This window comes from Procambarus clarkii, chromosome 54 (genome assembly GCF_040958095.1).
Source record: "Procambarus clarkii isolate CNS0578487 chromosome 54, FALCON_Pclarkii_2.0, whole genome shotgun sequence".
Taxonomy (NCBI): domain Eukaryota; kingdom Metazoa; phylum Arthropoda; class Malacostraca; order Decapoda; family Cambaridae; genus Procambarus; species Procambarus clarkii.
In genome coordinates, this window is record NC_091203.1 from 14,017,124 (window position 1) to 14,089,212 (window position 72,089).

Here is a 72,089-nt window from a genome sequence, read left to right on the forward strand (position 1 = left end):
CTTTGATTCCAAATTCAGCAAGTTGCTCTAATATTATTTCGCCATTCGCTACATCGAAAGCTGACTTTAGGTCAATAAAGGCTGCCTGTGTCCCATCCTGGGAGTTTACAAAATATTCAGCAAAGCATGTTTGTGTGCTACACTTGGGCATGAACCCATATAGGTTTGGGGCCAGTTTTTCTTTGACCTGAAACATGACACGATTGAGAACAATTCTCTCCAAGACTTTACACATGCAAGATGTAAGGGAAATGGGTCTGAATTTTTGAGAGTTAGGTTTAGGAATTGGTATTATGAGATTTTGTGTTCATTTCTTTGGCAAGATACCTTGTGAGAGACTCATTTGATAAGAGGTCAAGCAGAGGGTGGCTAGGGACATCATTCAGTAAGCTCAAGGTGTTATAAGTTATACCATCCTCACCAGGGGCAGTTTGCTTAGGTTTTCCTAATGCTGATGTTAATTCAAAGGGGGTTATAGGAAACTGATCTGTTAAATCTGGCGAGGAGCGTGCTATTTCAATATTAAAGTTTCTGTTAATGTTGGTATGTCTTAAATGCTGCTGTATATCTGGGGGTAAGGAAGAAATTTGTGAGACACTAGACCATTGAGCTAAGAGCATGTCAGCATATTCTGCAGGAGTATGATGAAGATGAACTGGGGCTGAAGGTTTGGTAATGTTTTTAATTTTGTTCCACATTTCTGATAATGTTGTAGTTCTATTGATACCTTGTAGGTATTGTTCCCAATATATGTCCTTAACTTGACCCTTAAGCTCGCGAAAATCTCTGTTGGCATTAAGGAATGCAAGTAAATTGTCAGCTGTTTTGTCTCGTTTATAAGAGTCAGCAAGCTGAAGCACTTTAGCTCGCTCTGCAATAATAATAGGATCCTCTGTCCATGAGGAAGTGTTCTTTTTTTTCCTTGATTTAACCCAGGTATCATAATAACTGGTATTGATACTGACAAGATCATTGTAAAAGTGGTCCACTGATACAGGTGTATACCCAGTGTACCACTTATGTACATAAGCCTTAAAGTGCTGTTTAAGATTGTCTGGAATGTTAATTTTAACTCTAGGATGAGGATTGACCCTAATATCCGCCACAGTGTATTCACAATATATTGCAAAATGATCACTTACTAGTTCTGGGATGAGCTTAACGTTGACGTTGCTATCTACTAGGCTGTATCCAATCACATAATCCAGCCTACCCCCCAATAAATGGGTCTGTTTATCAGTATCATACACAGTAATATTATGATCATTAAGGTATTTCAAGAAGACCCTTCCATTATTGTTACACTGAACATCACCAAGAGCAGTGTGACGAGCATCAAGGTCACCCATACATAACATAGCTGTGTGACCTGTAGGTGTCGGTAGCAGGTCTGCTTTAAGTACACTACATCGTCCATATATGTTTTACAGTAGGAAATGGCTATTTTCAGTTTGTAATTTGAATTTTTGATAATGTATACTATCACTCCTGTGATTTTTAATTAGTTAACAGATTAATCCACTCTTAATTAATATACGTTAGTAAACCAGTTCCAATATCGTTGTTGTATGCTATATACCCAGGAGTCCTGGGTGGGACCTTCTTGATAGTTGTGGACGTATATGGTTCCTGTAAACAGATCACATCCACGTCTCTCATTTTAGCATACAAGATTACGTCATTTATCCGGAGATAAACACTTCGAATATTCCAAGAAAGAAACTTAATTGTTTTTGTTTGATGAGCCATGGTTAAGCGTCAAGCGAATTAAGGTAACATTTAAGCTCGTTAAACACTTGGACAACATAAGTAACTTTGTTCCGTGTGTCCTGAGTACTTTTGTCTAGGAGGCGTTTAACCTGAGTAGGAGTTGGTGTTCTCTTAAACTCACTACCTGCAACCAAATCAAGGGTGTCTTGACGATCTAGTTGGGGTGCCAGTGAGAGATCAATGACTACTCTAACACCATTCCCCATGGGAATTTGGCACTCACGTTCCGTAGAGATAGGTGAAGTAGCCTCAGCAGCTGCAACATTACCACTCGCATCACTACTGGTGCTGGGAGAATTTACTTGATCACTATCGCTAGCATGATTCACTTCATCACTATCACCGGGCAGATTCGTCTCTAATGTTTGTATTTTAATTTCCAATTCAATAATTTTCTTTTTTAACCAGTCAATTTCTTCTGTATCTTTGCTTGTTTGCCTTAGTCCTTCGAGGGTTGGATACTGCTTACTAGAGGTGACATCAAGAGCTTCCTGCTGGGTGCCTCCTGCAGCTGGACCAGACGCCACTGACTTCCTGCTCATGCTAGAGAGGGCGGGGCGTTGAGGGCTGTCACGATACCAAATATCTACACCTTGACACAAACACCTGGGACTCTTCCGGACCGGAGGAGAGACTTCCTCTCCGTCCTCAAGGGTTAGGGGGGTCCCCGCGAGGACACTGCCTTGTTTCGTCCTGTTCAGCACAGAGCCCACACACAGGGTCGTGTCGGCAGTACGTAGAGATATGATGAGTACCACGACACTTATAACAAACAACAGGGGGGGATACCAAAGGTTTTATAGGACTTGATGGGATGAAATGTCCAAAGAAGGTGTAATGTTCAGGGGGAGGATCACTGCCATTCCAAACAATGATGATCATGTTGAGAGGTTGACCATCCTTATGTATCCGTCTTGCCTTGTAGACTCCTTCAAGGTTATAAGCTCTCTCAAGAGGATACTCTTTGGGAAAACTGGTAACAAGATATTCCTTAAATTTTTTAGGGCGATTGATGATGTCTTCCCTGGCGAAAACAATATTAGCAATCTCACCTTTAACCAGTTGAGTGATGATATCTTCTTGCTTACGTGACACAAAGATGTAAGGGGATGTTGGTCTAGGTCGGACTATATCGAAGAACGTTTTGGAGAACCTAGTAGAAAGTTGTTCAAACCATTTTAGTTTATCGTTGGTGGATGTTCCAGCTGGGAATGCCAGGCGCACATAGTCAGTACGGCTGGCTGGTCTTTCTGGTTAAAAACATGGCTGGTTCTTCCGGCCAAGAACTGACGTGGGAAGTTAGGATGGTGGTGCTCCTTACGAAGTATGGCATCGTTGGTCAAGAATTTTTCTAGTTCTTCCTCACATGAAAAGACGAGCACGATATCATCACCTTTCTAACCAATGTTAGTGGGTGTGATGCTGTCCACGTCCTTCAATATCTTCAGAATATCGCTTTTCAGGAAAGCATGACCGTCAAAGGGGGTAGCTCTGACCTTTAGACTTTTGGGTCGATTGTGACCACATCCTCAACGTGTCGCATTGGGTCACGAGCACAATTGGCGCCTAAGGCGAGCGATATGAAAGATATCTGCTTCTCCACGGATTCTATCGAGGGACAGAAGACCGCGAGGGATAGTTGGGAAGCAAGATACACGAACATCCTGGAAGTCAAGACATTCAGCAAGGATATGCACGATCATAAGAGGAACAATGCAGTTTGGACGAGAAAGAACAGTGAGTTAAACATGTACAGAAAATACATAACCTCGCCAGAGCCGTATCACACCGCCTGTTACGGTGGTAGGAGGAAGCCCATGGGGACACGCTACCCTTAAGAGCACGCACCTCCTTATCAGCAACAGAAGATCAACGACCCAGCCAACGGGCACTGATTGAGAAATGAATGACTGGGTAGAACCCGGAATAAGGAACGCCTTTGCAGAAAATAGGATAAGTGTGGGTAGCTTCCTTAGCGGCTGCATCGATACGCTAAATTAGGGAAACACCAATATGGCTGGGAACCCTGCAAAACAAGACTGTCTTATCTGCTGGAGATGAGAAACAACCACTGTTGAATTTCGACAACTACAGGATCGATAGGATTAAACTACTCCAGAACCATGCTGGAACTGCGATAGTCACCTACGACGACCATGATCATACAAAATTGCATAATGTTCTGGTGTGAGGAAGCTAGGCTCCGGGAGTCTCATATAGGTTTGGTCAGTAAATACAAGAGAGTAGCCTACACCGTCGGTAAACTTAGTGGGGAGTGTGAAGAAAAATGTTCAAGGAATATGTGTTTCAGAACTGTAGGAAGGGTAGAATCCTTTGCCATATGGGTCAAGGTTTTGCAAAACTTTAAAAGTGGGACCCGCCCTGGGGGGCAAGGATGGAACGACATGAGGAGAAATGTTGGCAACAGGAACAGAGAAAATCTTGCAAGTGAAACGTAAAATTCTACGTTTTCAAGTGGTAAAGAAAAATTACACAAGAACAAAATAACGCTCTAAATAAGTAATGAGTGACAAAAAATGAGCTAATTATCCCAATGCTAGGCATGATCTCCGGACTCAGAGGCCGCAGAGAACGCTCCCACAGCTGAGCTTCTACGTCTCTGGTTATATTTTCCTACACACTGATCATATCTTGTATACATACTCCCCCTCCCTGTCCAGCCCGTTTCTGTCATGAGGGGGCTTGGTGAGCGGCTGCCAGAGTGTGTTGCTCCATGGGACCGTCGACTGTCCTTTTGTGGCCTTATGCTCTTGCTGCTGTCCTCACGAATTCTACTGGACGACTTTTCCTTTTCCTTGTTTCGTTTTTCTTCCCCCCTCTCTTTTTCTTTCTAATTGTCATTTCCTGCCGACCTTTTGCCTGTTTTGATTATTCTTTTGGCCTTCTTTTGTTTTGATGCCCGGTTGTTTGACGAGCCATACTCCAGCACCTGTAGAACTGTGGTACCCAACGTCTATAACAAGGGGACCCTTTTATTGTTAATCCTCATTTCGTCACTGAACCTGATCTCGACGGACTGACGGTTCTTAAGGTGGGGCATATACTCACGTCGCACCCCAAGAGGGCCCCCGGCAAGATCGATCCTGCTTCTAATTGTGGCGCCGTGGTGGGTATGGGGGCACATTCGTGAATAAAAATATTAAATCTCGTTTCATGCCTCATTCTGTTCCTCTTATACCTTCTCGGGCTCATAGGGTGGGCGATCAAGCCCCCAAGTCGGACCATGTTCTGTAGCCTGTGGAAGACCGGGCTCTGTAACCCCCGCTGCATTGGGCCCCGACCTTGCTCCTTCTTTTACTCTCCTGAGTACTCCCCTCGGCTCCCCTCCCTCCTCTGTGATTGGGTCGAGTAACAAGCCCCCAGTGGTGACCACCTCGTCCCCTGGCATGGCTCAGTCTCTCATTGTGACTACTGCACCTTTTAACCCCCTCTCTCCCTCTGGGGGTTCTCTACACCGTCCACCCCACTGCGCACTCGCTCGAACCCTTCCAATACTGATGCGCATCAGGCCTTGTTTGGTCCCTCCATGTGGGCCAAATACTTTGATCTCCTCCCTCTGGACGATTTCTCCCTAGATAGGCACCTTGTTGATTCAGTAGATGCCTCTGTTACTTTCAACCCCACCGGTCTCAGTACACGTGTCGTTGCTGCTCCTTCTCAAGATGCAGCCACCCACTTGGCTGCCCTATTCTGCTATGGCAAGACCCCTGTTCGGGTTTCCATGAACACTCGGTTGAAAGCCAGTGCTGGCACTATTCTCCTCCCACCCCCATGTTGCAACCGCTGTTAGGAATTTACAGGACTGCCACGAAGGTATTCAGCATATCCTAGAAGCCCAGAACCATTACTGTCCTCCAGGTAGATACGTTTACTCGTCCCCCTCGTGGTAGTCGCCGTCAGCCCCTTCGGGTTATGAAGATTACCTTTGATCATAGGACCCTTCAACCTTCAGTCATTCTTGCTGGTCCCAGGTGCTCCGTCCAGGAGTACATTCCATCTCCTCGGCTATATAATAATTGCTGGAGGTTTGGGCATGGTGCCCTCCGGTGCTCCAGTACTGTCTCTCTCTGTCCCTTGTGTGGGGATCAAGTTCTCTCTAAAGTCGTAGGGCTCACTGCCTCAATTGCGGTGAGGCCCAACCTACCTTCTCCCGCGCATGTATACATTACAAGCTTGAGGCAGCCGTCTTCAACTTGAAGCACCGGGAACGTTTCTCTTTTTCTGAGGCGAGGCGCCAAGTTTGCCATCTTCCCCCCTTTCGCTGGTGTCTCTTATGCTCCCGTGTTGCGCTCTTCCTCTCCTCGTCGTTCCCACCTTCCTAAGTCTTACAACCGTTTCCGGGCCTTAGACTCAGACATGCCCACTGCCTCCTCTGTTCCTTTAAGGTTTGTTCTGAAGGGTCCTCCTCATGGTTCTGTCTCGGGTTCCCCTTCTTTCTACCCAGTCTGTCTTGTCTTCTGTGTCTTCATCTACGTCTCCCTCAGATCCTCCTTCCCATCCTTCTCTCCCGTCTCTTAGCTTTCCACGCCGCCTGTCAGTGCGAGATGATGTCCATCACTCTCCCAGCGGCCATCGTGTTGTTTGCAATCGTTCTGCTTCTCCAGTTTAGATGCTTGAATCTGTTGCCCAGTACATTGTTGCTGGGACGCCTGTCTCTTTGAGTCGGAAGCAAAGACTGGCTCCTCTCATTCCTCCTCCCTGGTGGGTAAGAAGGCTTTACTTTCTTCCTGTACCCCTACCTCCGACACTCGTGCTCCGTCCCCTCCCGTTTTCGTGGTTGCACCCCCTGTTCCTGTTATGGAGGTTTCTTTGGCTCCTGCTTCCCTCTCGGTTGCTGCTCTTGATGAGGTGCACTCCCGGATTTCTGCCCCTCCTTCTGCTGTCCTTGACCCTCGGTTGTCACCCCCCTCCTCCTCCTCCTCCGGACCCCACTCGTCGTCCTCTGGTCTGTCCTCCCGCTTCCTTCCCTCCATCCTTACTCAGTTTACCCATGCCCCCTAACCCTGACTTCGCTGATCCTGATCCTGCGCTTCTTTAATGTGCTGTGTTCCTTTTTCCCCCTTTATTTCTTCATTGTCCTCTGTTGCTGTCTTTTCTCTTCTTGTCGATGTCTATTCTTCAATGGAATATTCGCGGATATTACGCCAATTTCCATGAACTCCAACTTCTGATTTCGCAGTTTTCGGCCCTTTGTGTCTCTCCAGGAACCGATGCTTGGTGCTCCTCCTGGTCTCTTGCATGGCTATTCCTTTCTCTCCTCCTCCCCGGCTTTTGCTGGTACCCGATCCTCTTCTGCTCTTTTGATTCGTTCTGATGTTCCCTTCGTTCCCCTACTTTCCCGTCACCTTTCAAATGTTCTGCTGCACGTGTCTTTGTGCGTAAATGGTTTGTTCCATTTACCTCCCCCCAAATGTCCCGCTTTCTTTTCCCGATATTAAACACCTACAGAACTCCTTGCCGGAGCCTGTGCTCCTGCTGGGTGTTTTTAATTGTTGACGTAGAATCTGGGGTGATGTGCTGACAAACATCTGTGGTCGCCTTCTCGAATCGTTCAATCTCTCTTTTTCCCTGTCTCTTCTGAATTCTGGTCAGCCCACTCATTTGGACTCTCGGACTCGCACCCTTTCCTGTCTTGATCTTTCTCTCTGCTCGTCGTCGCTTTACTTGGATTTCACGTGGCGAGTTCTTGATGATCTCCATGGCAATGACCATTTCCTCATCCTTGTTACCTTTTTCTCTTTTCACCCTCCACTCTCCTTCCCTAGGTGGCAGTTTGCTAAAGCAGACTGGAACCTACTTACCCTCCGTGCTGCTCTCTCTGACCACTCCCTTCAGCCTATCGGACTGAAGGGAGCTGTCCAATGTAAGTGTGCAGTCTGGAAGAGACACCGAAACAGGCAGACGTCTGATTCTTTTCTTTTGTTTTGGAAGGTGAGTGCGGTAGCCCTTAGAGCCATACATACAGCAAAGTGTGAGTGTTGGAAGTCTTATGTTTCCACCAATACGTCCGAAACTCCTCTGCCGCAGAGAAAGAGTGTCCGCAAGATAGCGGGTAAGTTCGTTCCCGATGTTTCGCCTGTCCTTCACTTTCATGGTACTTTTGTGGCGGACCCGTTGCAGGTCACAACCGATCTTGGTTCCCACTTTTCTTCTGTTAGCTCTGGTTCTCATCTTCCTCAATCTTTCCTTCTTCGTAATCCTGTGTCTGAATCTCGTCCTTTCGATTTCTGCACTCATCTTCGACTTCACTATAACGATCCCTTCTCTCTCTCTCTGAACTTCAGTTTGCCCTGGCCCTCTGCGGTTCTACGGCGGCGGGCTCCGATGGCATTCATTTTGAGATGCTTCTCCATCTCCCTCCGTACACGTCTCAGTATTAACTGAGTCTGTTTAATCGGGTCTATGAGTCGTCGTCAGTCCCTGAGGACTGGCTCGAGGCCGTTGTCCTCGCTGTTCGGAAACCAAGGTCTCTGGGGATAACCTCTAAGGACTTTCGCCCTATTGCCCCCTCACGAGTTGTGTCTGCAAACTCTTTGAACGTATGGTTAATGTTTGTCTGAAGTGGTTCTTAGAACACTATCGCCACCTCTCCCCTTCTTAATTTGATTTTTACAACTGCTGCAGCACAACAGATGTCCTGGTGAACTTGGAGGTCTATATTTGTACTGCTTTTGCTGCTAAGACCTCCATTGTTGCCGTCTTTTTTGATCTGGAAAAGGCTTACAATACCACTTGGTGATATCATATTCTGTCCGAACTTCATTCATTTGTCCTTCGTTGTATTCTCCCTCTCTTTCTCCAAAGCTTGCTCTCTCTCATCGTTCCTTTCGAGTGAGGCTTTGTACCACTCTCTCTACCACTTTTCAGCAATACGAGGGTGTACCCCAAGGTAGTGTTCTGAGCACTACTCTTTTCCTAGTTTCCCTCTATGGTCTTCTTTCTTCATTTCCTTCTGGCGTCTTCTCCGCTCTCTATGTCGACGATCTTACCCTTTGCTGTCAGGGGTGATAATTCCTTTGCTTTGCCCGAAACGCATTGCGTAATAGTGGCTTTAGGCATTGTATGTACTAGCTCTATCTATATATCAATCCATTAATGTAACATCACTTGTATGTATATACCTTACCTGAATAAACATCTGAATCTGAATCTGAATTCGCCTCTCCTTCAACGGCGGCTTTAACTTGCGATTGATGCCGTGTGGTCTTGGGCCACCAATAATGGGTTCAGTTTCTCTGCGTCTAAGAATTGTGCTATGCATTTTACTCGGAAGCGTGTAAACGTGTGGACGTTTCTCTTCGTCCTTCTTTGTCACTTTATGGTCACCCCCTTGTGTACAAGGATTCCGCTAAGCTTTTGGAGTTAATCTTTGACACTCGTTTGTTTTGGTCGCCCCATATCTCTTACCTTCGAGTTGAATGCTCCAAGGCCCTTACCCTCCTTTAGGTATTTCAAATACTTCATGGGAAGCGGATAGGCGCACTCTCCTTGCTTCACATTCCTCTCTCGTCCTGCCAAAACTCGATTATGGTTGCCCTGCTTACTCGTCTGCTTCTCCTTCTAATCTTCACCGTCTTGATGCATTGCACCATACTGGGTTGCGCCTCAGCTCTGGTGCCTTTCGTTTGACTCCCGTCCTCAGCTTGTAGTTGACACTGGCTTCCTATCTCTCCAGGACCGCCGTGATCGCTACTTTCTTCGCTATCTTGCGCCTGCCTTATAACATCCTTCTTCTCGCCTCTGTCATACTTTAACTTTTACCCCTCCCGTGGTTCCTGTTCCTCTTCACCACCTCTCTCTCTTTCTGTCCGGGATATCTCGCTTACAGGATTCTCTTTCAGTTCATATTTCTAATATTTCTCCTCGTGTTGTTCCTTTCTTACCCCTGTGGAGAGTCCATCTTCCGAAGTTTTGTACATCCTTAACCCGCATCACTAAAGCTTTTACTCCTCCTACGGTTCTGAAACGCCTTTTCCTTGAGCAGTTTTTTCCGCACTTTCCCTCCATTCCCATCTTCACCAATTGGTTTAAGTCTGTGGACGGTATAGACTGTTGTTTTTCCTGACGGCACTTAAATGTGATGCCTACCTCCGGAGACTCGCATCTTCACAGCGGAACTTTATGTTATTCTCTATGCTCTTCGTCTCCTGCTTTCTCGTTTTCAATCTTCCATTATAGTTGTCGCTGACTCTCGAAATGCCCTCTTGGCTCTCAGGTCCTTTAATCTGTTCCATCTAGTAGTTGTCGAGATTCAGCATTGGCTGTTACTTATTTCCAGTAAATTTAAGTTAATTGAGTTTTGCTGGGTTCCCAGCCATATTGGCGTCTCTTTAAATAAGTGTGCGGATGCTGCCGCTAGGGTAGCTGTCTGCTCTTGTCCCATCTCCCGTAAAGTTATTCCTTATTCCGACTTTTATCCAACTATTCATTCCTCCATCCTTACCCGTTGGCAGGATTGTTGGTCTTCTGTTACTGGTAACAAACCGCGTACTCTTAAGAGTAGTGTCCTCATGCTCGTCCTCCTTCCACCGTAACCGGCGATGGAAACGGCTCTGGCGAGGTTGCGTATTGGCCATACACGCTAAACAAACGGTCACTTAATGGAGCGCCGCACAACTCCTTATTGTCCTAATTGCATTGTCCCTCTTACGGTCGTGCATATCCTTGTTGAATATAATGACTTTCGGGACGAGCGTGTGTCTCGTTTTCCGACCATCCCTCGCGGTTGCTTGTCCCTCGATAGCATTCTTGGGGAATCGGATACTTTTGATATCGTTCGCCTTATGCGTTTCAGTTCTCATATTTGCATCCTTGGTGATATTTAGAGCCCTCTGATTATTCCGCACATTTGATCGTGCTACATAGCCTACCCGGTTTGGTGCCTTCTTTTGATAATTACTTACTTACTTTTATAGGAAGAGTGGAAAATTACCACGAAGGCCAGAGGGATGGAGTTTGGACACCATATGGTATCTCCAGGTGGTGTCATTCGCCTTTTCCAGGTCAAAAATGAAAGCAACAAAGGAGGTATTCGCAGCAAAGGCAGTAGAAATATTGACCTCGAAGTACACCAAGACATCAGTCGTGCTGCGACACTTGTGAAAGCCAAATTAAGAAGGCGAGAGTATTTGATAGCATTCTAAGAACCACATCAAACGGTCATGGACTACACGTTTAAAACGTTTGCAGATGCAACGCATTGGAGCAATGGGGCTGAAGTCCTAATGGAATGTTCCAAGAGAACCTGGTTTCCGAATAGGAAGAACAACCTCAAGCAAGTCCTCAGGGACTGACGACGACTTCCAGATATGTCTATAAATATTCAGTAATTGATGAAAAGTGCATAGAGGAAGATAGAGAAGCATCCCAAAAGTAATGTCATCTGAGTCCGCTGCAGTAGAACTGCAGAGGGCCAGGGCAGACTGGAGTTTCGGAAGAGAAAAAAGGTCATTATAGGCGGAGCTGCAGATATGTGTGAAAATTGAAGGGACAAGATTCAAGAAGGGGCTTAGGAGTAAGATAAGAGGGAGGAAGATGAGAACCGGAGGAAATAGTCGAAATGTGTGAACCCAGTTCGCATATAACTAATATTGGAGACAAGTAGGCGTACGGTTGTAAATATAGGCTTTGAGGCCTACAATGCGCTTTCTCAATATGTGAGAGTAGACCTAGTGTGTTGAGTATATGAATTTAAAGCCACGGTGTTATTTCTCAATATGTGAGTGTAGGCCATGAGTAGCATCTATATACATTTTGGGCTACGGTGTTTCAATTACTCATAATCAAATAATCTAAGACTAAAGAATATTTTTTAAGCAAAACTAATATTTTTCCTTATAATTAGTAACGCGATAGAAAGGCTGCAAATAAAATTAATATTTTAACATAATTATAAAATAGAAACGCAAAGATTTATTGGAAATGATCACAATAAATCAATATTGAAGCTCCGTGAGTCTTCACACCATATTGTTCCACTGGGAGCGTAGCTGACGGTTCAGTCAATAGATGGCGCTGTTATGGTGGTCGTAGCAGCTTTTGTGGGGAACTTTCTACCTTTCCTCTAAAGTGTTTGGTGTTTAGTCAACGAGGTGCCCAGCCCGCCTTCAACCTTCAGTCAGTTCACTGTTGTCTGTGTGGTACCTTCTGTCCTGCTTTAAGTGTTGTAAAAGGTTAGTCTCGAGTTTATTGTAAATTTTAACTTATTTAAGGATATCGTTGTGTGTTTACTGTAAAAAAAAAAAAAAATCGGGGATTGATAGTTTAACATGCATTGATTCTATTCTTTATTAGTAATATTTTAATGATGTAGTTGCCATGAATAATTTATAGTTAATAGTATTTAATTGGGTCTACAGTTCTTGTAGTACAAATTTACCATGATTAAAATGGTAATGAATTTTTCAAATTTTTATTGTCTTGAACAATGAGTCTGACAACTAGTAGTCAGGCGTAATCCTAGCAAGCTAATTTGACCATTAGTAACATGGTTTTTCTTCAAAATCCTGAAACTATCTCTACGTGAATTCTCCCCAAAATGTAGTAATATAGATTTAAAATGGATGTAGCGTAGTTTACTTTATAAGTATAATAAAACTTAAATGATAAAGCCCTACTCGATTGCAGACTAAATTTATATAAATGAAAATGTTAAGTTTGTTCAAAACCGCTAATCTCCAAAAGTTCTAAAGATTGCTTTGAAATTTTCAGTTGCATTTGCATCGAGCCAGGTTTTATAGAAATTCTATAGACGTCACTTCTGTTGGGATAAAAAAAAACATGCTTTTTCTGAAACCATGTTTTTCATTCGAAGGAAATCCTCGAAACCTCATTACCGATTGCTTTGAAACTTTCACAGAACGTTGCATTTGAGTATGTACGTATTTTTATGTACCTACTATAAAAATGCCACCCCAGTGACTGGTAAACGTGCGTTTTAAAAAAACTGCGTTTTCTGTTGCACATAACATTCACTCTATACTAAATGTCGAGTATTCAACTTCAATGTTTCCGATGCCATTGATAAATTTTATTTTCATTAATTTAGATTAAATTTTATTCAATTATTTTCTGACAGTGTTGGAACTGATGAAACTTACCGTCAATTTCATAAGTATGGATGTCACGCCTGTGACGGGAAAAATTATTCTCTTAACAGTACCATCTGTTGGATGTACGAGCAACACGCTTGCTATTGTAAATGTTGCAATTCTATTTGTTTCTGATCACATTGATTGAAGCATCTGATTTTGATTTATTTTTGTTTTTACTTGGGTGAATTGCGTTGGAATTGACCTGTTAACAATACTGTTCAAATCGTGAGCAGAGTTTATTCTTAAATTGTTTAATTAAATTTAATTTTTTTAACTGTCTTTCTTATTTCGGTAATGAACATTAGATTACTTTGTTCCAAATTTTCTGATGGGAACATCATACCATTTACCAAGGCATCGGACGAGGGAGTGGGGATGATGAGGGAACAGAAGTGGTAGTGGGGAGGGTGAGGGAAAAAGGGAGGGGGTAATGGTGGGGTACGATGAAGAGTTTGGGACTGTGGGGAGGTAAAGTGGAGTGGGGAGGCCGTGGAGATGGGTGACGGGGCGAATGGTGGGTAGGACTGGGGGACAGAGGTTGCTGTGGCTCTGCAAAGCAGATGCATTGCTGAGCCACGGCAACGTTATTTGTTTAGAAATATTTACTATAATTGAAGGTGGCTTAATATAACCTCTGAGAACCTAGAAAGTCGCTTTAAATTTTTTTTTACAGCTTTTAATTGGCACCTTCTATTAACTAAAAGTTGCGTTCTTCGCCAGAATAATATCGATCGGTCATTGAACCTAAATGGTTTAATCCTGAGTATATGATATTGGACTTGAATATTTTGTAAATGCAATTTGAGTGACTAAACTGTACTAGAGCTGATGTTTTGCTCTTTAATATTTTTCAAACAATTGATTGATGAAATGCTTAAACATTTACACGGCTCTTGCGTTTAAATACCAAATATTTACTAGATAATATAAATTTCTGATGAAAAGGCCAAGCAGATTTAATAGAATATTCTAAAGACTAGTGTTTATAACGAACATGATCGGTTAACCAAACACGCTAGAAATTGGACAGTTGGTTCGTTCTGGACCAGTTTAAAGTAGATTGTGATAACGTCAACGTTAGATTTCAGTCCTTCGGATAAATATTTTTGCCAGCCTTTCTTCCCTTCTCTAATCCCTCTGCAAGAACTTTTCGTACTTTTTTTTTTCTCTACTTCCCCTGGCCCACATTGTGACAGACCTCGGTTCCTTTGATGGCATTGTAAATTCTAACTAGAATAACCTTTCAGACTGTTTTTAGGGGACCCTTATCTCCATTCTTGACTATTGTTTTTTGTTTAAATCGCCACCTTCCTCGTAGATTATAGTTGGCCCTTGCCTCCATGAAATATAACGCATCTTCTTATCTTTCCAACAAAGGCGATTCTGTATGTCCTTGACCGTGTGGACTACCTCGTGAACAGCAAATGTCGTGCTCTGACTCGCACCTATACCACTTTGGATCGCCTTTAAACTTTCCTCAACCGCAAACTGAGATAGCTCTCTAGTCTTCGTCCACCTCACTTTGTTCTTGTAAAGTTTCATCTGACCTTCTCTTCAGTATTTCTATGGTCTACCCAAGCCTCATAAACCTCGTGCTCCTTTGTCCTATCATTTATTTTTAAAGGGGGGAGGGGGGGCCGTCGGCTATCCTCTGGCCTCCTGGTTAGCTGTAACTGATGCCTCATCTTGGCGCTTTCTCTTGCCCACCTTCGTCACTCGCTCAGAACTTCAGAGAAAGACTGCACCTGCAACCCTTCTATAAAATACAAAGTCCTGATGTAGCTAGTTGACTTTGATGTAATCTTTCCTTGGAAGGCGACCGAGGAACTTCCTCGCCCGCTTTCTACTAAAGTTTTCTTAATCGGATGCATTGTTGACTAACGCCTTCTCTTTAAAATGTAAATGCTAATCTCAAACTTCAATGTCGCTTTGGGTTTCCCCTTTCACCCTGTTATTGCCAATCTCAACATGGAATGTTTCGAAACTATTCTTCCCTTTATTGATACTCGTCCCTCTCTGGCTTCGCTATGTTGATATCGTTCCTTTATGGCCTCATGACCTTAACCTTTTAATGGCCTTTCCTTTTATATTAACAATCTGACTCCTTCCATTTCAAAATAGAGTAGGAATCTAATTCCCTCCTTTTTCCTCGTGTTCATAACTGTCCATATTCCTGCCTCTATACATGGGTTTGCAAAGACCGCATGTATGTTGTCTTTTCCTACAATCCTCCTATTCCCATTTTCCTCGGTGCTCTACGCATCGGCAACTATTTTTCATACCCATTCTTCTATTGCACCCAATTTTACACCCAGCCTTCCGTACCTTTTTCCTTGTTATAGTTTTCCTCTAGAATTTAGGCGTCCTCCCCTCTTGCCTTGATCAATGACCATGCCTCCCTCATCTTGTAAAGGCCTGATAATGGTCCAGGACTGACAAACTACGAGTCTCCTAAATTTCTAGTTGTTTGGTTAACACTAAAGCCACGATATTGTACCTTTTGAACTGAACATGATCTGATTTCTAGGCACATGCAAATCCTTCCCTTAACACTCTTCTGGCTAGGCTCATACCCCCCCCCCCCCCCACCCCCTTCAAACTCCTGACGACCTTCCCAACAACCTTTAATATATTGACTATTTTTAAAAATCCTATTTACATAAAATTTCATACTAATGGTGTCAAAACTTTTTCTTGCATTCGTTGTCTAAACATGACTTACCTCTAGTGTGCTAAAGTTTTGAGAAAATCTGATGGCTTTGATCATAGTGGCTAATATTGCATCTGGCATCTAATTACAATCTTCGGTACAGATGATGGCACTTGCTCTACTCTTCCTTGGTTATATCGCCCAGGTAATTAACATTTTGCTCTGTACTCTTGGACATAATAAGCAAAATATTTCAAAAGGGACTAAAATATTGCTTCCCAATAGATCCAGGGTCAGGCGTACCAACCTTACGGCACCCATGCGCCCCTGCCAGTCGTCACCCCCACAACCTCCACCGTCACCACTGAGGTTGGTAACACTGGCTTTACCTTTCTTAACCAACATGTTATTAATACTTTAACATTTGTTAATGGTGTATAATATTCGAGACTACCCTGACCCACACTCTGCGGGAGACTACAACCTCTGACGTCTGGGTTACTGAGCAGACGGCGATCACCCTGACTGTCACCCAGACAGTCATCCAGACAACCACCCAATGGGAGTTTGTTCCTGTTACGGACCCGGATCCAGCGTCCGAGCACGGAGCAGTGACGACCGCGCCATCTGTGGGTCGGCTCCCGAATCCCCCTCCAAACGGACGACGACACCTGGTGAGGACGACGTGTACCGGCCACAAGGGCCAGTTTCCAGTCCTGTTAAACTCGCAACACCACCGCTGCTGACCTCTGGTGAGGTGGTGCTCAGACGACAGCGCCATCTATGGAGTAGATATGTCGGGCGTTTGTGTCTGAGCCTGTAAGTGAGGTGCTTTAGTGTCCCTGTTATTGATGACGTGTCTGCTTACAGAGTCGACCTGGGACTGCTGTGATGGATGTTGAGTCAGTCTACCCAAGGCAGCCGTCCCCATACCTTGTGTTTTGCTGCAGCAGCTGTGAGTCGTCTCCCGGAGGAACACTGTGGTGTTACCCTGCCTGTGAAGCGGCAGTGAAGGATTGTCGTTCCCGGGACCGACTGCTGGAGACGACTAACCACTGGGGTATTGTAGACAGGAGAGTGATCTGTGGTATCACACGAGGCTCCTGACTAGGGCGCTACCCTAGTATCGCTCGTGGAGTGGCCTGACCAGCGTTGCTGATCCAGAACCTGCCAGCTATGTTGCTGGACTTGTGGTTGACGGCCTCCACGGCGGTGCCCCCAGTGGACCTGTGTTTTGGCTGGCCTGTGGCCGGGGTTGACTCGGCTTCTCAAAGGATTCGTTGTGAGGCCACGAAAGAACCGAGAGCTTGGATCCAGAGTCTTCAGGAGAAGAAGTTTGTGTAAATAATTCCATTGTACAGTGTTAATACCCCTTCCCCCCGTGTAATCTTTTTAATATTATTTATTGGTGATGGAAATAATTATAGTATTAAGTTCTTGACTTTATTTCCCTTCCCCTTTAAGTTACTTGCATCACGGATCTCATCCCTTGAAAGCCACTACTGGCTTGGGGCCGGATACCCTTCCTCATAACATCAGAGTACGAACCTAGTTGCGACCCGAGAGGGCCGTAACAGTTCCCCAGCAGCCACAGACGGTGACCTCTGTGATAAGGGTCACCTCCACACCAGTGGTGTTGGTGACGGCTACGGTGGGGGTCTACCCAGTGAGCACACTGGTCTCTATCTACAGTCAGTTCGTCACCACAACATATACTGTTAAATACTGGCAGACCATCACCCACATGGCTGTCACTCGCGAGATAACTATGTAGTCTTTAACTTGTGACAGTGTGCGATACCTTTATTACACAAACGTCAATAATGTATGCATTTGCAGATCCAGACGGTCCCTGTGGTATCTACCCAAGAACTAGTGCAGGATATAGTAACTACTATCACCCAAATTGTAACTACTACGGTTACTTCCACCACCGCCAGATACTATGCTTAATTTATTGTATTTGCTGAAATAAAAGTATGTTATAAACCATCAGGTTTTTTTACTTTACAAAAGTTTATGCACCAACTTTAACTTAAATTACATTATACTGAGGAATTTAAGTTACTACAGAACACTTAGGGTTATTTGGTCTATACTTGTGCGATCACTTTAAACGGTGGACAAACTTGTGTGTGTGTATATATATATATATATATATAAATATATACATACACACATACACACAAGGGCTGTGACTACTTCAAAAGATGCTTTCTCGTGGCTGAAGGTGTAATGACCAAACACCATATCGGAGCATTTGGAAACTACGAAATTCTGGTCTCGTCTGTACCATTATCAGGACGTACTATTTTAAGTACTCCCAGAACACAATGATGTAGAATAGTGCTCTTACACCTGGGTAATCAATCCCCCTTACAGTGGCAGAGATTAACTCAAGGGTGGACAACTGGGGGGGGGAAGAGCTTCACCTGCACATATTTGAATAATAAGTCTTTCATTTCTTACAATACCTAACTGATTGCACATTTACCTATTGTAATATCAATTAAAGGTACTAAAAGATAGATGGCAATCCTGAGCCTGCAAAACCTGTTGCAGTTAGTACAGTAGTAGATACAACAAAAGACGTTTTAAATAGTTGCATCACTGCACCCAAGAGGAAAGAGGCTAACAAAAAAAATTAATCGCATAAAAAGCGACGAAAACGATGGCATGATGAAAATAGTATTTGGATTCATCCGGCTAGTACATGAAGCCTCGAAACCCTTTACACCAGCAAAGTGCTTATTTTGTAATGCCACGTTGTGATGAAAATGGTGTTACACTATAAATGCCGTGAAAGTTTTGAAGTAACTATAACGTAAATCTATATATATTATATATACAATAGTTATGTATATATATATATACATATCTAACCAAAACACGTCAAAATAATGTTTTGGGGCAGTTTTGGAAACATACTGTTGCTTAAAGTAACCTTTAATTAGTAATGCCATCTGTCGTCCCTGGAAACGCAAACCGAAACTGTCTATATTTTCCGCTTGTTACAACTTGAAATAAAGTTGTTACATCTTGGCTTAACGTGTTTGACGTATGAGAACGTTGTTACAACTTGTTATATTGGTTGTTATAACTGGTTGTGTTAAAACTTGTTCGAACGTTGTACCAACGTTGAGTTTCGGTGTGTTTGGCGGGATGAAAGCACTTAATCTTGCTTCTCTAAAGATGAAAACACGTCTTGAGAAAAAAAAGCCATTCACTAAACTTGAAAATGTTGTACTGTCGTGTCTTGTAGCAGCTGACATATATGGAGGGAAAGATGCAGTGAAGTGGATTCTGGTACTACAAAAAGTCGTCGATCTGTGATGTTAGCAGATGACCTGAAGGAACAGTTTGTTAAAAATTTGTCTAGCCACTTCGTTTGGCATTAGACTGGATGAAACCAGACGTAGAAGAAGCACTGATTGTTTACTGTCTGTTTCCAGACTTGGAAGAGAGAACCATTGCTGAACATTATTTGTGCTGCCTTTAACTGGGCATAGAAAAGGCACACATTATATAGAAACTTAACGATTTCATTATTAAAGAGGGCATTGACTGGTCAAAATGCAATTCGGTTACTACTGATGGTGCAAAAGCTATGGTCGGTGCAATCAATGGCATAGTAAAGAAAATCCAAGCGGTCTCGCCAAATTGTATCGCGATTCATTGCTTGATTCGCAGGGACGCGTTAGTGGCAAAACTGAATGAAGCTAGAAATGCTTGGGAGAAAATGGGCTTTGAGCTACTTGACGGCCCCTCTCCCTGTTCAGCTCGTTGTTGCCGTTAGGGGGGCTTGGTGGGCGGCTGCCGGAGTGTGATGCTCCTTGGGACAGAACCTTTGTCCTTTTGTAGCCTTGTGCAACTGCTGCTGTCCTCTCTAATAGTGGCTGAACGACTTCTCCTTTTCCTTCTGTAAATTTTTCTTCGACTATCTGCTTGTCGTTTCCTGCCAACCATTTGCTTGTTTTGGTTATTCCTTTGGACTACTTCTGTTTTGAAGAAGTCTCCTCCTAGTTTGAAGAGTATGCCTCCTCAAGCCTGGGTGCTTGAGGAGGCATACTCTTGCACCTGTAGAACTGTAGTACCCAACGTCTCGAGCGAGGGGAACCTTTCATTGTCAACCCCCTCCCCGCTCAGCTCGTTGTTGCCGTGTGGGGGCTTAGTGGGCGGCTGCCGGAGTGTGATGCTCCTTGGGACAGTCCTCTGTCCTGTTCTAGCCTTGTGCTCCTGCTGCCGTCCTCTCCAATTCTGCTGGGCCCCTTTTCCTTTTCCGTCTGTTTCGTTTTTCTCCCCCCTTTTCTCCTATCTGCTTGCCGTTTCCTGCCGACCTTTTGCTTGTTCTGTTTCTTCCCTTGGACTTCTATTTTGACACCTGGGTGCTTGAGGAGGCATACTCTTGCACCCGTAGAACTGTAGTACCCGACGTCGAGAGCGAGGGAAACCTTTTATTGTCAATCCCCCTTTCGTCACTGAACCCGATCTCGACGGATTGTCGGTTTCTTAAGGTGGCGTTTGTGGGGCGTGTACTCACGACGCACCCCTAGGAGGCCCCGGCAAGATCGGCGATAGCTTCTTGTTGGGTGTCCTGCCTCTAATTGTGGCTCCATGGTGGGTGTGGGGGCACATTCGTGAATGAATTTTTCTTTTCGTAATGATGATGACCCTTGTTTCGGCTGTTTCTGGTTTACCTTCTCAGGCTCGTGGGGTGGGCAACCAAACCCCCGAGTCAGTCCGTTGTTGGAAGACCGGGCTCTGTAGCCTCCGCTGCATTGGGCCCCGACCTTACTCCTCCTTTGGCCTCTCTGACTCCTTCCCCTGGCTCCCCTCCCTCCTCTGTGGTTGGGTCGAGCCCCAAGCCCCCAGTGGTGACTACCTCGTCCTCTGGCGCGGCTCCTTCTCTAGTTGTAACTACTGCGCCTTTTAACCCCTCTCTCTCTGGGGGTTCTCACCGCCGTCCTCGTCACGGCCGCCCTCGCTCGATTCCTTCCAGTTCTGCTACGTATCAAGCCTTGTTTGGTCCCGCTTCGTGGGCCAAATATTTTAATCTCCTCCCTCTTGATTCTGTGCCTCCTGACGATTTCTCCCTCCATCGACATCTCATTGATTCCGTGGATGCCTCCATTACTTTCAACCCCACTCGTCTCGGTACACGTGTCGTTGCTGCTCCTTCTCAGGATGCTGCTTCCCGCTTGGCTGCCTTATCCTGCCTTGGCGAGACCCCTGTTCGGGTCTCGAAGAACGCTCAGTTGAATGCCAGTGTTGGCACTATTCTGCTCCCGCCCCATGTTGCGACCGGTGTTCGGGACCTGCGCGACTGCCACGACGATATTCGACATATCCTTGCTGCCCAGGGCCATTCTATTCTCCTGGTGGACACGTTTACTCGTCCCCCTCGTGGTAGTCGTCGTCAACCCCTCCGGGTTGTGAAGATTACCTTTGATGGTAAGACCCTTCCACCCTATGTCATTCTTGCTGGTGCCAGGTGCTCTGTCCAGGAGTACATTCCTTCTCCTCGGCTCTGCAACAAGTGCTGGAGGTTTGGGCATGGTGCCCTCCGCTGCTCTGGGACTGTCTCTCTCTGTCCTTTGTGTGGTGGCGAAGGTCACTCTAAGTCGGAGTGCACTTCTCCCCAGGCTCGTTGCCTCAACTGTGGTGAGGCCCACCCTACCTTCTCCCGTGCGTGTGTCCATTACAAGCTTGAGGCAGCCGTCCTCAACTTGAAGCACCGGGAGCGTTTATCTTTTCCTGAGGCGAGACGCCAGGTTCGCCGGCTCCCGCCTTATGCTAATATCTCTTATGCTCGCGTGTTGCGCTCTTCCTCTCCTCGTCCTTCCCGGCTTCCTCAGACTCACAACGTTTCCGGGCCTTGGACCTTGATACGCCCACTGCCCCCTCCTCTGTTCCTTTGGGTTCTCTCCCGAAGCATCCACCTCCTGGTCCTCTGTCTGGGGTTCCCCTTCTTTCTACCCGGTCTGTCGTGTCTCCTGTGTCTTCTTCCTCGTCTCCCTCCGTTCCTCCTTCCCGTCCTTCCCCTCTGTCTCTTGGCTCTCCCCGCCGCCTGTCGGTGCGGGCTGATGTCCATCGCTCTCCAAACGGCCGTCATGTGTGCTCTCGTTCAGCTTCTCCTGTTGAGACGCTAGAATCCGTTGCCCAGTACGTGGTTGCTGGGACACCTGTCTCTTTAAGTCAGAAGCGTAAACCTGGTTCCTCTCCTTCCTCCTCCCCGGCGGGTAAGAAGGTTTCGCTTTCTTCCTCGGCCCCTACTTCTGCCTCTCTCGCTCCTTCCCCTCCCATTTCGGTGGTTGCGCCCCCTGTTCCTGCTTTGGAGGTTTCTTTAGCCCCCGCTTCCCTCTCGGTTGCTGCCCTTGCTGAGGTACGCTCCCCTCTTTCTACCCCTCTTCCTGCTGCTGTCCTTGACTGCTCCTCTCCGTTGTCTCCTCTTCCTCCGGACCCCGCCCGCCCACCTCTGATCTGTTCTCCCGTTTCCTTCCCTCCGTCTTTGCTCAGTTTACCCATGCCCCCTAACCCTGACTTTGCTGACCCTGATCCCGACCCTGATATTCTTTAACGTGCTCTGTTGCTCTTTCGCCTTTGTTTCTTCCTTGTTCTCTGTTTTTGTCCTCTCTCTTCTCGTCGTTGTCCATTCTTCAATGGAACGTTCGAGGTTATTACGCCAATTTCCTCGCACTTCTGATTTCGCGGTTTTCGCCCCTTTGTGTCTGCCTCCAGGAGCCGATGCTTGGTGCTCGTCCTGGTCGTTTTCGTGGCTATTCCTTTCTCTCCTCCCCCTCAGCCGTTGCTGGGGTTTCTAATTCTTCTGCTCTTTTGATTCGTGCTGATGTTCCCTTTGTTCCTTTACTTTTTCCTTCGCCTCTCCATTGTTCTGCTGCTCGTATCTTTGTGGGGAAATGGTACACAGTTTGTTCCATTTATCTCCCCCTGAGTGTCCCGCTTTCTCTTCCTGATTTGAAACACCTCCTAGACTCCTTGCCGGAGCCTGTGCTCCTGCTGGGTGACTTCAATTGTCGTCATTCTCTTTGGGGTGACGTTCTGGCGAATACCCGGGGTCGCCTTCTTGAGCCGTTTCTCCTCTCTTCTTCACTGTCTCTTCTGAATTCTGGTGAGCCCACTCATTTGGACTCTCGGACTCGCACCCTTTCCTGTCTTGATCTTTCTCTCTGCTCTTCTTTTCTTTACTTAGATTTCACGTGGCAGGTTGTTGATGACCTCCATGGAAGTGATCATTTCCCCATCCTTGTTTCCTTTTTCTCTTTTCGCCCTTCCCTCTCTTTCCCTAGGTGGCAGTTTGCTAAGGCGGACTGGATCCTATTTACCCTCAGTGCTACTCTCTCTGACCTCTCCCTTCTGCCTCTCTCTCGCGCTCTCCTCCTTTTTCATGACACTGTCTTCAACGCTGCGCTCCGCTCTATCCCTCGCTCTTCCTCTCCGGGTCCACGGAAGTGCGTTCCCTGGTAGAATGCGGACTGTGCTCGGGCTGTCTGCGGTAAGCGTGCAGCCTGGAAGAGGCACCGCCGTAGGCAGACGACCGATTCTTTTCTTTTCTTTCGGAAAGCGAGTGCGGAGGCCCGTAGGGCCATCCGTACGGCTAAACGTGAATGTTGGGCATCTTATGTCTCAACAATTACGTCAGAAACTCCTCTGGCCCAGATCTGGAAATTATCCGCAAGATAGCGGGTAAATTCGTTCCCGATGTTTCACCGGTCCTTCACCTCCATGATACTCTTGTGGCAGACCCGTTGCAGGTCGCTTCCGTACTGGGTTCCCACTTTTCTTCTGTTAGCTCTGGTCTTCATCTTCCCCAATCTTTTCTTCTTCGTAAACCTGTCCTTGAGTCTCGTCCTTTAGATTTCTGCACTCGTCTTCAACTTCCCTATAATGATCCCTTCTCTCTCTCTGAACTTCGTTCTGCCCTGGCCCTCTGCGGTTCTACGGAGGCGGGCTCCGATGGTATTCATTATGAGATGCTTCGCCATCTCCCTCCGTGCACGTCTCAGTATTTACTGAGTCAGTATAATCGGATCTGGGAGTCGTCGTCAGTCCCTGAGGACTGGCTCGATGCCGTTGTCCTCCCTGATCGCAAACCGGGGTTTCTGGGTACTTCCCCTAAGGACTTTCGCCCTATTGCTCTCACAAGTTGTGTCGGCAAACTCTTTGAACGTATAGTTAACGTTCGTCTGATGTGTTTCCTGGAACACCATTACCTCCTCTCCCCTTCTCAATTTGGTTTCCGCAAGTGCCGCTGCACGACAGATGTCCTGGTGAACTTGGAGGTCTATATTCGTACTGCTTTTGCTGCGAAGACCTCCGTTGTTGCCGTCCTTTTTGACCTGGAAAAGGCTTACAACACCACTTGGCGATATCATATTCTATCTCAACTTCATTCTTTTGGCCTTCGTGGTCATCTCCCTCTCTTTCTCCGCAGCTTCCTCTCCCGTCGTTCCTTTCGGGTGCGCTTTGGTACCGCGCTCTCTGCCTCTTTTCAGCAATACGAAGGTGTGCCCCAGGGTAGTGTTCTGAGCACTACTCTTTTTCTGGTTGCCCTCAATGGTCTTCTTTCCTCTCTTCCTTCTGGTGTCTTCTCCGCTCTCTATGTCGATGATCTTACCCTTTGCTGTCAGGGTGATGATTTGCCTCTCCTTCAGCGCCGGCTTCAACTTGCAATTGATGCCGTGTCGTCTTGGGCCCCCGATCATGGCTTCAAGTTCTCTACTTCTAAGACTTGTGCCATGACTTTTACGCGGAAACGGGTTGTTCTTCGTCCCTCTTTGTCACTTTATGGTCATCCCCTTGAATACAAAGATTCCGCGAAGCTTTTGGGGTTATTCCTTGACACTCGTTTGTCTTGGTCTCCCCATGTCTCTTACCTCCGTGTTGAGTGCTCTAAGGCCCTTACCCTCCTTCGGGTCTTGTCCCATACTTCTTGGGGGCAGATAGGCGCACTCTCCTTGCTTTACATTCCTCTCTTGTCCTGTCTAAGCTCGATTATGGTTGCCCTGTTTACTCGTCTGCTTCTCCTTCTACTCTTCGCCGTCTTGATATTTTGCACCATACTGGGTTGCGCCTCAGTTCTGGTGCCTTTCGTTCGACTCCCATCCTTAGCTTGTATGTTGACACTGGCTTCGTGTCTCTCCTGGACCGCCGTGATCGCTACTGTCTTCGCTATCTTGCGCGGTCCTTACAACATCCTTCCTCTCGCCTCTGTCGTGCTTTAACTTTTACCCCTCCTGCGGTTCCTGTTCCTCTTCACCACCTCCCTCTTTCTGTCCGGTTATCTCGCCTCCAGGATTCTCTTTCCGTTCGTATTTCTAATGTTTCTCCTCGTGTTGTTCCTTCTTTGCCCCCGTGGAGAGTCCCTCTTCCGCGGTTTTGTACTTCCTTGACCCGTATCATTAAAGCTTTTACCCCTCCTACGGTTCTAAAACGCCTTTTCCTTGAGCACTTTTCTTCTCACTCCCGCTCCGTTTCCGTCTTCACCTATGGGTCTAAGTCAGCGGACGGTGTTGGCTACTCTGTTGTTTTTCCTGATCGCACTTATATGTGTCGCTTACCTCCGGAGACTAGCATCTTTACAGCGGAACTTTATGCTATTCTCTATGCTCTTCGTCTCCTGCCTTCTCGTTGTCAGTCTTCCTTTGTAGTTGTTGTTAACTCTCGTAGTGCCCTGATGGCTCTCGGGTCCTTTAATCCGGTTCATCCAGTAGTTGTCGAGATCCAGCATTGGCTGTTTCTTGTTCACAGTAAATTTAAGTCGGTTGAGTTTTGTTGGGTTCCCAGGCATATTGATGTGTCTTTAAATGAGCGTGCGGATGCTGCCGCCAAGGAAGCTATCCGCTCTTTTCCTATCTCTCGTAAAGGCATTCCGTATTCCGACTTTTGCCCGGTTATCCATTCCTCAGTCCTTACCCGTTGGCAGGCTTCTTGGTTGTCTGTTACTGGTAACAAGCTACGTACTCTTAAATGTTGTGTTTCCTCGTGGCCGTCCTCCTTCCACCATAACCGGCGGTGGGAAACAGCTCTGGCGAGGTTGCGTATTGGCCATACTCGCTTAACCCATGGTCACTTGATGGAGCACCGCCCTGCTCCTTATTGTCCTAGTTGCATTGTCCCTCTTACGGTCGTGCATGTCCTTCTTGAATGTCCTGACTTCCAGGACGAGCGTGTGTCTTCCTTTCCGACCGTCCCTCGCGGTCACCTGTCCCTCAATAGAATTCTTGGTGACTCGGATACTTTTGATATCGTTCGCCTTATGCGTTTTTGTTCTCGTATTGGCATCCTTGGTGATATTTAGCGCCCTCTGATTATTTTGCGCATTTGATGGTGCTACATAGCCTTCCCGGTTTGGTGCCTTCTTTTGAATATTACTTACTTACTTTCATTGTCAATCTCCCTTTCGTCACTAAACCCGATCTCGACGGCCTGACGGTTCTTAAGGTGGCGTTTGTGGGGCGTATACGACGCACCCCTAAGGGGCCCTGGCATGATCGGCGATAGCTTCCTGTTGGGTGTCCTGCCTCTAATTGCGGCTCCATGGTGGGTATGGGGGCACATTCGGGGATGAAATTCTCTCTTCGTATTTGTTGTTGAATATTTCTCTTGTACCCTCTCAGGCTCGTGGGGTGGGCGACCAAGCCCCCGAGTCGGACTCGGGGGCTTGGTCGGGACCCAACGCAGCGGGGGCTGCGTTGGGTCCCGACCTTGCTCCTCCTTTGACCCCTCCTAACTTCTTCCCTCAGCTCCCCTCCCTCCTCTGTAGCTGGGTCGAGCCTCAAGCTCCCAGTGGTGACCACTTCGTCCCCTGGCACAGCTAAGTCTCATTGTGACTACTGCATAATTTTTTCAGGCCTTGTTTGGTTCCGCTTTATGGCCCAAATACTTTGATCTCCTTTCTCTTCTCGTCGATGTCTATTCTTCAATGGAACGTTTGGGGTTATTACGCCAATTTCCTTGAACTCCAACTTCTGATTTTGCGCTTTTCTCCCCTTTGTATCTGTCTCCAGGAGCCGATACTTAGTGCTCATCCTGAATATTTTCGTGGCTATTCCTCTCTCTCCCCCCCCTAGCTGTTGTTGGGGCTCCTAACTCTTCTGCTCTCTTGATTGGCTCTGATGTTCCCTTTGTCCCCGTACTTTTTTCTTCGCCTCTCCATTGTTCCGCTGCTTGTATCATTGTGTGGAAATGGTACACCGTTTGTTCCATTTATCTCCCCCCTAGTATCCTGCTTTCTCTTCCTGATCTGAAACACCTGCTGTACTCCTTGCCGGAGCCTGTGCTCCTGCAGGGTGATTTCAATTGTCGTCATTCCCTTTGGGGTGATGCTCTGACGAACACCAGAGGTCGCTTTCTTGAGCCGTTTATCATCTTTTCTTCCCTGTCTCTTCTGAATTCTGGTGAGCCCACGCATTTGGACTCCCGGAATAGCACCCTTTCCTGTTTTGATCTTTATCTTTGCTCGTCTTCTCTTTACTTAGATTTCACGTGGCAGGTTCTTGACCTCCATGGCAGTGACCATTTACCCATCCTTGCTTCCTTTTTCTCTTTTCACTCTCCCCTCTCCTTCCCTAGGTGGCAGTTTGCTAAAGCGAACTGGAACCTATTTACCCTCAGTGCTGCTCTCTCTGACCTCTCCCTCGCTCTCTCCTTCTTTTTCATGACACTGTTTTCGAAGCTGCCCTCCACTCTATTCCTCGATCTTCCTCTTGGGGTCCACAGAAGTGCGTTCCCTGGTGGAATGCTGACTGTGCTCGGGCTGTCCACTGTAAGCGTGCAGCCTGGAAGAGACACCGCCGTCGGCAGATGGCCGATTCTTTTATTTTCTTTCGGAAGGCAAGTACGGTGGCCTGTAGGGCCATTCATATGGCTAAACGTGAATGTTGGGCATCTTATGTCTCTACCTTTACGTCCGAAACTCCTCTGCCACAGATCTGGAAGCGTATCCGCAAGATAGCGGATAAGTTGGTTCCCGATGTTTCACCGGTCCTTCACCTGCGTGGTACTCATTTGGCGGACCCGTTGCAGGTCGCTTCCGAAATGGGTTCCCACTTTTCTTCTGATAGCTCTGGTCTTCATCTTCCCCAATCTCTCCTTCTTCGTAAACCTGTCCTTGAATCTCGTCTTTTAGATTTCTGCACTCGTCTTCGACTTCCCTATAACGATCCCTTCTCTCTCTCTGAACTTCGTTCTGCCCTGGCCCTCTGCAGTTTTACGGCGGCGGACTACGATGGCATTCAATATGAGATGCTTCGCCATCTCCCTCTGTGCACGTCTCAGTATTTACTGAGTCTGTATAATTGGATCTGGGATCGTCGTCAGTTCCTGAGGACTGGCTCGATGCCGTTGTCCTCCCTGTTCGCACACCAGGGTCTCTGGGAACATCCCCTAAGGACTTTTGCCCTATTGCCCTCACAAGTTTTGTCTGCAAACTCTTTGAACGTATGGTTAACGTTCGTCTGATGTAGTTCCTGGAACACCATCATCTCCTCTCCCCTTCTCAATTTACTGTGACATTTAGAGCAAGAGGTTCAGGGTTGGAAAAAAATGAAGGATGTGTCATCCGCAAATAAAATTGGTTTGAGGTGTTCAGAAACTTCCTCTCAAACACCTCAACTTCTTCTTCTTCAACACCAAATAACTTCTGTGGTTATTCTTTGACACTCGTTTGTCTTGGTCGCCACATATCTCTTACCTCCAAGTTAAATGCTCCAAGCGCCTTAACTTACATAAGGTCTTGTCCCATACTTACTGGGGAGCTGATAGTCACACGCTCCTCTCCTTACATTCCTCTCTCGTGCTGTCCAAATTCAATTATGGTTGTTTTTCTTACTCGTCTGACTCTCCCTCAAGTCTTTTTCATCTTCACGCTTTTCATCATATTGGGTTACACCTCAGGTCTAGTGACTTTCGTTCGACTCTAACTCAGAGCTTGAATGTTGAAACTAGCATCCTGTCTACAGGATCGCTGTGATCGCTACTGTCTTCGCTATTTAGCGCGGTCCCTGCAACACCCTCACTCTTGCTTATGTCGTTCTTTGACCATTACCCCTCCTGTGGGCCCTGTTTCCTTTCACCACCTTCCATTTCTGTACGACTGTCTCGCTTGCAAGGTTCTGTCTTTGTTCGTGTTACCAATATTTCTCCTCGTGTCATTCCATCCTTGCCCCCATGGAGGCACCCTCCACAGAGCAAAGGATGTCCCCATGGATGCCCCAAAACTCTTTCTGTGCTTTATAAAACCAGTATGACAAAAGCTTTTACTCCTCCAGTTGTGAAATGCATGTTCCTTGCTCACTTTTCTTCACACTTTAACTCCATTTCATTCTTCACAAATGGGTCTATGTCTTCCGATAGTGTAGGCTACTCCGTTATATTTCCTGACAAAACGTATATGTGTCACCTGCCCTAAGAAACTAGTATCTTCATGGCAGTACTTTATGAAATTTTGTATCTTCTCCGTCAACTGTTTTCTCATTGTCAATCTTTCTTTGTTGTTATAGTTGACTCTTGCAGTGCCTCGTGGCTCTGAAGTTCTTTAATCCTTTCCATCATGTGGTAGTCGAAATTTAATTTTGGCTGTTTCTTATGTAATGACCCCAGGTAGCCTGGAGGAAGGAGTTTATCTGATGAGTTATTCTGCATATCTGACCAGAAATTGGAAGGACAGAGAAAATATAATAAATGTCAGTGAGTGATTTAAGAATACAGGTAGAGGTTTGGTATCTTATCGATGTTAGTGGAAATAGGATTTCGTTATTTTGGTGACGTGACGTGATGCTAGCATGAGGTCGTAACGCCACTTGAGTTGCCGCAGTCGTCAGAGGTGGACGTGCGTTTCAGTGTCTTTGAAATATTGAAGAATACGGCTCTGGATGAAGTGTTTGAGAGCCAGTTACAGTGTATACCTAACCTAACCTCCCCACTTTGCCTCTTCCTCGCGCCCTTCTCCTATTTCATAACCGTCTTCGACACTGCCCTCCGCTCTATTCCTCACTCTCCCCTCGGGGCACGCGGAAGTGCATTCCCTGGTGGAATGCGGACTGTGCTCGGGCTGTCCACTGTATGCGTGTAGCCTGGAAGAAACACCGACGCCGGCAGACGGCTGATTCTTTTATTTTGTTTCGAAAAGCAAATGCGGTGGGGTGGCCTTTAGGACCATCTGTACAGCTAAACGTGAGAGTTGGTAATCTTGTTTCCACCATTACGTTAGATACTCCTTTGCCGCAGATCTGGAAGAAGATCCACAAGATTAAAGGTAAGTTCATTCCAGATGTGTTTGTCGGTGCTTTACGCCATCGTACTCCTGAAGTGGACCCAGTGAAGGTCGCAACCGAACTGGGCTCCCACTTTTCGAATGTTCTCTCTGGTTCTTATCTTCCTGAATCCTTCCTTCTTCGTAAGCTTGTTCTTGAATCTCATCCCTTAGATTTCTGCATTCCTCTCCGCCTTCCTTATAATCCCTTCTTTCTCTCTCTCTCTCTGAACTTCAGTCTGCCCTGGCCGTCTGCGGTTCTATGGCAGCGGGCTCTGATGACAATCATTATGAGGTGCTTCGCCATCTCCCTCCATGCACTTCTCGATATTTACTGAATCTGTATAACCAGGTCTGGGAGTCGTCGTCAGTCCCTGAGGACTGGCTCGATGACGTTGTACTCCCTATTCAGAATCCGGGGTCTCTCCAGACATCCCATAAGGACTTTCGCCCTATTGCTCTCATGAGTTGTGTCTGCAAACTCTTTGAACGTATGGTCAATGTTCGTCTGATGTGGTTCTTGGAACACTATCACCACTTATACCCTTCTCAATCTCGTTTTCGCAAGTGCCGCAGCACGACTCGTATCCTTGTGAACTTGGAGTTATATATTCGTACTGTTGACCTTGAGATACCATATTCTATCCCAATTTACAATGCGTACCACCTTGAGATACCATATTCTATCCCAATTTCGTTCTTTTGGCCTTCGTGGTAATCTCTCTCTCCCTTCCTCCAAAGCTTATTCTCTCGTCGTTCCTTTTAGAGAGAAGTTTAGTGTCTCTCTCTCTATCTCTTTTCGGCAATACGAAGGTGTACCCCATAGTAGTGTTCTGAGCACTACTCTTTTATCTGGTTGCCCTCAATGGTCTTCTTTCGTCCTCTCATTTTGGTTTCTTCACTGCTCCCTATGTCGATGATTTAACTCTTTGCTGTCGAGGTGATGATTCGCCTCTCCTTCAACGGCGGCTTCAATTTGCGATTGATGCCGTGTCGTCTTGGGCCACCACTTATTGCTTCAAGTTTTCTGCAACCAAGACTTGTGCTCTGACTTTTACTCGGAAGCATGTTTTTCTTCGTCCCTCTTTGTCGCTTTATGGTCATCCCCTTGCGTACAAAGATTCCACTAAGCTTTTGGGGTTAATGTTTGACACTCGTTTGTCTTGGTCGCCCCATATCTCTTACCTCCGAGTTGAATGCTCTAAGGCCCTTAACCTACTTTAGGTTTTGTCCCATACTTCCTGGGGAGCGGATTGGCCCACGCTCCTCTCTTTGCATTTCCCTCTCGTACTGTCTGAACTGGATTATAGCTAAATGAACAAATCCTCAAGGGCCGTGACGAGGATTCGAACCTACGTCCGAGAGCAGACGCTGCCTTAATCGACTGAGCTACGATATGGCAAAAGAATTGCAACCAAAAGTTCTACTGAACTTACTTTGATTCTGCAGCCTCTCCGAGACACAAACCAGGATTTTACAATATTCCCCCCATGCACTCGAGTTATGTCAATAGGTCGTTCTACCTCTTCGCCCTTACTTCATTACACACAGAAATCACAATAGCGTGATGCATCAAATGAACAAATCCACAAATAATATTTTTCTAATATTTTTCTTATGAAAAGATAAAGCTATTCGTTTAATTTTATATGAACTAATTTTTGTTTAATTTGAGTTAAAACTAACGTTGATATATGACCGAACCTAACCAACCCTACCTAACCTAACCTATCTTAATATAACCTAAACTAACATAACTAATTAAATAATTTATGTTCTTATTATAATATAATAATATATATATATATATATATATATATATATATGTAATACAGTATATATATATATATATATATATATATATATATATATATATATATATATATATATATATATATATATGTATATATACGCATACAGTGGACATACATATATATATATATATATATATATATATATATATATATATATATATATATATATATATATATACACATCGTCATCGAGACAGTCCTCAGGGACTGACGACGACTCCCAGACCTGGTTATACAGATTCAGTAAATATCGAGAAGTGCATGGAGGGAGATGGCGAAGCACCTCATAATGATTGTCATCAGAGCCCGCTGCCATATAACCGCAGACGGCTAGGGCAGACTGAAGTTCAGAGAGAGAGAGAAAGAAGGGATTATAGGAAAGGCGGAGAGGAATGCAGAAATCTAAGGGATGAGATTCATGAACAAGCTTACGAAGAAGGAAGGATTGAGGAAGATAAGAACCAGAGAGAATATTCGAAAAGTGGGAACCCAGTTCGGTTGCGACCTTCACTGGGTCCACTTCAGGAGTACGATGGCGTAAAGCACCGGGGAACACATCTGCAATAAACTTACCCGTAATCTTTGCCGCAGATCTGCGGCAAACGAGTATCTAACGTAATGGTGGAAACAAGATTTCCAACTCTCACGTTTAGCTGTACAGATGGTCCGAACGGCCACCCCACCGCATTTGCTTTTCGAAACAAAATAAAAGAATCAGCCGTCTGCCGGCGTCGGTGTTTCTTCCAGGCTACACACATACAATGGACAGCCCGAGCACAGTCCGCATTCCACCAGGGAATGCACTTCCACGTGCCCCGAGAGGGGTTATCTTGAGGTTATCTTGAGATGATTTCGGGGCTTTTTTTTTGTGTCCCCGCGGCCCGGTCCTCGACCAGGCCTCCACCCCCAGAAAGCAGCCCGTGACAGCTGACTAACACCCAGGTACCTATTTTACTGCTAGGTAACAGGGGCATAGGGTGAAAGAAACTCTGCCCATTGTTTCTCGCCGGCGCCTGGGATCGAACCCAGGACCAAAAGATCACAAGTCCAGCGTGCTGTCCGCTCGGCCGACCGGCTCCAACTCTCACGTTTAGAGAGAGAGGGAGAGTGAAGAATAGAGCGGAGGGCGTGTGGAAGACGGTTATGAAAAAGAAGAACGGCGCGAGGAAGAGGCTAAGTGGAGAGGTCGGAGAAGAGTAGCACGGAGGGTGAATAGGTTCCAGTCAGCCTTGGCAAACTGCCACCTAGGGAAGGAGAGGGGAGCGTGAAGAGAGAAAAAAGAAACGAGGATGGGGAAATGATCACTGTTATGGAGGTCATCAAGAGCATCGCCACGTGAAATCTAAGTAAATAGACGACGAGCAGAGAGAAAGTTCACGACAGAAAAGGGTGCGAGTTCGAGAGTCCACATATGTGGGCTCACCAGAATTCAGAAGAGATAGAGAAGAAAAGGGGACGAACGGTTTGAGAAGGCGGCGTTGGGTGTTTGTCAGAACATCACCCCAGAGGGTATGTCGACAGTTGAAATCACCCAACAGGAGCACCGGCTTTGGCAAGGAGTCCAGGATGTGCTTAAGATCAGGAAGGGAAAGCGGAACATTTGGGGGAGGATAAATGGAACAGACTGTATACCATTTATTCACAATGACACGGGCCGCCGAACAGTGGATAGGCGATGGAAAAAGTAGGGGGATGAAGGGAGAGGAGAATCAGGAGAGTAGTAGAGTTATGGGCCCCAGCTCTTGCAGGGGGGGGGGGTGGAGAAGGGCATAACCATAAAAGTGACCAGAACGAGCACCAAGCATTGGCTCCTGGTGACAAACACAAACTGGTGAAACCTGTGCAATCAGAAGTTAGAGTTCATGGAAGTTGGCATAAAATCCACGAAGATTCCATTGAACAACATACGTTATCAAAAACAGAATGGACAGCAGCAGAGAACAATGAAGAAACAAAGGTAAAGAAGAGCAGAGTATATTAAATAAGCTCAGGATCAGGATCATAGTCAGCAAAATCAGGGTTAGGGGTCAGGGGTAAACTTTGTAAGGATGGAGGGAATGAAGCGGGAGGACAGTCCAGAGGCGGACGGACGGGGCCCGGAGGAGACAACCGAGAGGGGCTGTCAAGGACAGCAGGAGGAGGTGGACAGCAGGAGGAGGTGGGGGGCAGAAACCGGGAGCGCACCTCAGTAAAGGCAGTAACCGAGAGGGAATCAGGGGCTAAAGAAACCTCAATAGCTGCACCAGGGGGCCCGACTACCGAAAAGGGAGGGGACATAGCGATAGAGTCAGAGTGGGGGGGGGGCGAGAAAGAAAGGGATGCCTTCTTACCCGCCGGGGAGAAGGAAGGAGAGGAGCCAGGCTAACGTTTCTGACTCAGAGAGACAGATGTTCCAGCAACAACGTACTGGACGACAGACTCAATGGTCTCAATCAGAGAAGAAGAACGGGAGCGAACAACATGAAGATTGCTGTGAGGATGATGGACATCAGCCTGGACAGGTGGAGTGGAGGGCAAAGAGACAGAAGGGGAAGGGTTGGGAAGAAGTATCAGGGGTTGACGGGAAAGAAGACACAGGAGACATTGCGGACTGGGTAGGAAGGGGGGAATTCCAGATGGAGAACTAGGTGGGAGACCCTTCGGGACAGAACGTAAAGAAACTGGGGAGGAGGCGGGGAGGCGTGTCCGGATCCAAGGCCTGGAAACGGTTGTGTGACTGAGTAAGGTAGGAAGGACGAAGGGAGGAAGAGCGCAACGCACAAGCATAAGATACGCCAGTGAAATGGTGGAGACGGCGAAGTTGGCATCTCGTTTCAGGAAAACTTAATGATCCTGGTGTTTTAAGTTGAGGGCAGGTTCCTCAAGCTTGTAGTGTATACACGTGCGGGAGAAGGTAAGGTGGGCCTAACCGCAATTGAGGCAGCGAGGCTGAGGTGAAGAGCACTCTCTCTTAGGGGTGGTCATCGTCCTCACACATGGGGCGTAGAGAGACAAGACTTGTGCATTTCAGGGCACCATGCTCGAACTTATAGCACTTATTACAAAGTCTAGGAGACGGGATGTACTCCTAAACAGAGCACCTGTTACCAGTAAGAATGATAGAGGGTGGAAGGGTCCTACCATCGAAGTGATTTTCACAACTCGAAGGGGCTGATGGCGATGACCATGAGGTGGTCGAGTGAACGTGTCCACCTGGAGGACAAGATGGCCTTGGGCTTCGAAGATATGTTTAATATCCTCGTGGCAGTCTTTTAGGTCCCTAAAACCAGTTGCCTACATGGTGCATGAGGAGAACAGTGCCAACACTGGCACCAAGCGTTGTTTGAGACCCAAACAGGGGTCTCCCAATGCAGGACAATGCAGTTAAGTGGATTGTTACATCCTGAGAAGGAGCGGCGGCGACACGTGTACTGAAACGGGTGGGGTTAAAAGTAACAGAAGCATCTACCGAATCAACAAGGTGTTTATGAAGAGAGAAATCGTCAGTTGTAGAATCCAGATGATGGAGATCAAAGTATTGAGCCCACGAAGCAGGACCAAACAAGGCATGGTACGTATTAGTATGGGAAGGAATCATGCGAGTGCGACTGTAGCGGGGACGGCGTTGAGAACCGCCAGAGAGAGAGGGAGGGGTTAAAAGATGCAGTAGTGACAATGAGAGACTGAGCCGTGCCAGGGGACGAGGTTGTCACCACTGTGGGCTTGGGGCTCGACCCTACCACAGAGGATGCAGGGGAGCGGAGGGGGGTAGTAAGGAGAGTCAAAGGAGGAGCAAGGTCGGCGCTCAATGTAGCAGGGGGCTACAGAACCCGGTCTTCAAACCCAGTCCAACTCGGGGGCTTGGTTGCCCACCCACGAGCCTTAGAAGACATAAGAGGAACAGTATTCAGCAACATGAAAACGAGAGGTAAAACTTTCATTCACGAATGTGCCCCCGTACCCACCCACCATGGAGCCATAATTAGAGGAAAGGACACCCCAACAAGAGACAGGCTGAGTCTCGCCAGGGGTGCATCGTGAGTATACGCCCCACAATCGCCACCTTAAGAAACTTCAGTCTGTCAAGATCGGGTTCAGCGACGAAAGGAGGATTGCCAACAAAAGTAGCCCCTCGCTCGTGACGTTAGGTACCACAGTTCTTCTGGTGAGAGTGTGCCTCCCCAAACACTCGGGCATCAAAACATAATATGTCCGAAAGAATAATCAAGACTGGGAAAAGGTCAGCAGGAAATGACAATTAGATAGAAGAAGAGGGGTGGGGGAGAAAAAATTAACACATGGTAAAGCAAAAGACATCCGGCATAATTTGTGAAGACAGCAGCAGTAGCATAAGGCTTCAAAAAACAGAGGAGTGCCCCGTGGAGCATCACACTCTGGCAGCCGCCCACCGAGCCCCCTCACGACGACAACGGACCGGAAAGGGAGGAGGTGGAAAAATGGAAAAAAATTGGAATGATTGCAAGGGGGCAGCAAACATAACTGGTAAAAACAGTGGTGTTGTGAGTCATTCTATGATTCCCCGACTCCGAAATGTTCTGAATGGAATGATTAAAGTTAGCCCTCATTAAAGTTAAGATTTGTCATTTAACCTAGGGTTTGTTGCTGACTAATGCCAGTTATTGTACCTTATTAGTTAGGACCTTTTCCAGTGGACGAATTATAACTAGGACTTTAGATGTAGGTTTTGAGATTCATATTTAATTTTTTTTAAATCCTTCTTTGACAGTTATTTTCCAGTGAAGAGTGGGTAGTAAAAATGTCCTTTAACCAACATTTTCTCTAAGCTCAAAGAACTTAGGGTAAAACAAAAGCAGAGAAAATGGTGTACTGAAACCCATTTAGACATTCAGATCAGTAAACGGTTTGGAAAGCCAGGCTTAAGGCAAACCAACCTGGGACCAGATTCTCGAAGCTGTTACAAAAGCACTTACGAACCTGTTCATCTTGTTGACCAAACCACACATTAGAAAGTGAAGGCACGACGACGAATGTGCTCTGCATTCCTTTCATATCTGAACTCAAAACTTTTACTAACACCTTTCGTCCTCTTGACGAACCTCGCCCTTCAACAAACTAGCACACTTCGTAGCAATTTAGTTCACACTGCTCCTCCTGCTTCTAATACTGCCAATTTCTTCTCTATTTCCTGTTCGTCTTGTCGTCTCCAATACTTTGTTGAAACTGGTCGTACACTTACTGAACACAAAAGAAGTGTTAACTTTGCTGACAAAAACAATGCTCTCTTCTGTCATATTAGGGATTCTAATCATCCTATTGATTGGTCTTCCTCCAAAATAATCTTTCCTGCCTCTACTCTACACAGACGCCGTCTTGTTGAATCGTCTCTAATACACAACGCACCCAACATGAACTTGAGTCTTGGCTTTGTTGCTGTTGACTCTCAAAGTCGTTATCGGGGGTGTAATTGTACCTCCTGCAGTTACGAAGCCTAATAGCAAATCTGGGACACACAAATACACACCAGGTGTGTGTCTGAAACTTGGTTATCACCTGCACGGTGAATTACAAGTGACATTTGTAGCTGTGTTGCTGACCTGCGAGGGGAGGCTGTTTATCAGGCCTCAGGCGCCCCCTCTTCACTCGCCTATTGGGCCTAAACCACACGTGTATTAGGTATACGACAATAGCTCTTGCGCCATACTACCGCTGAGCCGTGTTTGCCTTGTTCTTCGATCGAAGACGCTAGTGACCACGAAACAATGCAGCCTCAGTTCAATAAAGATATTTTGAGTCATGCCTTAACTTTCCCACTTCTACATTACTTGATGTGAAGTAGTGCTGTGACGATTGTGTGTAGTTAGAAACTTTAATTACAAAACTGTGTGGATAAACAAAGGAGCCGTTGGTGTAAGGGCACTGGTATGGCACCAACTATAACTCTGTTAGGCCTAGCACATCTGTGCCCAGGGAATAAGGATATGGTGCCAGGAACGCCTTCATGATCAACATGCTTCTTGCACATCTCTTCACCAGCTCTCAAGTACTACGGTTTGTTGCCGTGTATGTCAAGCATTGTCGAGTGTTGAGCAGATACTTATGCATGTGCCACCAACTTCAAATTTCGCGCGCCAGCCTGCAAGGTACGCTGTGACCTTGAAAATAGTGGAGCCTCATATATGCAGGCTGGTCGATTTATTTCTGCTGATTTTGTTTGATGGTTGGCGGCCACTTCCACCCTGTGAATAGGCCATTTGCTGATGTGCTGCTTTGTGGTTCGCTGTGAAGCGAGTGTACTGTAATACTCTGCATATAGGTGTTGTGTCTTTACCATCATGTCAACTGCCACGGATAAGATGCCGGGCAGCACATCGCCGTTGCCAGACAGTGATTTTGTGGACCCCTCGCACGCTCATCAATTGCTTTCTACTGATGGTGCCACCTCCTCAATGGTGACCCACGACACATCAGAGGCGGTGCAGATGATGGGGGATTCACGGTGCAAATGAGTAAGTCAGCGACGTAAGTAGTCGAGAAGGGCACGATCAATCCCACCAAATTCGGCTGCTGCCAGACATGTACGGCAAGATTTTCCTGTGGGAACCACATATGGAGGGAAAAGTGCAGTGGTTTTGTGAAGCCTCTGATGCACATTAAGATAAGGTCATTAAGTTACCTAGAGGTGAAAGTGACTATATCTTCGTTACAAACGACAGTGCTTTTGTAAATGTGTTGTTAAACACAGAGTATGCAGGCATTAAGATGAAAAATGCAACACCTAGGTGTCCAAAAGTAACCATTGTCATATTCAATGTTATTAAACTCATTAGCCTGTATATCTCTGTGGGTGAAAATATAGTAAACCCTAAACGTCTGAGAAATGACCTCATAGCTGCCACATGGAAAGGTGCCACAGCTATACCTGACAGAAATTACTGTAGAGCAGCTTTAGATCGGCACTATAACATAGCACTCTACAACCATTCCCCTCGTAAGTGTTATAAGTGTCAACGATGTGGATGTCACGTGGCCCAGGCACTGCATAAGGAAAAACTTTTGTTTGTGCCGTGTGTGGTGAACCTCATAAATCTGAGGTGTGTTTTAAACTCATAAAGGAACTGCACTTATTAAGTGAAAAATTCATAAACTGTGGCAAGAGCGGTGTTCAAGCCTGGCACCTTGACTGTGTCAAGTGCCCAGCTGCTTACGGTCAGGAGCTCAGCCCCGCCCACCCGGGAGGACGATTGCCGTGTACTGCTGCCGGCTCTAATTCTTGTGCAGTCACCTGGACTGAGTATTCATAGCAGCTGGATACCAAATACTTCACCATCTGCCAAGCACCAAGTGCACCACGGGGCCAGACGACATGTTTCTGTTCAACCTGCGCCTGCCCGTCAGGTGCCAGCAACCTGCTTCCCGGAGATGTTGACACAACTGTTGAGGTGTTGAGGTGTTGGCGAGTGTTGACACAACACTCGCCAGCCCCTTCACACCACAATGAGGAGCAGTTGCCAAATGCTGCCATCAGTCCCACTCGCTGTTCAGATCCACCTGGTGGTGATGTTCGCTCCAGCTGGTTGCCAAACTCACCCCCCTTTAAATTACGAAGTGCACAAGGGGACCGGTACCAGACCAAAGACTCCTGCCATCATCCCAGCTCCCACACAAGAACCAGGTGCTGCATCTTCTGCCAGTGGTCGGCCTTCTCCTGATATAGAGTGGCCACTTCCTGGTTCTGGGATAATGATCACCTACTGTGAGGGGACCACCCACAGCTGACCACCACAGTCAACTGGAAGTGGGGGATAAGGAACTGGATCAAAATGAGACAGATCGCAACGTCAGCCTCCCTACCACTTCGCAATTGGGTCGCTCCACTGTTCAAGCAGTGGCTGCCCTTTGTGACCAGTTGCAGAAAAACCAGCAGCAGTCACAGCAGGAGACGGAGCGGCTGCAAGAGCAACTCCAACATGAGAAAAAATTGACAAGCGATATTACGGTGATGGTCACGTGTATTAGGGGACTTTTAAGCAATGGCTAGCCCCCCCCCCCCCTCCTTCCACTCCTGAACCCTCCAAACATATGTTCGCTTGCCCATCAGGGGAAATTTCTAGTGATCTTGAAATCTTGTGTAGTCGAGCCCTTCCACGCAGGTTAACTGCCTAAGTTATGCTAAAGTATGTTCAAAACGACTCTATAGCTGGAATTGACGGACAAATTGTACTAGACAATTGGAGGCAAATGTGTGACATTGGTAATAAACTAAGAAATGTTTCTGGATTGATATCGTACTGAAATAGATAATATATATTAAATGGACTAATAATATCAATATATAATGATGACTTTAAATGAACAAATAACTAAGTTATCCATCCTTAGATGGAATATTGCATCCCTCAAGAAAAGGTTCTCAGATTTACATCACAAAGTAACAACTGAACACATCGATATTGTATGTCTCCAGATGTGCAGAGTTCCCGCAAGATCCTCACCCCCGAAATTGCCCTCATTTGTTTCTTACAACCTCAGATCCAGTAACTCTTGCATTCTATACATCAAACAATCCCTACCCCATCAACTTCTGCCAGAAAAACAAACTGCCGGTCAACAATATCATGGAGTGAGGATCTATGTGGGCAACTCTGTCCTCAATGTATATAATCTTTATGCTCCAGAAGGAAAGTTAAATTATATTGATCTTCTGGCCTGCGCTCAAGCAGAGCCAACCATCATTCTTGGTGACTACAATGCTAGACACAAGGATATTGGTGGGTCTCGCTTCAGTAACGGGAATGGGAATCAACTGCTGTCGCTACTAAATAGTCACCAAGATGTGCAAATTGAGGGTGACCTTGAACCCAAGCATATTTGTGGAGGCATTCTAGACCTCTGTAATGGTTTCAACGTCTCTCACGTCTGGTGCACATCATATATTGTAACAGATTTGTTGTCAGATCATCACCCTAGATTGACTACTCTATGTATCGGAAATACCATCCTGCCAGGTGGGACTTTTAAATGCAAACGGCTCAGTGTTCCTACTGCTCGACGTGAAGACTGTGTTGCTCATGTGTCAGAGTGGTACAGCACTTATAATCCCTCCACAGTCCAGACATTTAACGACGGTCTAGTACAGAGCATTCAGATGTTCACTAACCCTTTAGGTCGGCCCCCTGCACCATTCAATAGCCGGAACGATATGAAAGGTAATAAACACCATGCCTATTACAATGACCCCAAAATGCATACTTTGAAATGTGCGAGACAAGTTGGACTTGCATATAGGGAAACACGTACGCTAGCAATGCTTAAGCTCTTTCAGAAAGCCCTAGTCAAGGCGAGGGAGCCCATGACAGAGCTCAGGCAAGATAACTGGGAAACTTTTGTTAACGGTCTCAATCAACTCTCACAACCCCCCCTCAATCAGGCATGGTATGGGGTGAGAATAGCTTGAGGTACCTCATCCCTTTGTGTGTATTTTACCTCAATAAACTTATTTCAATTTCAATTTCAATCAGGCATGGAAGGACATTAAAAGAATTAAAGGCGATAAGATCGGCCAAGTAGCGCACTCTCACTCTCTACACAGAGCAAACGAGTTAGTCGATGTTTGGGCAACCACCTCTAGCTTCAATAATCTTCCCCCAGACACACAGTTCAGATTAAATGCTGGTTACAGAGATAGAGAAAGGCTCGTTGACTTCATGCTCCACAAGGAAGATGAATGCAACGTGCCATTTACTGAGTTTAAATTACTCGCGGCTCTAAACAAAGGTAAAGCCAAATCCCCGGTGAAGATGGTATCACATATGCCATATTGCGTCTACATCCTTTAGTACCAGGGAATAACCTGTTTGAGCTGTATAATATGAGCTATGTTACTGGGGAACTTCCTATCTCTAGGACCAACAGTATAATCATTCCAATTCCCAAGCCAAATCAAGACAATGCTTTCCGCCCAATTTCCCTTACTAGCTGCATTTGCAAAACATTCGAGAGAATGATCCTAGACCGTCTCCTCCATAGAATAAGAACCCTGCTATCCCCCCCAGATATATGGCTTCATGAATGGAAGGAGTGTGCATCATTGCATCACCACCTTTCTTACCCTGAACATTGAAAAGTGATATACACCACCTCCCTAGATCTTAAGTCTGCCTTTGATATTGCAAATAGACATGTTATCTTGAGTGAGCTGGCAAGAATAAAAATTGGTGGTCGGCTTCTTTGTTGGATCAGGGGTTACTTATCCAACAGGAAGTCATCTGCCTTTTTCCATGGGCATAGGAGTGTAACAAGAGACTTTGCACTACGTACCCCGCAGGGAGGTGTCCTGCTTGACTATGTAAACAGATTCAAATACCTTGGCCTTGAGGTGCCACTGTATGGTCCTGTTGTATTCAGACTGTCGTCAGTATAAAGAGAGGCTCCGAGCTCTCAAGACTGTTGCAGGTTATCACTCAGGCTATGGTGCCATTGTCAGACCTGTCAAAATGATGTGCCTTGCATACATCAGACCTTTAGTGGATTATGCTGCACGTCTGCTTATTTTTATGCCTGAAAGAAAGCTTGGAGAGCTTGAAAAATTGCAGAACGAAGCCTTGAAGATAATCCTTGGGTGCCCTCGTACCACAAAGATACTTAATATGGGAAATGAACTTAATATTCCGAGCGTTGTTGATCGTGTTACTGAAATTAACTGTCAAATTTGTATAAAAATTCTTAGGCTAACTCATCCTAACCCTTGCACAGAAGCTCTCTAGATTTTCTTTATTGATGATCAGCATTGTTCCAAATGGATAACTAAAACTGGAACTCAACTCAGAATGTATCAGGTTCATAATTTGTATAAACATCGGCACTGTCCTGCATTTTGGGAAATTGCACCCTTTCCAGTTTTAATCTCTCCCTTTCCATCCAAGAAGCAAATTAGAGATCAGCCCAAGCTTCGTCTTGAAGCAAAGCTCAACGCCTTAAGCAATATTGATGCTCAGTCCACAGAGCATTCTCTCTCACAAATCATATACACTGATGGTTCCCTACACCGCACCACGGGTGCAGCTGGAAGTGCAGTTGTCCTGACAATGGGCGATGGCTTGTACTTTGAGTGGGGAATCCGTATAAACAACTGGGCCTCTACCCTTTAGACCGAACTATTTGCCTGGCTCCTTGCACTGAAATGTGTACAAGTCTCCAAACTTGATACATTAATTATGACTCCTTATCATCTTTAATTGCTGTTAACTCTTTAAGACATAACTGTAACATGCTCGTGTCCGAAGCTAGACACAAATGCAATAAAATTATTAAGGACTAGCCGTACCCGGCCACGCGTTGCTGTGGCACAGCAATGCATGTGCGTTGCTGAGCCACAGCAACCTTCCCTGTCCCCCCGTCCTCCCCACCATTCCCTCCTCACCCGTTTCCTCAGCCTCCCAACAATTCCCCACTCCACCGTCCTCTTTGTCCTCCCCACCATTCTCCATTCCCCCATCCCCTAGTCCCCACCATCCTAAACTTTCCCATCCTCTCTTCCTTCCCCGCCATTACCCCCTCCCTAGTCCCCTCGTCATCCCCGCCATCTCTCACTTCCGTCTCCTCGTCATCCCCACCATTCCCCACTCCCTCGTCCGATGTCCGATGCCTTCCCAAATGGTCTGATGTTCACATCAGAAAATTGGAAACATCAAGTGATCTGATGTTCCCGTCACTGAAATATAAGAAAAAGAGTTAAAAAATTAAATGAAAATATGAAAAAATTAAAAATAAACCATTCTGACAAAATGAATGTTATTGTAAACAACTTGGCTCAATTCCAACGCAATTCACACAAAACAATTAAATCAAAATGAAAATTAATCAAAATCTATGAAAATTATTTAGTATAGCACTTACATGCAACAGATGGCGCTGTTTTTCAAGAATAGCATAGTTTTACCTGTCACAGTTGTGGCATCTAAACTTATACTTACGAAGTGCACGGTATGGTAAAACACACAGCTCAATTCCAACTAATGTCACACAAAATAATTCATAAAAAATAAAATAAATCGAAATATATGAAAATAAAATTTATCAATGCAATCGGAAACATTGAAATGGAATTCGTGACATATTTAGTATAGCGTGCATGCTGCTATTATGTGCAACACATGGCGCTGTTATTCAAAAACGCATGTTTTTACCTGTCACAGGTCTGGCATCTATATAGTATGTATATAAAAAGACGCGCCTATTCGAATGCAACATTGTGTCAAAATTTCAAAGCAATCGGTGAAGAACTTTCAGATATTACAGTGTGTGTTGCTCTTACGTCCAACAGATGGCGCTGTTTTTCAAAAAAATTATGTTTTTTCCTGACACAGGTGAAGCATGTATATAGTAGATATATAAAAAGATGTGCCTATTCGAATGCAACGTTGTGTCAAAATTTCAAAGCAATTGGTAAAGAGGTTTTGAAGATTTCCTTCACATGAAAAACATATTCAAAACACAGTTTTTCAGAAAAAGCATGTTTTTTACCGCCACAGACGTGACATCTATATAGTATGTATATAAAAACCTAGCCGGATGCGAATGGAACGTTGTGTGAAAATTTCAAAGCAATTGGTGAAGAACTTTCAGAGACTAGCGATTTTGAACAACGAACATTTCCCTACTTATATATATATAGATGGTAATAGAGTCCATTTCATGTGGTCTCCATCTCATGTTGGTCTCCGAATGCATGATAGAGATCATAAGTTAGCAAAAGAATCTGCCTTTAAAGGAGCTGTTCAGTGTAACCTTGTATTGTCAATGAGCAATCTGAGAACAGCAGTACATCGAGAACTTCAACAAGATCTTGTGGATCTGAGGCAAAGTGAAATCGACACCGGTAATTCCATCTATCATCAAACTATCATGCAAGAGGAGCAACACATCTATGGTTCATCCAATAATATCAGCAAGCTTCTAGATGATACTACTGCTCGACATAGACTCGGTTACAAGTATCTGTGGGAATTCTCATTATCTGCTGATGTAGACCTGACCAAATGTAAACTGTGTCAACAAAATTATTCGCACACCCTCCGTCACTATGTAATGTAGTGCGAAAAGATACGTGAATTCAGAGACAATTCTATACCCAATGTTCCAACGATGTGTAAATATTTCATTTCAAAATTATCTGCTACCAGAAATTTTAGCCAAATAACCCCAGTTTGCTAACTATAGGTAGGAACTAAGTGATTGTAATCTATCCACCGCTGCCCATTGGATGGGGGGCGGTATGCAGGACAAACATTTCATTTATGACACTAACTCTCCTCATATATCTGTTGCTTAATTTAGAAACTATACTTGTGGTCGATCTCGAACCCATTGTTGATGTGACGACTTGCACTGAATTTTGTAACTAGCTCATCAAGATTGTAACTTGCTTAGTTAAATGAATTGTGGGGTTCAGTCCCTGAGCCCATTATGTGCCTCTGTAACCTTTTCCATTACCGCCCACAAGATGGGTATGGGGTGCATAATAAATGAGCTAAACTTCTGTTGACTCTTCCCTTTCGCAGTGTCAGAGAATGGTCTCTCAAGATTCTCCCACAGCTGACTAGAATGGCTCATTGCAGTGTACTCATTGCTAATTCCGACAGTTTCGTGAAGCGTCTGCCACATGTACATTGGCGACGTACGCATTGCAGTCGTGAAAACAAAAAAGAAAACCCCCACACATAGTATATACTGTGACGGAGTTCCCCCCCTTATAATTCTCCCACGCCTGCAGTAAGAGTCATGTCTACTTTTCTCAAGCGTTCTCTACGTAGCAGGCTACAATTTGATATATGGGAGAGAGTGAAGTGTTCTCGGAGAGCCGAGGAATTTGTGAAATAGTAATATTTTGGCCTGTGGTTTAGGCCCTTTAGGGAGCCAAGATGGCGCTTACCTCCCTGATCTCCCGCCAAAACCGTGTGACGTCAGTGGCACGGGATTGGTCAGCGACAGCCATGTGGCACCGGGAGCCAATGAAAACTTCCCGTAGCGAAAGTGACGTCACGAAGGAAGGGGGTCCGGGCCGCGCGCCACTCTGGCGCCAGCAGTCAGACACGACACGTCATAGAGGTCGGACGTGTGACGAGTGGTCCTGTCAGGTGGACAGTTGTTTCCCACTACCGTGGATTTACGCGTCACCTGAAGTCCGCCAGTACTCTGAGAAGTCTTCCCTAGTTCATGTGTTGAACCAGAAGAGGGAATTGACGGTTATTTGAGCAACAAGTGCTCCAGTCAGGTACTGTGCCAGTAGCAGTGAAGCCGTGCAGTGACGTATGTGGCGTCTATGGCAATTCACCAGTTCGTGACAGCGTAGTGGCAGACAGAGCCACTGGGTAGCTGAGGAAGAGAGGACTATTTGGGGAAACCGGACGACTGTAGCTGAGACGTAGGCGACAGCCGTTGCTGGGAGAAGACGACGGCCAGGAGACCGACTCCAACCTTCAAGAAGTCAAGAAGGAGGACGGACCTGCAGTGAGGAGGCACGGAGACGACGCGCTAAACGGTGGGACGACGAGAGGCTCTGGTAGGACACGACGACGTGTAGTGTGGGGGCGTTCCCGACACGAGGACCAGGAGCTACATCTCGACTCTCATCGGAGGATAGGGTGAAGTAGGTGGTTCTAGTTCCCTCCCCATTCCCCTTTAGTTAGCTATATTATTTGGCTATATTATCTAGCCTGAAGATTTTATATGTCGTGAGCAAGTCTCACCTATGTCACGGTAAAGCACCAGTGTGCTAGACAGTACTATCAAGAGTACTTGTAATATTCATGTTGATTATTGGTGTGTACAGGCACCAGGAACCAGTGATAAATTTACTGTGTTGTGTATATCTTTCTATAGATTTTTGATATGAACATATAGTGGTAAATTATATATAATATTATGCCAGTATTTGGAGGTTAGGCTATGTGCCCAGAAACTATTTATTTTCCATGTATTGATGATTGATTTATATACCATATATATGTCTATGTTCATTCAGTGAATAATCATTTGTGAGTACAGTGAATTATTGCGTTATCGCCCACGAGAGAAAGTACTGAAAACTCCAGTGTTAATATTTCATAATATATTGTTGGATGAATAACAGTGTAAGACCATTACAGTGAGTCATTGTAGAATTGATTGTAGAAAAGACTGTTTGAGCCTGAGTACAGCGTAACTAAGTAATTCGGTTTATTTGTGCCAATATCGAGTGTGCGAGTTTCTAGTAATATTGGAGAATTTAAAGAAACCGCGCGCGTGAATCTAGAAAACAAGCAAATTTCGGGCGGAGAGACCATTGCGATCAGCTGTTCTTGACACTTGATGAGGAAGGGAGAATGTTGCCCTCTAGTGATCGCATACTAACCGTGGGAATTACCGGCCGCGTCAGGATCAGTTGATTAATTGATTATTGTTTGGCTTTGTGATATCTCTCATACATTTTAAGTAAAAATACAAAACTATCTTTGTGTTTTTATCATCCCCTCCATTGATCTTGTGGCTATACTATACCTGTAAGCATAGAGTGATAACAATAAGTACCTGCCTGATTCCTGATCTTTGGGTGTGACCTTGCCAAGGCTACTACTGAATACACCAGTCCACTGATGGTGTTACTGGCCACCAAAAACACCAGTTGGCGACCTTGTGTTTAATCGTAGAGCCCTATTGTTGGGGAGGGCACACGACAGTCGATGTGAACGAGTCGTGTTCTCACTCTTTCTTAATAAGAGGCCGTTAAGATTGACTGGGAGACTCTCCTGGCGTGCAGTGGCGCCGTGAGGATCGAGGGAAGACCCGCAGGGCTACGGTGAGTAACCTTGAGCATAACTATTGCTCACCCCAGAGTAAGGGTAGAGAGGTGAAACCCCAACAATACTCAAATGCTCTAAACTTTCTAACAAGCGTGACTTTACATAAGCTTACCCTTCCATTTATCTTTCTTTTTCCTTCCCTTGTTTTCTCTTACGATCCCTTTCTTATTCCTATTACTATCACCTTTATTACACCTTACCTCTCGTACCTTTTGCCTTGCTTTTTCTTCCTCCAAGATTTTTTCTCCTCACCTCTCTCTTACCTATTTATTGACTTCTGCTCCTCCCTCATCAAAGTTACATCCCCGCTCTTGTGCCAGGTAAGTACACTACCGGCTCAGCCCGTGCTACTTGGAACTTTTGGTTCCCAGTACCGGAATCTTAAACAACATGCCCTCATCACAATTTACTTGAGAATGGTCCAGGACAGACTGAAACGTCGTCGTTCCTTCACTTTCTAGTGTGTGGTTTGTTCAACATAATTCAGCCACATTATTGTGCCTTCTCGTCTGTACATGTTCAATCTTTTGCGGCTTTGTTTCAGCCCGTCCTCCAAATAAACACCCAAAAGTGATTCCATGCACCCGCAAATCTCCGTTTATGAATTAAAAACCAACCCATCCTCGACTCAAGTCCATTACATTCAGTGGTCAACCCCACAGACGCATTAATAAATTTTAACAAAATATTCATTCAAAACAGGAATTTTCTCAAGTATAAATTAACATTATAATATATTAGCATATTGTGTATATATAGGCATAGGTTAGGTTAGGTTAGGTGTTTAGGTTCTGTTGGCGATTATTTGTATTTGTAGTACGTGGGTGAAGCATTTATAGCGTTGTGATTCGAACAAAATTCGTCAGTGAAGCATATGTTCCGGATATGTTCGAATGTCAGCAGTTGTGAGTCGTGTGTAAACCGCTTTTCATTCATAAACAGGGGGTTTGGCGGGTGCATGGAATCACTTTTGGGTCTTTGTTTGGAGGACGGGCTGTTAAAAACTGTTCACAAACGACTCAACCGAGTTTGATCGAACACTTCCGGAACAAATGCTTCACCAACTTGTTTTGTTCGAACCACAACTATAAATGCTCAGCCCGTCCACCAAACAAAGATCCAAAAGTGATTCCATGCACCCGCCAAACCCCCTGTTTATGAATGAAAAGCGATTTACACACGATTCACAACTGCTGACATTCGAACATATCCGGAACAAGTGCTTCACTGACAAATTTTGTTCGAATCACAACGCTATAAATGCTTCACCCACGTACTACAAATACAAATAATCGCCAACAGAACCTAAACACCTAACCTTACCTATCCTATGCCTATATATACACACTATGCTAATATATTATCATATTAATTTATACTTGAGAAAATTCCCGTTTTGAATGAACAGCGTATTAAAATTTATGAATGCATCTGTGGGGTTGACCGCTAAATGTAATGGACTTGAGTCGAGGACGGGTTGAAATGCTTAACCCACTGACTACAAATACAAATAATCGCCAACAGAATCTATAATCCTAACTTAGCCTAACCTATGCCTATATATGCACAATATGCTTATATATTATATTAATTTATATATTATATTAATTTATATATGATAAAATTCCCGTTTTGAATGAACAGCATCTTAAAATTTATGAATGCGTCTGTGTGGGTCGATCGCTGGATGTAATGGACTTCAGTCTTTAACGGGCTGCTTTGTTAAAAATTATTAAACGGTTAATCAGCTCCAAAGCACCAGGAGGGTGTTTATAAAACAGTTTATTGGTTAGATTTAATGCTTGTAAACTTTAATTAATGTAACCAAAGCCGTCAAAGATTGAGGAAAGATGCACACGTTCGTAAGTACTAGCGTAGCTGCTTTGTGAATCTATCCCTGGTTTACTACAGGTTCCCCACACTTATAATGTATGTTGAAGAAAATGTAAATTATGAATATGGAGAATTAAAAAGAAGACGACTATCTTCCGTATATGACTTCGATTTTCGAAAAATATTTTCCCCAGGAGAGAATATATGTATATACTAGCTGTACCCAGCCGGGCGTTGCTGTGGTTCAACAACGCATGTACTTTGCTAAGCCACAACAACCTTCCCCCTGTCTCACAGTCCTCCCCACCATTCCCCCTCCCCTGTCCTCTCGTCCCCCCAACCATTCCTCACTATGTCCCTTCGTCCTCCCAACCATACCCCACTCCCTCGTCCCCTCGTCCTACCTTCCATTCCCTCCCCCCTGTTCCCTTGTCCTCCATACCTTCCCTCACTCTCCTGTCCGCTTCTCAGTCCCACCATTCTCTACTCCCCCTGTCCCCTCGTCCCCACCATCCCCAACTCCCTCGTCCCCTCCACCAATAAAACAATTAAAAACGAAAAAAAAAAAAAAAAAAATATTAAATATACTCACGAAATGAACAGTAGTCAACAAAGCCGCTCCATTCCAATGCAAAGTCACAAAATAATTCAATCAAAATTAAAATAATGAGAAATCTGAAAATTCAGTTGATCAATGAATTTGGGAACATTGAAATGGAATCGTAACATTTAGTATAGCGCAAGTTGCTCTTACGTGCAACTGATTATGCATTTTGTTAAAAAAGTGTGTTTTAACCTGCCACAGATGTGCCATTTATACTTGTACTTATGAAATTAATGGTATGGTAAACAACAGCTCAATTCCAACAATGTCACACAAAATAAATCAAAATGAAAATAAATCGAAATCAATGAAAATTCCAACCAATCTTCCGAATCGACAGTACGTTTTAATACTAAGTGTAATAAGTACATTTCCTGACTATTATACATAGTATATAATTGCACTTATGGGGCTGTTACATTTACCTCCCTATTTAATTCTCCTCGTTTTCTGTTAAGACACTCAGAATTTTAGGATGAAGTTTTAAAGTTCAGTTCGCTCTTCACAAATTTTAAATATCGATTTTTTTCATTTTTATTCAACAGTACAGATTTTATAAAAAGTTTTAAAATATCCTGAGTTACTTTACTTACAATTTAGAAATATTTTAGTTTGGTTTACTTATTGTAATAACTAATATCAATATAGCTATAGGTTAAGAAGTAATTGTAATTAAGAAGCAATAAAATGCAAATCTTCAAAAACTAAGACAGGTTAGGTCATGGTCTTATATTCAGCTTTTCAGGTAAACTCAAATATTCACAATATATTTGACAGTACGATTTAATGCTAAGGGTTAATAAGTACAATTCCTGACTTCCATGCATAGTACATAACTGCACTTATGGGGCTGTTACATTTACCTCCCCATTTTTGAAGGACAGGCTGTAAAAATCAATTTATCATGCAATCTGAAACATATAAAAGGGATTCATAATATATTTAAAATAGCGTGTGTGTTGTTATTTCGTCCAACAGATGGCCTGTTTTTCAAAACAAAGCATGATTTTTTTCTGTCGCAGGTGTGGCATGTATATAGGAGGTATATAATAACACAAATGTAAGGTTGCCAAATTTCAAAGCAATCGGTATAGAGGTTTCAAAGTTTCTCTCGAAGGAAAAACAGCTTAAAAAAAAAAAAGTTTTTTGCATCACAGACCTTACATCAATATAGTATGTACATGAAAACCCGCTCGGATGCCAATGTAACATTGTTTGAAAATTTCAAAGCAATCGGTGAAGAACTTTCAGCGATTAGCGATTTTGAACAAATAATCATTTACATTTTATATAGATAGTATGATTTGTATTCGAATTTAAGCATTTGTGAAAAAATCCATTTGCATTAAAAACCAGATTTTTTTAAACTTTAAAATTAATTCCTAATCAGGAAAAGATGTAATCCGTCTCTTTACTGCCAATTTATTAAGAATTATGAAAAAGGAATGCAGATTGTCGTAATCATTCTAAATCAGTGGTCTTCAACCTTTTTTAATGTCGTCTACCCTTAGTGGTGATTAAGTAGAAGCGGTCCACCCCACCCCAAAAAATCTCACGTTTTTAATATTTAAAATCTATGTTTCATATCTCATTTCTATGACTATGTAAACAGAAAAAAGCAGTTTCTGTTATTTCTTATTTAACTTTTACATATTCATCTATATATTTATGCTCATAATCTCAAACTAAGAGGTTCAAAATACACAAGATAACATTAAGCATGCCATTTAGATTCATTTTCCCTCACTAAAGTAAAATTGCAGACAATGTTTGCTATATTTCGTACGGTATCAAATAAATAAAACAAATATGTATCCTTTAAAAAAAATCAGTGGCTTGGCTGCTGTTGCACTTTGTCTGCTATTAGGTTGAATTGAGATGTCAGACGATTTTCTAGTGCAATTCGCATGAGAGGACCCAAGCTCAGGATTGCATTCCTTTTCTTTGTCTTCACAAAAACTAAACGAGAGAACACTTGCTCACACAAATATGATGTTGGCATCTGTACAAATATGGCTATTGCCTGCTCAACTAGATCCTTGTATTCTGCAATATGAAGGAGGGTAGCCAGAAATCCATGGGATGGCTAAATGTCATGAAAAATGCTTTTTGTAAATAATCTGCTCGAAGCTCCAAAAGAGCATCACAATGATCAGTTCCGTCATCTGTGAAGGAAATAAACATCCATATGTTGTAGGTCAGCTGGTCATTCTCACTGTCTGGGAAATAAAAGTCAAGGTTTTCTTGCATTAAAGTAAGGTGTCTGATAACTGAGTGTGACAAATGTACCTCCAGTGTCTGCTCTGTTGCCGCATACCATGTTCCCAGCCACATTCTCTCATAAATGAATCATATAATTCAAAATCAGAAAAGCCCCTCTTTTCTATGTTACTTCTCTATTTTTTCCACCTTCAGTTTAAATGCATTTATTTTCCCTATATTTTATATGTAAAAATATATCTACCCTTGCCATGCTGACTGATGTTAGGTTGTTCAAATGTTCATAGATTGAAGCCTTGTAAGACAATTTTGCCAACCAGAGCACATCCTGACATTTAACTGCCATGGGGTTTGCTTCCTCAGTAAAGAAAACACAGATGCTCTCTCAATTCAAACATTCATTTAAGAACCTTACCCCAAGATAACCAACCCTTCAGTATGAAGGAGTTTTGTGAAATTAGCTTCCATATCCTTACACAACTTAGGAAACATTCTATGCTTTTTTTGCATGTGCACAGATATGATTAACCATTTTGACAACATCATCAAGTAGAAGTAAGTAAGTAATTATCAAAAGAAGGCACCTAACTGGGAAGGCTATGTAGCACCATCAAATGTGGGGGGAAATCAGAGGGCGCTAAATATCACCAAGGATGCCAATACGAGAACAGAAACGCATAAGGTGAACGATATCAAAAGTATCCGAGTCACCAAGAATACTATCGACAGACAAGCGACCCAGGGGACGGTCGGAAAACAAGACAAACGCTCGTCCTGGAAGTCAAGACGTTCAACAAGGATATGCACGACCATAATAGGGACAATGCAATTAGGACAATAAGGAGCAGGGCGGCGCTCCATCTAGTGACCATGAGTTAAGCGAGTATAGCCAATACGCAACCTCGCCAGGGCCGTTTCCCATCGCCAGTTACGGTGGTACGAGGACAGTCACGAGGACACACAACTTTTAGGAGAACATAGTTTGTTACCAGTAACAGATGACCAACAAGCCTGCCAACGGGTAAGGATGGAGGAATGGTTAACCGGGTAAAAGTCGGAATAAGGAATAGCTTTACGAGAGATAGGACAAGAGCGGACAGCTTTCCTGGCAGCAGCATCCGCACGCTCATTTAAAGAGACACCAATATGGCTGGGAAACCAACAAAACACAACCGACTTAAATTTACTGTGAACAGGAAACAGCCAATGCTGGATCTCGACAACCACTGGATGAACCAGATTAAAGGACCCGAGAGTCATGAGGGCACTACGAGAGTCAACAACAACTACAAAGGAAAATTGACAACGAGAGAGCAGGAGACGAAGAGCATCGAGAATACAATAAAGCTCCGCTGTGAAGATGCTAGTCTCCGGAGGTAAGCTACACATATAAGTGTGATCAGGAAAAACGACAGAGTAGCCAACACCGTCCGCAGACTTAGATCCATTGGTAAAAACGTAAACGGGGTGGGAGAGAGAAGAAAAGTGCTCAAGGAAAAGGCGTTTTAGAACCGTAGGAGGGGTAAAAATTTTAGTGATGCGGGTCAAGGATGTACAAAACTGCGGAGGGGGGACTCTCCACGGGAGCAAAGTAGGAACAACACGAGGAGAAATATTAGAAATACGAATGGAAAGAGAATCCTGTAAGCAAGATAACCGGACAGAAAGAGGAAGGTGGTGAAGAGGAATTGGAAACGCAGGAGGGGTAAAAATTAAATCATGACAGAGGCAAGAGGAAGAATGTTGTAAGGACCGCGCAAGATAGCGAAGACAGTAGCGATCACGGCGGTCCTGCAGAGATAGCAAGCCAGTGTCAACATACAAGCTGAGGACGGGAATCGAACGAAGGGCACCAGAACTGAGGCGCAACCCAGTATGGTGCAAAGCATCAAGACGGCGAAGAGTAGAAGGAGAGAAGCAGACGAGTAAGCAGGGCCACCATACTCGAGCTTAGACAGGACGAGAGAGGAATGTAAACAAGGCAGAGAGCGCCTATCAGCTCCCCAAGACAGCAAAGGATAAGATCATTGACATAGAGAGTGGAGAAAATGCCTGAAGGAAGAGAGGAAAGAAGACCATTGAGGGCAACCAGAAAAAAAGAGTAGTGTTCAGAACACTACCCTGGGGCACACCTTAGTATTGCTGAAAAGAGGCAGAGAGAGCGGTACCAAGCCACACCCGAAAGGAACAACGAGAGAGGAAGCTGCGGAGAAAGAGAGGGAGATGACCACGAAGGACAAAAGAAAGAAGCTGGGATAGAATATGATATCGCAAGTGTCGTAAGCCTTTTCCAGTTTAAAAAAGACGGCAACAACGGAGGTCTTCGCCGCAAAAGCAGTACGAATATAGACCTCCAAGTTCACCAGGACATCTGCTGTGCTGCGGCACTCGTGGAAACCAAATTGAGAAGGGGAGAGGAGATAATGGTGTTCCAGGAACTTCATCAGACGAACGATAACCATACGTTCAAAGAGTTTGCAGACAAAACTTGTGAGGGCAATAGGGCAAAAGTCCTTAGGGGATGTTCCCAGAGACCCTGGTGTGCGAACAGGGAGGACAATGGCATCGAGCCAGTCCTCAGGAACTGACGACGATCCCAGATCCAATTATAGACTCAGTAAATACTGAGACGTGCACGGAGGGAGATGGCGAAGCATCTCATATTGAATGCCATCGTAGTCCGCCGCCGTAGAACTGCAGAGGGGCAGGGCAGAACGAAGTTCAGAGAGAGAGAAGGGATCGTTATAGGGAAGTCGAAGACGAGTGCAGAAATCTAAAAGACGAGATTCAAGGACAGGTTTATGAAGAAGGAAAGATTGGGGAAGATGAAGACCAGAGCTAATAGAAGAAAAATGGGAACCCATTTCGGAAGCGACCTGCAACGGGTCCGCCACATGAGTACCACGGAGGTGAAGGACCGGTGAAATATCGGGAACGAACTTATCCGCTATCTTGCGGATACGCTTCCAGATCTGTGGCAGAGGAGTTTCGGACGTAAAGGTAGAGACATAAGATGCCCAACATTCACGTTTAGCCGTATGAATGGCCCTACGGGCCACCGTACTTGCCTTCCAAAAGAAAACAAAAGAATCGGCCATCTGCCGACGGCGGTATCTCTTCCTGGCTGCACGCTTACAGTGGACAGCCCGAGCACAGTCTGCATTCCACCAGGGAACGCACTTCTGTGGACCCCGAGAGGAAGATCGAGGAATAGAGTGGAGGGCATCTTCGAAAACAGTGTCTTGAAAAAGAAGAAGAGAGCGAGGGAGAGGTCAGAGAGAGCAGCACTGAGGGCAAATAGGTTCCAGTTCGCTTTAGCAAACTGCCACCTAGGGAAAGAGAGGGGAGAGTGAAAAGAGAAAAAGGAAGCAAGGATGGGGAAATGGTCACTGCCATGGAGGTCAAGAACCTGCCACGTGAAATCTAAGTAAAGAGACGACGAGCAAAGATAAAGATCAAAATAGGAAAGGGTGCTATTCCGGGAGTCCAAATGCGTGGGCTCACCAGAATTCAGAAGAGACAGGGAAGAAAAGATGATAAACGGCTCAAGAAAGCGACCTCTGGTGTTCGTCAGAGCATCACCCCAAAGGGAATGACGACAATTGAAATCACCCTGCAGGAGCACAGGCTCCGGCAAGGAGTAAAGCAGGTGTTTCAGATCAGGAAGAGAAAGCAGGATACTAGGGGGGAGATAAATGGAACAAATGGTGTACCATTTCCCCACAATGATACGAGCAGCAGAACAATGGAGAGGCGAAGGAAAAAGTACAGGGACAAAGGGAACATCAGAGCCAATCAAGAGAGCAGAAGAGTTAGGAACCCCAACAACAGCTAGGGGGGGGGGAAGAGAGAGGAATAGCCACGAAACTATTCAGGATGAGCACTAAGTATCGGCTCCTGGCGACAGACACAAAGGGGAGAAAAGCGCGAAATCAGAAGTTGGAGTTCAAGGAAATTGGCGTAATAACCCCAAACGTTCCATTGAAGAATAGACATCGACGAGAAGAGAAAGGAGATCAAAGTATTTGGGCCATAAAGCGGAACCAAACAAGGCCTGATAAAAGATGCAGTAGTCACAATGAGACTTAGCTGTGCCAGGGGACGAAGTGGTCACCACTGGGAGCTTGAGGCTCGACCCAACTACAGAGGAGGGAAGAAGTTAGGAGGGGTCAAAGGAGGAGCAAGGTTGGGACCCAACGCAGCGGGGGCTACAGAGCCCAGTCTTCCAATACAGTCTGACTCGGGGGCTTGGTCGCCCACCCCACGAGCCTGAGAGGGTACAAGAGAAATATTCAACAACAAATACGAAGAGAGAATTTCATCCCCGAATGTGCCCCCATACCCACCATGGAGCCGCAATTAGAGGCAGGACACCCAACAGGAAGCTATCGCCGATCATGCCAGGGCCCCTTAGGGGTGCGTCGTGAGTATACGCCCCACAAACGCCACCTTAAGAACCGTCAGGCCATCGAGATCTGTTTTGTGACGAAAGGGGGATTGACAATGAAAGTAAGTAAGTAATAATCAAAAGAAGGCACCAAACCGGGAAGGCTATGTAGCACCATCAAATGCGCAAAATAATCAGAAGGCGCTAAATATCACCAAGGATGCCAATACGAGAACAAAAACGCATAAGGCAAACGATATCAAAAGAATCCGAGTCACCAAGAATTCTATTGAGGGACAGGTGACCGCGAGGAACGGTCGGAAAGGAAGAAACACGCTCGTCCTGGAAGTCAGGACATTCAAGAAGGACATGCACGACCGTAAGAGGGACAATGCAACTAGGACAATAAGGAGCAGGGTGGCGCACCATCAAGTGACCATGGGTTAAGCGAGTATGGCCAATACGCAACCTCGCCAGAGCTGTTTCCCACCGCCGGTTACGGTGGAAGGAGGACGGCCACGAGGAAACACAACATTTAAGAGTACGTAGGTTGTTACCAGTAACAGACAACCAAGAAGCCTGCCAGCGGGTAAGGACTGAGGAATGGATAACCGGGTAAAAGTCGGAATACGGAATGCCTTTACGAGAGATGCGACAAAAGCGGACAGCTTCCTTGGCGGCAGCATCCGCACACTCATTTAAAGACACATCAATATGGCTGGGAACCCAACAAAACTCAACCAACTTAAATTTACTGTGAACAAGAAACAGCCAATGCTGGATCTCGACAACTACTGGATGAACCGGATTAAAGGACCCGAGAGCCATCAGGGCACTACGAGAGTTAACAACAACTACAAAGGAAGACTGACAACGAGAAGGCAGGAGACGAAGAGCATAGAGAATAGCATAAAGTTCCGCTGTAAAGATGCTAGTCTCTGGAGGTAAGCGATACATATAAGTGCGATCAGGAAAAACAACAGAGTAGCCAACACCGTCCGCCGACTTAGACCCATCGGTGAAGACAGAAATGGAGCGGGAGTGAGAAGAAAAGTGCTCAAGGAAAAGGCATTTTAGAACCGTAGGAGGGGTAAAAGCTTTAGTGATACGGGTCAAGGAAGTACAAAACCGCGGAAGAGGGCCTCTCCACGGGGGCAAAGAAGGAACAACACGAGGAGAAACATTAGAAATACGAACGGAAAGAGAATCTTGGAGGCAAGATAACCGGACAGAAAGAGGGAGGTGGTGAAGAGGAACAGGAACCGCAGGAGGGGTAAAAGTTAAAGCACGACAGAGGCGAGAGGAAGGATGTTGTAAGGACCGCGCAAGATAGCGAAGACAGTAGCGATCACGGCGGTCCTGGAGAGACAGGAAGCCAGTGTCAACATACAAGCTAAGGATGGGAGTCGAACGAAAGGCACCAGAACTGAGGCACAACCCAGTATGGTGCAAAGCATCAAGGCGGCGAAGAGTAGAAGGATTAGCAGACGAGTAAACAGGGCAACCATAATCGAGCTTAGACAGGACAAGAGAGGAATGTAAAGCAAGCAGAGTGCGCCTATCTGCCCCCAAGAAGTATGGGACAAGACCCGAAGGAGGGTAAGGGCCTTAGAGCACTCAACACGGAGGTAAGAGACATGGGGGAGACCAAGACAAACGAGTGTCAAGGAATAACCCCAAAAGCTTCACGGAATCTTTGTATTCAAGGGGATGACCATAAAGTGACAAAGAGGGACGCAGAACAACCAGTTTCCGCGTAAAAGTCATGGCACAAGTCTTAGAAGTAGAGAACTTGAAGCCATGATCGGTGGCCCAAGACGACACGGCATCAATTGCAAGTTGAAGCCGGCGCTGAAGGAGAGGCGAATCATCACCCTGACAGCAAAGGGTAAGATCATCGACATAGAGAGCGGAGAAGACACCAGAAGGAAGAGAGGAAAGAAGACCATTGAGGGCAACCAGAAAAAGAGTAGTGCTCAGAACACTACCCTGGGGCACACCTTCGTATTGCTGAAAAGAGGCAGAGAGCGCGGTACCAAAGCGCACCCGAAAGGAACGACGGGAGAGGAAGCTGCGGAGAAAGAGAGGGAGATGACCACGAAGGCGAAAAGAATGAAGTTGAGATAGAATATGATATCGCCAAGTGGTGTCGTAAGCCTTTTCCAGGTCAAAAAGGACGGCAACAACGGAGGTCTTCGCAGCAAAAGCAGTACGAATATAGACCTCCAAGTTCACCAGGACATCTGTCGTGCTGCGGCACTTGCGGAAACCAAATTGAGAAGGGGAGAGGAGGTGATGGTGTTCCAGGAACCACATCAGACGAACGTTAACCATACGTTCAAAGAGTTTGCCGACACAACTTGTGAGAGCAATAGGGCGAAAGTCCTTAGGGGAAGTACCCAGAAACCCCGGTTTGCGAACAGGGAGGACAACGGCATCATCGAGCCAGTCCTCAGGGACTGACGACGACTCCCAGATCCGATTATACTGACTCAGTAAATACTGAGACGTGCACGGAGGGAGATGGCGAAGCATCTCATAATGAATACCATCGGAGCCCGCCGCCGTAGAACCGCAGAGGGCCAGGGTAGAACGAAGTTCAGAGAGAGAGAAGTGATTATTATAAGGAAGTTGAAGACGAGTGCAGAAATCTAAAGGACGAGACTTAAGGACAGGTTTACGAAGAAGAAAAGATTGGGGAAGATGAAGACCAGAGCTAACAGAAGAAAAGTGGGAACCCAGTACGGAAGCGAACTGCAACTGGTCTGCCAAAAGAGTATCATGGAGGTGAAGGACCGGTGAAACATCGGGAACGAATTTACCCGCTATCTTGCGGATACGATTCCAGATCTGGGCCAGAGGAGTTTCGGACGTAATTGTTGAGACATAAGATGCCCAACATTCACGTTTAGCCGTACGGACGGCCCTACGGGCCACTGCACTCGTTTTCCGAAAGAAAAGAAAAGAATCGGTCGTCTGCCTACAGCGGTGCCTCTTCCAGGCTGCACGCTTACAGCAGACAGCCCGAGCACAGTCCGCATTCCACCAGGGAACGCACTTCCGTGGACCCCGAGAGGAAGAGCGAGGGATAGAGCGGAGGGCAGCGTTGAAGACAGTGTCATGAAAAAGGAGGAGAGCGCGAGAGAGAGGCCGAAGGGAGAGGTCAGAGAGAGTAGCACTGGGGGTAAATAGGATCCAGTCCGCCTTAGCAAACTGCCACCTAGGGAAAGAGAGGGAAGGGCGAAAAGAGAAAAAGGAAACAAGGATGGGGAAATGATCACTTCCATGGAGGTCATCAACAACCTGTCACGTGAAATCTAAGTAAAGAAAAGAAGAGCAGAGAGAAAGATCAAGACAAGAAAGGGTGCGAGTCCGAGAGTCCAAATGAGTGGGCTCACCAGAATTCAGAAGAGACAGGGAAGAAAAGAGGAGAAACGGCTCAAGAAGGCGACCCCGGGTATTCGTCAGAACGTCACCCCAAAGAGAATGACGACAATTGAAGTCACCCAGCAGGAGCACAGTCTCCGGCAAGGAGTCTAGGAGGTGTTTCAAATCAGGAAGAGAAAGCGGGACACTCAGGGGGAGATAAATGGAACAAACTGTGTACCATTTCCCCACAAAGATACGAGCAGCAGAACAATGGAGAGGCGAAGGAAAAAGTAAAGGAACAAAGGGAACATCAGCACGAATCAAAAGAACAGAAGAATTAGAAACCCCAGCAAAGGCTGGGGGGGAGGAGAGAAAGGAATAGCCACGAAAACGACCAGGACGAGCACCAAGCATCGGCTCCTGGAGGCAGACACAAAGGGGCGAAAACCGCGAAATCAGAAGTAGGAGTTCGAGGAAATTGGCGTAATAACCTCGAACGTTCCATTGAAGAATGGACAACGGCGAGAAGAGAAAGGACAAAAACAGAGAACAAGGAAGAAACAAAGGCGAAAGAGCAACAGAGCACGTTAAAGAATATCAGGGTCGGGATCAGGGTCAGCAAAGTCAGGGTTAGGGGGCATGGGTAAACTGAGCAAAGACGGAGGGAAGGAAACGGGAGAACAGATCAGAGGTGGGCGGGCGGGGTCCGGAGGAGGAGGAGGAGGAGGAAGAGGAGACAACGGAGAGGAGCAGTCAAGGACAGCAGCAGGAAGAGGGGTAGAAAGAGGGGAGCGTACCTCAGCAAAGACAGCAACCGAGAGGGAAGCGGGGGCTAAAGAAACCTCCATAGGAGGAACAGGGGGCGCAACCACCGAAGTGGGAGGGAAAGGAGCGAGAGAGGCAGAAGTAGGGGCCGAGGAAGAAAGCGAAACCTTCTTACCCGCCGGGGAGGAGGAAAGAGAGGAGCCAGGTTTACGCTTCTGACTTAAAGAAACAGGTGTCCCAGCAGCCACGTACTGGGCAACGGATTCTAGCGTCTCAACAGGAGAAGCTGAACGAGAGCACACATGACGGCCGTTTGGAGAGCGATGGACATCAGCCCGCACCGACAGGCAGGGGGAGAGTCAAGAGACGGAGGGGAAGGACGGGAAGGAGGAAAGGAGGGAGACGAGGAAGAAGACACAGGGGACACGACAGACCGGGTAGAAAGAAGGGGAACCCCAGACAGAGGACCAGGAGGTGGATCCTTCGGGAGAGAACCCAAAGGAACAGAGGAGGGGGCAGTGGGCGTATCAGGGTCCAAGGCCCGGAAACGGTTGTGAGTCTGAGGAAGGCGGGAAGGACGAGGAGAGGAAGAGCGCAACACTGGAGCATAAGAGATATTAGCATAAGGCGGGAGCTGGCGAACCTGGCGTCTCGCCTCAGGAAAAGATAAACGCTCCCGGTGCTTCAAGTTGAGGACGGCTGCCTCAAGCTTGTAATGCACACTCACGGGAGAAGGTAGGATGGGCCTCACCGCAATTGAGGCAACGAGCCTGGGGAGAAGTGCACTCCGACTTAGAGTGACCTTCGCCACCACACAAAGGACAGAGAGAGAGAGTCCCAGAGCAGCGGAGGGCACCATGCCCAAACCTCCAGCACTTGTTGCAGAGCCGAGGAGAAGGAATGTACTCCTGGACAGAGCACCTGGCACCATCAAGAATGACAGAGGGTGGAAGGGTCCTACCATCAAAGGTAATATTCACAACCCGGAGGGGTTGACGACGACTACCACGAGGGGGACGAGTAAACGTGTCCACCAGGAGAATAGAATGGCCCTGGGCAGCAAGGGTATGTCGAATATCGTCGTGGCAGTCGCGCAGGTCCCGAACACCGGTCGCAACATGGGGCGGGAGCAGAATAGTGCCAACACTGGCATTCAACTGAGCGTTCTTCGAGACCCGAACAGGGGTCTCGCCAAGGCAGGATAAGGCAGCCAAGCGGGAAGCAGCATCCTGAGAAGGAGCAGCAACGACACGTGTACCGAGACGAGTGGGGTTGAAAGTAATGGAGGCATCCACGGAATCAATGAGATGTCGATGGAGGGAGAAATCGTCAGGAGGCGCAGAATCAAGAGGGAGGAGATTAAAATATTGGCCCACGAAGCGGGACCAAACAAGGCTTGATAGGTAGCAGAAAAGGAAGGAATCGAGCGAGGGCGGCCGTGACGAGGACGGCGGTGAGAACCCCCAGAGAGAGGGGTTAAAAGGCACAGTAGTTACAACTAGAGAAGGAGCCGCGCCAGGGGACGAGGTAGTCACCACTGGGGGCTTGGGGCTCGACCCAACCACTGAGGAGGGAGGGGAGCCAGGGGAAGGAGTCAGAGAGGCCAAAGGAGGAGCAAGGTCGGGGCCCAATGCAGCGGAGGCTACAGAGCCCGATCTTCCAACACGGACTGACTCGGGGGCTTGGTTGCCCACCCCACGAGCCTGAGAAGGTAAATCAGAAACAGTCGAAACAGGGGTCATCATTATTACGAAAAGAAAAATTCATTCACGAATGTGCCCCCACACCCACCATGGAGCCACAATTAGAGGCAGGACACCCAACAAGAAGCTATCGCCGATCTTGCCGGGGCCTCCTAGGGGTGCGTCGTGAGTATACGCCCCACAAACGCCACCTTAAAAACCGACAGTCTGTCAAGATCGGGTTCAGTGACGAAAGGGGGATTGACTGTAAAAGGTTCCCCTCGCTCTCGACGTCGGGTACTACGGGTGCAAGAGTATGCCTCCTCAAGCACCCGGTTGTCAAAATAGAAGAAGCCCAAGGGAAGAACCAGAACAAACAAAAGGTCGGCAGGAAACGGCAAGCAGATAGGAGAAGAGGGGGGGAGAAAAACGAAACAGAAGGAAAAGGAAAAGGTGCCCAGCAGAATTGGAGAGGACGGCAGCAGGAGCACAAGGCTACAGAAACACAAAGGTTCTGTCCCAAGGAGCAACACACTCCGGCAGCAGCCCACCAAGCCCCCCTAACGGCAACAACGAGCTGAACAGGGAGAGGGGCCGTCAAGTAGAAGCTCAAAGCCCATTTTCACCCAAGCATTTCTTGTTTCATTCAGTTGTTTTGCCACTAACGCGTCCCTGCGAATCATGCAATGAATTGCGATACAATTTGGCGAGACCGCTTGGATTTTCTTTACAATGCCATTGATTGCACCGACCAAAGCTTTTGCATCATCAGTAGTAACCGAATTGCATTTTGACCAGTCAATGCCCTATTTAATAATGAAATCGTTAAGTTTATATAATGTGTGCCGTTTCTATGCCCAGTTAGAGGCAGCACAAATAATGTTCAGCAATGGTTCTCTTCCAAGTCTGGAAACAGACAGTAAACAATCAGTGCTTCTTCTACGTCTGGTTTCATCCAGTCGAATGCCAAACGAAGTGGCTAGTGTCACGTGGGGGTGGGTGGTCCGGGGCTCTGCTAACACTTAACTGCTAGGGGCTCAAAAGGCCCAAATACTCAGCCCCTCCGACTCCCTGGATTGACCGGAGTCTCCTTGGTCACACAAGAGAGGACCAACAATGCCCACCTCCGCAGGTGTTTGCTTCCACCAAAAGGGGTGCCACTGATTCACCCTGGAAGCCCTTCAGTCAAACAAGGGGAAGCTGCTGTTAACAGTTCCGGCCTAGACCCGTGGGGGAGTGAAGGAAGACTCAGGCTTACCTTATAACCATAACCTCCCTGAGCCTTGCCTGCCAGACAAAAAAAAGGTTGCAGGAACTCCTTTCCCGCCTGTCTTCTCTATCTTCTTCTTCTTAGCAAGGTCGCCAGCTGGGTTATTATATCTGCACCCCAGCAATGCAGTTCAGTGGGTATATTATATATTGTTTGTAGCCAGAAATGTATGCTCATAGAGAAATATCATAAATGGAGGCACACTCAAACACAGTGATAAAATGTGTGGATTTACTGATGCAAATTACATGAACACACACACACACAATCACAAGTAATACATGAATATGGAAATATGGATAATGAGTCTGGAGATCGTCAGCCTCTTCTTCCACGACCTCCAACCCTCCTTCAACTGGGCAGAAAGACAGGAGTCTCACACTCTCACAGGAGGGCCTCTTCACCACGTCGGCGCCTCTTCTTCACTGTCCTGCCATCCATACACACTGTCCTCTGACAGTCCTGGACTCAAGCTGCCTTTCAGCCTATTCTACTATTAAAGTAATCAAGTCTTGCTGCCACATACACAAGTAAATATTGTGGCCTAACTAGCCTACTCATACAAGGGGTAATGGGAGGGAAAATGATCTACCTTACATTCCTGGCTCACGACGCCTGTCCCTCGATGGTGTGAGGTTCCCACGCTTCCTTGGGTCGATCCTTGACGATCCAGGACGTTCCACAGATCCTCAGGTGTCGTGAAGCCTTCGCGTCGTCGCCGTTCCAATCCCTGAGATTCAGCTGCCCCAATCCTTATTCATCGATGGGCGCTGAGCTAATCACTATTTTTCCCCACACTCGCCTCTCCCACAAGGCATTGCTCCTTGTCCTAGGCACGGTGTCGTCCTTCCGAGATTCTCAGTGGATGTGACCCCAGTCACAGCTAGGCCTGTCCGCCCACCTTCCAGACCTCAACGTCCAGCCAGCGGCGCCGCCCAGCGTCGTCGCCGACTATTTTCCAAGTTTGGCACTTCTCTGCTCAATGAACTTGGTTCCTCTTTTGCTTCCCAGAAGCGCAGGGTCTCCAATAACTATGGTGGGCTGCGACGGCTAGTTCCATCCACTGAATAAGGCTTGCAGAGCCTCCAATCCTTGAGAGCAGACCGAGGCGCGTCCTGTCGCTTCCAAGGTAAGAACAACTCTGACGTTGGCGCCGCCCGGGGCACTCGGTGACGTCATGGCGGGCCCTGATTTGTCGCCCGCGACCTACGTCGGCCAATCCGCGATCGGCTAATGTCCCTTCCAAAAGGTCATATCTGCCATAGGGGATACCGTTTCATTTTATAACAGGGCGCCAATTTTCCTTTATTTACAACTTATAATATAACTTCCTTCCCTTAACTGGCAGCCGGTCTGGTCGCCACATATATCATTAGACTCCCTGAACCTCAGAGAATCAGTAGGGAGAGCTGATATGACTCTTTAAGCCGGCAAACGAAAGAAATAGGAGAGGGCACCGTAACACGACAATTTTTTAACAAACTGTTCCTTTAGGTCATCTGCTAACATCACAGATCGACGACTTATTGTAGTACCAGAATCCACTTCACTGCATCTTTCCCTCCATATATTATGTCAGCTGCTACAAGACACGACAGTACAACATTTTCAAGTTCAGTGAATGGCTTTTTTTCTCAAGATGTGTTTTCATCTTTAGAGAAGCAAGAGTAAGTGCTTTCATCCCGCCAAACACACCGAAACTACGACGTTGGTACAACGTTCGAACAAGTTTTAACACTTAACCAGTTATAACAACCAATATAGCAAGTTTTAACAACGTTCTCATACGTCAAACACGTTAAGCCAAGATGTAACAACTTTATTACAAGTTGTAACAAGCGGAAAATATAGACAGTTTCGGTTTGTGTTTCCAGGTACGACAGATAGCATTACTAATTAAAGGTTACCGTTGCTTAAAGTATTCTTCCAAAATTGCCCCAAAACATTATTTTGATGTGTTTTGGTTAGATATATGCATGCATGTACATAACTATTGTATATATACAATATATATAGATATACGTTATAGTTACTTCAAAACTTTCACGGCATTTAGAGTGTAACACCATTTTCATCACTACGTGGCATTACAAAATAAGCACTTTGCTGGTGTAAAGGGTTTCGAGGCTTCATGTACTAGCCGGATGAATCCAAATACTATTTTCATCGTGCCATCGTTTTCGTCGCTTTTTATGCGATTAATTTTTTTGTTAGCCTCTTTCCTCTTGGGTCCAGTGATGCAGCTCCCTCTCTATTTATAACGTCTTTTGTTGTATCAACTACTGCACTAACTGCAACAGGTTTTGCAGGCTCAGGATTGCCATCTATCTTTTAGTACCTTTGATTGATATTACAATAGGTAAATATGTAATCAGTTAGGTATTGTAAGAAATGAAAGACTTATTATTCAAACATGTGCAGGTGAAGCTCTCCCCCACCCAGTTGTCCACCCTTGAGTTAATCTCTGCCACTAAGGGGGATTGACTACCCAGGTGAAAGAGCACTATTCTACATAATTGTGTTCTAGGAGTACTTAAAATAGTACGTCCTGATAATGGTACAGACGAGACCAGAATTTCGTCGTGTCCAAATTCTCCGATATGGTGTTTGGTCATTACACCTTCAGTCACGAGAAAGCATCTTTTGAAGTAGTCACAGCCATATTTTATATATATATATATATATATATATATATATATATATATATATATATATATATATATATATATATAATATATATGTATATATATATATATGTATATATATATATATATATATATATGTATATATATATATATATATATATATATATATATATATATATATATATATATATATATATATATATATATATATATATATATATATATACATATATATATATAATCTAAAATATAAGTTTGTCCACCGTTTAAAGTGATCGCACAAGTAACCAAGTAACCCTAAGTGTTCTGTAGTAACTTAAATTCCGCAGTATAATGTAATTTAAGTTTAAAAAAGTTTATGCACCAAAACCAATTTAAGTAAAAAAAAAAGTGATGGTTTATAACATACTTTTATTTCAGCAAATACAATAAATTAAGCATAGTATCTGGCGGTGGTGGAAGTAACCGTAGTAGTTACAATTTGGGTGATAGTAGTTACTATATCCTGCACTAGTTCTTGGGTAGATACCACAGGGACCGTCTGGATCTGCAAATGCATACATTATTGACGTTTGTGTAATAAAGGTATCGCACACTGTCACAAGTTAAAGACTACATAGTTACCTCATGAGTGACAGCCACGTGGGTGATGGTCTGCCAGTATTTAACAGTATCTGTTGTGGTGACGAACTGACTGTAGACGGAGACCATTGTGCTCACTGGGTACACCCCCACCGTAGCCGTCACCAACACTACCGGTGTGGAAGTGACCCTTATCACAGAGGTCACCGTCTGTGGCTGCTGGGGAACAAACTCCCATTGGGTGGTTGTCTGGGTGACTGTCAGGGTGATCGCCGTCTGCTCAGTAACCCAGACGTCAGAGGTTGTAGTTTCCCGCAGGGTGTGGGTCAGGGTAGTCTGGAATATTATACACCATTAACAAATGTTAAAGTATTAATAACATGTTGGTTAAGAAAGGTAATGCCAGTGTTACCAACCTCAGTGGTGACGGTGGAGGTTGTGGGGGGTGACGACTGGCAGGGGCGCATGGGTGCCGTAAGGTTGGTACGCCTGACCCTGGATCTATTGGGAAGCAATATTTTAGTCCCTTGTGAAATATTTTGCTTATTATGTCCAAGAGTACAGAGCAAAATGTTAATTACCTGGGCGATATAACCAAGGAAGAGTAGAGCAAGTGCCATCATCTGTACCGAAGAAGAAAGTTTGTAATTAGATGCCAGACGCAATATTAGCTACTATGATCAAAGCCATCAGATTTTCTCAAAACTTTAGCACACTACAGGTAAGTCATGTTTAGACAACGAATGCAAGAAAAAGTTTTTAAACCATTAGTATGAAATTTTATGTAAATATGATTTTTGAAAATAGTCAATATATTAAAGGTTGTTGGGAAGGTCGTCAGGAGTTTGAAGGGGGTGGGGGGGGGGGGGGGTATGAGCCTATGCAGAAGAGTGTTTAGGGAAGGATTTGCATGTGCCTAGAAATCAGATCATGTTCAGTTCAAAAGGTACAATATCGTGGCTTGAGTGTTAACCAAACCACTAGAAATTGAGGAGACTACGTCGTTTGTCAGTCCTGGACCATTATCAGGTCTTGACAAGATGAGGGAGACATGGCCATTGATCAAGGCAAGAGGGGAGGAAGGCAGGGTGTAAAATTGGGTGCAATAGAAGAATGGGTATGAAAAATAGTTGCCGATGCGTAGAGCACTGAGGAAAATGGGAATAACAGAAGGAGTATTCTAGGAAAAGACAACTTACATGCGGTCTTTGCAAACCCATGTATAGAGGCAGGAATATGGACAGTTAAGAACACGAGAAAAAAGGAGGGAATTAGATTCCTACTCAATTTTGAAATGGAAGGAGTCGGATTGTTAATATAAAAGGAAAGGCCGTTAAAAGGTTAAGGTCATGAGGCCATAAATGAACGATATCATCAACATAGCGAAGCCAGAGAGGGACGAGTATCAACAAAGGGAAGAATAGTTTCGAAATATTCCATGTTGAGATTGGCAAGAACAGGGTGAAAGGGGAAACCCACAGCGACATTGAAGTTTGAGATTAGCATTTACATTTTAAAGAGAAGGCGTTAGTCAACAAGGCATCTGATTAAGAAAACTTTAGTAGAAAGCGGGCGAGGAAGTTCCTCGGTCGCCTTCCAAGGAAAGATTACATCAAAGTCAACTAGCTACATCAGGACTTTGTATTTTATAGAAGGGTTGCAGGTGCAGTCTTTCTCTGAAGTTCTGAGTGAGTGACGAAGGTGGGCAAGAGAAAGTGCCAAGATGAGGCATCAGTTACAGCTAACCAGGAGGCCAGAGGATAGCCGACGGCCCCCCCCTCCCCCCTTTAAAAATAAATGATAGGACAAAGGAGCAAGAGGTTTATGAGGCTTGGGTAGACCATAGAAATACTGAAGAGAAGGTCAGATGAAACTTTACAAGATCGAAGTGAGGTGGACGAAGACTAGATAGCCATCTCAGTTTGCGGTTGAGGAAAGTTTAACAGCGATCCAAAGGGGTATAGGTGCGAGTCAGAGCACGACATTTGCTTTTCATGAGGTAGACCACACGGTCAAGGACATACAGAATCGCCTTTGTTGGAAAGATAAGAAGATGCGTTATATTTCAGGGATGCAAGGACCAACTAGAAGCTACGAGGAAGGTGGCGATTTAAAGAAAAGCAATAGTCAAGAATGGAGATAAGGGTCCCCTAAAAACAGTCTGAAAGATTATTCTAGTTAGAATTTACAATGCCATCAAAGGAACCGAGGTCTGTCAATGTGGGCCAGGGGAAGTAGAGAAAAAAAAAGTACGAAAAGTTCTTGCAGAGGGATTAGAGAAGGGAAGAAAGGCTGGCAAAAATACTTATCCGAAGGACTGAAATCTAACGTTGAAGTTATCACAATCTACTTTATACTGGTCCAGGACGAACCAACTGTCCAATTTCTAGCGTGTTTGGTTAACAGATCATGTTCGTTATAAACACTAGTGTTTAGAATATTCTATTAAATCGGCTTAGCCTTTTTATCAGAAATTTATATTATCTAGTAAATATTTGGTATTTAAACGCAAGAGCCGTGTTAAATGTTTAAGCATTTCATTAATCAATTGTTTGAAAAATATTAAAGAGCAAAAAAGTACCTCTAGTACAGTTTAGTCACTCAAATTGCATTTACAAATATTCAAGTCCAATATCATATACTCTGGGCTTAAACCATTTAGGTTCAATGACCGATCGATATTATTCTGGCGAAGAACGCAACTTTTAGTTAATAGAAGCTGCCAATTAAAAGCTGTAAAACCCATTTTAAAGCGACTTGCTAGGTTATCAGAGGTTATATTAAGCCACCTTAAATTACAGTAAATATTTCGAAACAAATAACGTTGCCGTGGCTCAGCAATGCATCTGCTTTGCAGAGCCACAACAACCTCTGTCCCCCAGTCCACCCACCATTCGCCCCGTCACCCGTCTCCACGGCCTCCCCACTCCACTTTACCTCCCCACAATCCCAAACTCTTCATCGTACCCCACCATTACCCCCTCCCTTGTCCCCTCATCATCCCCACTCCCTCGTCCGATGCCTTGCTAAATGGTTTGATGTTCATCAGAAAATTTGGAACAAAGTAATCTCATGTTCATCACCGAAATAAGAAAGACAGTTAAAAAATTAAATGTAATTAAACAATTTAAGAATAAACTATGCCCACGATATGAACAGTTAACATGTCAATTCCAACGCAATTCACACAAGTCAAAACGAAAATAAATCAAAATCAGAGACTTCAATCAATACGATCAGAAACAAATAGAATTGCAACATTTACAATAGCAAGCGTGTTGCTCTTACATCCAACATACTCGTACCATCCAACAGATGGTACTTTTAACAAAATTTTTCCCGTCACAGGCGTGACATCTATACTTACGAAATTGACGGTATGGTAAACAGATCAGTTCCAACACCGTCAGAAAATAATTTAATAAAATTTAATCTAAATTAATGAAAACAAAATTTATCAGTGACATCGGAAACATTGAAGTTGAATACTCGACATTTAGTATAGAGCGAGTGTTATGTGCAACAGACAACGCATTTTTTTTTTAAAACGCATGTTTTTACCAGTCACTGGGGTGGCATTTTTATAGTAGGTATATAAAAATACGTACGTACTCAAATGCAACGTTGTGTTAAAGTTTCAAAGCAATCGGTAATGAGGTTTCGAGGATTCCCTTCGAATGAAAAACATGGTTTCAGAAAATGCATGTTTTTTTTTTTTATCCCAACAGACGTTACATCTATATAGAATTTCTATAAAACCTGGCTTGATGCAAATACAACTGAAAATTTCAAAGCAATCTTTAGAACTTTTGGAGATTAGCGATTTTGAACAAACTTAACATTTTCATTTATATAGATTTAGTCTGCAATCGAGTAGGGCTTTATCATTTAAGTTTTATTATACTTATAAAGTAACAAACTGCGCTACATCCATTTTAAATCTATATTACTACATTTTGGGGAGAAGTCACGTAGTGATAGTTTCAGGATTTTGAAGAATATCCATGTTACTAATGGTTAAATTAGCTTGCTAGGATTACGCCCGACTACTAGTGGTCAGACTCAGTGTTCAAGACAATTTAATTTGAAAAATTCATTACCATTTTAATCATGGTAAATTTGTACTACAAAAACTGTAGACCCAATTAAATACTATTAACTATAAATTACTCATGGCAACTACATTAAAATATTACTAATAAAGAATAGAATCAATGCATGTTAAACTATCAATCCCCGATTTTATTTTTTTACAGTAAAAACACAAAGATATCCTTAATAAGTTAAAATTTACAATAAACTCGAGACTAACCTTTCACAACACTTAAAGCAGGACAGACGGTACCACACAGACAACAGTCAACTGACTGAAGGTTGAAGGCGCGCTGGGCACCTCGTTGACTCAACACCAAACACTTTAGAGGAAAGGTAGAACGTTCTCCACAAAAGCTGCTACGACACCATAACAGCGCCATGTATTGACTGAACTGTCAGCTACGCTCCCAGTGGAACAATATGGTGTGAAGACTCACGGAGCTTCAATATTGATTTATTGTGATCATTTCCAATAAATCTTTGCGTTTCTATTTTATAATTATGTTAAAATATTAATTTTATTTGCAGCCTTTCTATCGCGTTACTAATTATAAGCAAAAATATTAGTTTTGCTTAAAATATATTCTTTAGTCTTAGAATTTTTGATTATGAGTAATTGAAACACCGTAGCCCAAAATGTATATAGATGCTACTCATGGCCTACACTCACATATTGAGAAATAACACCGTGGCTTTAAATTCATATACTCAACACACTAGGTCTACACTCACATATTGAGAAAGCGCATTGTAGGCCTCAAAGCCTATATTTACAACCGTACGCCTACTTGTCTCCAATATTAGTTATATGCGAACTGGGTTCACACATTTCGACGATTACCTCCGGTTCTCATCTTCCTCCCTCTTATCTTACTCTTAAGCCCCTTCTTGAATCTTGTCCCTTCAATTTTCACACATATCTGCAGCTCCCCCTATAATGACATTTTTTCTCTTCCGAAACTCCAGTCTGCCCTGGCCCTCTGCACTTCGACGGCAGCGGACTCAGATGACATTACTTTTGGGATGCTTCTCTATCTTCCTCTATGCACTTTTCATCAATTACTGAATATTTATAGACATATCTGGAAGTCGTCGTCAGTCCCTGAGGACTTGCTTGAGGTTATTCTTCCTATTCGGAAACCAGGTTCTCTTGGAACATTCCATTAGGACTTCAGCCCCATTGCTCCAATGCGTTGCATCTGCAAACGTTTTAAACG

The 72,089-nt window shown here is 45.2% G+C and overlaps 1 protein-coding gene and 1 long non-coding RNA gene across 2 annotated transcripts; one reads left to right on the forward strand and one right to left on the reverse strand.

The window, feature by feature from the left end:
- Window positions 1-11,886: 11,886 nt before the first annotated feature.
- On the forward strand, window positions 11,887-17,526 carry LOC138352615 (uncharacterized). The gene is made up of 4 exons (XR_011222840.1): window positions 11,887-11,963; window positions 15,698-15,739; window positions 15,820-15,903; window positions 15,984-17,526. It is a non-coding gene; the product is annotated as an uncharacterized lncRNA (long non-coding RNA).
- A 49,065-nt stretch (window positions 17,527-66,591) lies between these two features.
- On the reverse strand, window positions 66,592-71,157 carry LOC138352537 (salivary glue protein Sgs-3-like). Its single transcript, XM_069305029.1, has 5 exons — window positions 71,090-71,157; window positions 67,359-67,400; window positions 67,194-67,278; window positions 66,820-67,113; window positions 66,592-66,742 (listed from the first exon to the last, which is right to left on the reverse strand). Exons 3-5 carry the CDS (start codon window positions 67,242-67,244, stop codon window positions 66,629-66,631), a joined length of 459 nt encoding a protein of 152 aa, XP_069161130.1. The 5' UTR covers window positions 67,245-67,278; window positions 67,359-67,400; window positions 71,090-71,157; the 3' UTR covers window positions 66,592-66,628.
- Between the last annotated feature and the right edge of the window lie 932 nt (window positions 71,158-72,089).

Excerpts from the sequence above, each read along its gene's own strand:
- LOC138352537 (XM_069305029.1), bottom strand. The coding sequence starts at position 67,244 with ATGCGCCCCTGCCAGTCGTCACCCCCCACAACCTCCACCGTCACCACT. Across the intron at positions 67,114-67,193 it reads CCTCCACCGTCACCACTGAG|ACTACCCTGACCCACACCCT; the intron begins GTTGGTAACACT and ends ATAATATTCCAG. Across the intron at positions 66,743-66,819 it reads ACGTGGCTGTCACTCATGAG|ATCCAGACGGTCCCTGTGGT; the intron begins GTAACTATGTAG and ends ATGCATTTGCAG.